General features: G+C 37.9%; 1 protein-coding gene, 1 long non-coding RNA gene and 1 pseudogene across 2 annotated transcripts in view; 2 read left to right on the forward strand and 1 right to left on the reverse strand.

Moving 5' to 3' along the window:
- The window catches only part of LOC116272400 (deleted in azoospermia protein 3-like), a 49,477-nt gene extending 40,042 nt beyond the window's left edge, over nucleotides 1-9,435 (forward strand). Inside the window, exons 14-15 of the mRNA XM_031661132.1 lie at nucleotides 1,476-1,574; nucleotides 5,872-9,435. Of these exons, the coding sequence (XP_031516992.1) occupies nucleotides 1,476-1,539 (64 nt within the window). The 3' untranslated portion in view covers nucleotides 1,540-1,574; nucleotides 5,872-9,435. The remainder of the gene's footprint in view (nucleotides 1-1,475; nucleotides 1,575-5,871) is intronic.
- Nucleotides 9,436-30,788: 21,353 nt separating this feature from the next.
- Nucleotides 30,789-36,222, forward strand: LOC116272380. The gene is made up of 2 exons (XR_004181085.1): nucleotides 30,789-32,441; nucleotides 35,624-36,222. It is a non-coding gene; the product is annotated as an uncharacterized LOC116272380 (long non-coding RNA).
- A 9,082-nt stretch (nucleotides 36,223-45,304) lies between these two features.
- Nucleotides 45,305-49,243, reverse strand: LOC116272401 (annotated as a pseudogene).
- Nucleotides 49,244-72,089: the final 22,846 nt, after the last annotated feature.

Here is a 72,089-nt window from a genome sequence, read left to right on the forward strand (position 1 = left end):
TTAAACATATGTGTGTATCTGTTTAATTACACTTTCATTATTTTAAACATAGGCTTATTCAGCTCTTAACTACCACTGTAGTGAAGTTGATACAGGAGGTGATGTGCCAAATGAATGCTCAGTTCATGGAGTTACCCCACCCTCTGGAAATTGCCCACAAAAGGCAAACATCTAGTTTTTTTTCCTTTTTTCTTAATATGTATTTCATATTTTTTTCTACTTTTAATAATGATTTTTTGAGAAGCAAATATTTTTGCCCAAATTTAAATATGTTAGCCATAAATCACAGAGCTTAAATAATGAACTGATATTCAGCAGTTAATGTAACCGTTGTTGAAATTTCAGATACCCCCAATTTTCAATATATACATAAAGTTTCTAATTAAGCCATCCTTTTCTATGTTTCTGTTCCACTAATTTTAAAAAACCATTCTTTAATAAATACTGTATTAATATGATTTGGCAGAATGCTATGGGAGAGTTTCCTCTAGAATCCTACTCAAAAGAAGAATTAGTATGAATTATATGTCTCTTTTCTTTTACAACAGCTTCAGTCTTAAGCAGTGAAAAATATTGTTTATGGCATTCTCCATAACATTGTATGTGGCAGAAGTTCCCAACAGTGGTGAAATCAGTAGTAATTATTCAGATACTGAAACAGATAGGGTTGTTTCTTTTTATCGTTAATGCAAATTTCTATAATAATATTGTCACTTTTATGTCACATATGTTCTGTTAAATAGGTGGGTGTGTGGAAGTAGTTGATGTGCTGGTAATATGTATAATACCGAAGAAGTCCCATCGGAGTGTAAATTCCTTGATTTGATACCCGATTTTAAAATGCAAATATTAAAACATAGTCTTACAATGTAACTGTCAGGTTTTGTCTGAGTATTTTTTCTTGAAATATTGGAGTTCACTTAGGGATTTAACAAATTCAGCTTTTTAAACCAGTATTCTGTCACTAAGGTTCTAAAATAATTTGATTTGTCAGAAAACTTACTGAGTGATACGTAGTAAGAATTATGAATCGCATTTTAATGATTTTTTTTTTTTTTTTTTTTTTTTGAGTCGGGGTCTTAACGGTGTCACCTAGGTTGGAAGTGCAGTGGTGTGATCTCGGCTCACTACAACTTCCGTCTCCTAGGTTCAGGCAGTTCTCCCTGCCTCAGCCTCCTGAGTAGGTGGGATTACAGGCTCCCGCCACCACACCCAGCTAATTTTTGTATTTTTTAGTAGAGAAGGAATTTCATCATGTTGGCCAGGATGGTCTTGAACTGCTGATCTCAGGTGATCCGCCCACCTCGGCCTCCCAAAGTGCTGGGATTACAGGTGTGAGCCACTGCTCCCAGGCTCTTTTGCATTTCTTTAGAAGTAAACTAATATGTTCACTAAACAATAAAAAAAAAAAACCACCCATATTAAAAGTGAGTGAAAGAATTCTCTTTACATTACTGAACACTTCTATGTTTCAGAAATCTGTGGACCGAAGCATGCAAACAGTGGTATCTTGTCTGTTTAACCCAGAAAACAGACTGAGAAATTCTGTTGTTACTCAACATGACTACTTCAAGGTATGAAAGGAACACTATCATAATTAAAAAGCACACTTCTTAGTTTTCAAGTTAGGTGTTTTCCTTGTGGTATATGTATTTTGAGATTTCTTAGAGCATTTTTTATTTATTTATTTTTTTGAGACACAGAGTCTCGCTCTGTTGCCCAGGCTGGAGTGCAGTGGTGCCATCTAGGCTTACTGCAAGCTCCACCTCCTATGTTTACTTAATGCCATTCTCCTACCTCAGCCACCTGAGTAGCTGGGACTACAGGTGCCTGTCACCATGCCCAGCTAATTTTTTTGTATTTTTAGTAGAGATGGGGTTTCACTGTGTTAGCCAGGATGGTCTCGATCTCGTGACCTCGTGATCCACCCGCCTCGGCCTCCCAAAATGCTGGGATTACAGGCGTGAGCCACTGAGCCCAGTCTAGAGCATTTAATTGAATGGTTGGCATATGATTGTAACCCAGTAAACCAGAATAGGTTTTACCTGGCAGTATATTTTTTGCTGCTGAACCTTGATATATAATGTAGTTACATTTAGGGAAGGATCCTGCAGCAGAAATTTGTAATTGAAAGGGTTTACCAGAGAAGAGAGTTAGTTGACTACCTTGACCAAATTGTAAAAGAAAATTTTAGATATAGAAAGCAGATCTTGGCCAGGTGCTGTGGCTCATGCCTGTAATTCCAACACTTGGGGGCTGAGGTGGGTGGATTGCTTCAGCTCAGGAGTTCAAGACCACCCTGGGTAACGTGGCAAAACCATATCTCTACAAAAATCAGCCAGTTGTGATCATTTCTGTTTGTAGTCCCAGCTACTCCAGAGGAGGCTAAAGTAGGAGGATCACTTGAGCCTGGGAAGTTAGACTGCACTGAGCCACGATCGTGCTATTGTACGCCAGCCTGGGCAACAGTGGGAGACCTTGTCTGAAAAAAAAAAAAAGAAAAAAAAGTAGAACTTAATACATGCATATTGGACTACAGAGAAGAAAAGAAATTGTTTATTCAGATGATACACCTGAACAGTGTGAAGGGAGAAAAGGGGTAAAGTGAAGCAGTAAAAAGTTGAGTAGAAAGAAAGGTTGATTCAGAGCTGGTGAAGTGGAAGAGAATGTGACTAGTTGAATTCCAGAAAGATCTGATTTCTTATCCCACTTTCTAACCATGTTGGATAGATAAATCTTAAGGCTGCAGTTTTTACAAGTGTAAAATGAGAAGGTACAGGACTAAAGGTTTCTGGGTCCCTGTGGTTCTAAGTCTATAAATATGAAAAAGAACTTGTCTATAAATATGAAAAAGAACTAACAGTCCAATGGGAGAGAAATAGTATGGTTAATAAAGGGAAGGCGTTTTTTAAATGATAGTTTTATTGAAATAATACTAGTAGTACAATTCATGTATTTAAAGTGTACACTTCACTGTTTTTTCATATATTCAGTTTCGCAACTTTTCATATATTCAGTTTTGCAACCATGTCCACAATTTTAGAATATTTAAATCACCCCCCTACCTTAGCAGTCACCTGCTGTTTTCTTGGAACTTGTGTATCCCTAGGCAACCACTAATTTACTTTCTTTTTCTAAGGATTTTCATGTCCTGGACATTTCATGTATATGGAATCATATAATGTGGCCTTTAGTGACTGGATTTTTTCACTCAGCATAATGCTTTTAAGGTTCATCAATATTCTAGCACGTATCAGAACTTCGTTTCTTTTTATTTATAGATATTACCTCATTCTGTTTATCCATTCATCTGCTAAAGACATTTGGATTATTTCCTTTTTTTAGCTGTTTAAATAATGCTGTGAACGTTCATGTACAAGTTATTGTGTGGACATGTTCTTATTTCTCTTGTGTATATACTTGGGAATGGAATTGCTAAGTCATATTTAACTTTTAGTGGAACTGCCAGATTGGTAAAAACCGGCTACACACTTTACATTCAAAAGGAAATGTTTAACCATCACTTTGTGTCTTAGAACTAGCTTTGTTTTTTCATCTGTGAATGTATATAAGATGAAGCCTAAGCCTTTTTACAGGGTTATATTATGGATCTCCTGTATAATATAGAAGAGTAGAGCCAAATAGCAGAAGTAAGTTCTTAACATCTTTGCAACAGAGAGTAAACATATTTAAAATTGACATTTGTTGTCTTGTTGATTCGTTCTACATAGTGTAATTTAGAAAAGAAAGAACTGGCATTGTACATCAGCTTATCTTACCCAAAGTCCTGATGATTACATTGGTGTCTGCAGTAGTACTTAAATGATTTTCAAAGCAGAAGATAGTCGTGTGTGTGTTTTTTTTGTTTGTTTGTTTGTTTGTTTGTTTTTGAGGTGACCTCATTTGGTCATCTAGCCTGAAGTGCAGTGTCACAATCACAGCTTACTACAACCTAAAACTCCTGCATTCAAGGGATCCTTCTACCTCAGCCTCCCAAATAGTTAGGACTACAGACATGCACCACCACACTTGACTAGTTAAAAAGACTTTTTTTTTTTTTTTTTTGAGACACAGTCTTGCTCTGTCACCCAGGCTGGAGTGTGGTGAGGTGATCTCCGCTTAATGCCAGCTCCACTTCTCAGGTTCATGCCATTCCTCTGCCTCAGCCTCCCAAGTAGCTGGGACTACAGGAACCTGCCACCATGCTTTTTGGTTAACTTTTTGTATTTTTAGTAAAGACAGGATTTCATCGTGTTAGCCAGATGGTCTCAATCTTCTGACCCTTGTGATCTGCCCTCCTTGGCCTCCCAAAGTGCTGGGTTTACAGGCATGAGCCACCGTGCCCAGTCAAAAGATTTTTTTTTTTTTTTTAAAGAATCTTACTATATTGTTCTGGCTTGTCTTGAACTCCTGGACTCAAGTGATCTCCCTGCCTCAACCTCCCTAAGTGCCAGGATTACAGGTGTGAGCCAACGTGTGCAGCCCAGAAAATATTTTTTTAAACTTGAGTTCTAACCTGGTGTTAGACAAAAGACTCCCTTTAAAACTTAGTTTTCTGCTCATTTGGGAGAGGAATCAAAAGTTGGCATCCTGCAGTTACCTGACATCTAGACCTATTCTGATTGACTGTATGTTGTTACATTGAATCAGAATGCCTGAGGTATTTTTGAATGTATTTACAATTTCCATAGCTAATTTCATTCTTCATTGTCTTAATTCTCTAGCCCCTTCACAATCTTGTTTCCTATATGACCTGTGAAGATACATGTCAGTGACCAGTTTTCTAGATTTTAACCTAAATAGGATATCACTCTTTTGACAGATGAGTTAACTTTCAGAAGCCACTTTTATTTATATGAAAATGAAACTGAAGTTCTTAAAAAAGGGCACAGTTAGCTTTGTAGAAAAGGAAATACTGGCCGGGCGCGGTGGCTCAAGCCTGTAATCCCAGCACTTTGGGAGGCCGAGGCGGGTGGATCATGAGGTCAGGAGATCGAGACCATCCTGGCTAACATGGTGAAACCCCGTCTCTACTAAAAATACAAAAAACTAGCCGGGCGTGGTGGCAGGCGCCTGTAGTCCCAGCTACTCGGAGGCTGAGGCAGGAGAATGGCGTGAACTTGGGAGGCGGAGCTTGCAGTGAGCCGAGATCGCGCCACTGCACTCCAGCCTGGGTGACACAGCACGAGACTCCGTCTCAAAAAAAAAAAAAAAAAAAAAAAGTAAATACTATTATGTTATTACTCATTCACTCTTTCCCATTCCTCCTCCTAAGGCCTCTCACTTCTTTCTGCACATCTGTAGGCAAGATAAGAGTGAAAAGAAAGTTTTGCATGTATTTTACATTTTTACCTTCCTTTCTCAAGAATGATATATCTTCACAGGTTAATGGTATGTCTTTAAATGCCAAACCTTACATATTTTAACCTAAAAGCGTGACATTTCAGTTTGGAGAGCTGTTCACAAGCTGTGGTTCCTATTAAGTGCAGTTCAGTTAGTGTAAACAGTATTTTTTACAATTACATTTTCTACCAGCTGTCTTTGGGATATTCCTGCAAAATTATTAACTAAGAAGTACATGAAATGATACTGAGTTTAAGTCCTGTTATTTATGAGTTTACTGGGATTATTTTTTTATTATCGATTTCTTTTTCAACTAAACTATGTAATAAAACTAGCCATCTTGGTACATTTGTTATCCTAGTGTTCAAATATGCTCCTTGAAAAGAATCATCTTTTTTTCTGATTATTTATAACGTTTAAATCCTAAACAAATCTTAAACAAATGGTTTAAATTTTGACAACATTCAGATCCATAGTAGTCATCAGAAATTTTCGGTAAAATAAAAGGACTATTTCTGTCTTTTCCAGGATAAAAGAGTGCATCACTTCAGAAGAAGTTGGGCAGTATTTAAATCTTTTTGATCCTCCCAGCTATCTAGTTTCATGCGAAGTTGCTGGTTTTGAATATTAAGCTAAAAGTTTTCCACAGTTATCGAAATTCTGAATTTTGGTAAATCACACTGAAACTTTCTGCATAAGTTGTAGACTCTATAGTTTTATTTTACATTGAAACTATTCTTCATTAGATGTTTATTCAGAACCTGGTTCTGTGTTTAATATGGTTGAAAGTAAAAAATAATTGAGATTGAAAGAACATTAAGATGTATCTGCAAGTATTTTTTAAAAATTGAAACTTGCATTTTAAGAGTTTAAAAGCAAGTACTGATTTCCAAAAAAAGTTTTTAAAACCTATTTTGAAGGGTAAGAATTTTGGTAGGCTGAACACAAGCATTTCACTTCTCCAAAAGTACCTGTGAACAGTACAGTGTTTACAATATTGAGCTTTGCATTTATAATTTATCTAGAAATTTACCACAAAAGCAGAATTTTTAAAACTACATTTTTAATCAGTGGAACTCAATATATAGTTAGCTTTATTACAGTCTTCTTATCTAAACCCAGTAAACCAGATTTTAAGCAAACAGTCCAATCAGTGAGTCATACGTTTATTCAAAATACTTTATCTTTTATCTAGAGTCCACACATACATATCAAATTTGATTGGGATGGTAATTAGGGTAACTAAAATTCTGGGCCTAATTTTTTAAAGAATAGAAGACAGACTAAACTTTACTATTTACTAGGTATATAACCTTCTCAATGAGTTACCATTCTTTTTTGTAATACTATTCATTTTTCTTAAAATGCCAAACTTAATGGCTGTGTGTCAAATTGTGCAAAATACTGGTATTAATGCTGCAGCTTTTTTTATGTCACTCAAAGGTTAATCAGAGTGTCTGAAAGGAATTGTTTATATAAAAACATTGAAGTATTAGTTAACTTACTATAAGTAGATCTTTATTTTTGTTTTTTAGCCGGTTATATTTCCTTTTGTAAAATAAAACACGTCCAGAAGAGTCAAAATAGGTAGTTCTGATATTTCTAATCCACTAAAGTTGTTTAGTAAGTGTATCTTAAGAATCTGCTAGAGTTAAAGTTAACGTTGTTTCTAGATTAGCTGGTGTCCTGATTGTACATTGTGACACACAACTAGAGCACCAGAGTTCTTTTGCTATATGCACAGTCTTTCCTAGCCTCTTTTACTAGTCTTTCAGGAGGTTTGCTCTTAGAATAGATGATGTAAAGAATGGAAGTAGCTGTAAGAGCAGTTCAAGGGCCAAGCCCTGGAATGGTAGCAATGTTATATATAATGCCTTTCTAAGGAAAACATTTGAATCAGTATAATTTGATCTGCCATGAACATGAATTTAAAGTGGCTTTCTGGCCCTTCTTTCAATGGCTTCTTACCTAAAATGTGGAGACTCTTAATGTAATTACTATGGGCCACATTACTAATGCCCACTGGGGTCTATGATTTCTCAGAATTTTTGTTCTGAATCTGAAGGAAAAAGTCTTTTAACTTTAGAATTCGCAAGAGGGCTTTATTACACCTCAGAAATTGAAAGCACCATGAATTTGTCTGTTAAAAAATTATCTGTAGTTATTTTAGTGCTTTAAGATTCTGACACATCATTTTCTATAAATGATACCTGTATTCCAAAGAACTAATTCTAATTATTCCGATATGTCCTTAAGAAGTAAGAGAATAAATTTTTGTCTTTGTTGAAGTATTTAAAATAGTAACGTAAAAGAGATACAGTCCTGAACCTTTCAAAATGGAAAATTAATTCTAAACTTAGAAATGTTTCTACTACCTTTTGCTGATATTATCTTTATATAAATGAATAAAAACTTTTTTCCTTCAAAAGTGTGTTTGGCTTTCTGATGTAATCTAAAATGGTTGAGAGTTGGGTGGGAACTGTGTAACAGGGTTTAGATTCGTGTAACAAGGTTTAGCTTCTTAAAATGCAGAAGTATAAAGTTCATTTTACTAATGTGGCAAGAGTTAGCCCATACAAGAAAATGTAGGTACAAAGAAATTTAAGAGGTGCATCAACAGTAGTGTGGAGTCAATGCTGGTGAACACATCTGACTGCTATCTCATGGCTAAGGTCCCTCACATTTTGGACGCTATGAAACATTTTGTCTGTTGTACACTTTGGGCCTAGTCTCTAGATCATTTATTTTGGGGTATTGCAGTTGCCTAATAGAGCTTAAATTTTTTATATTGCATGTACTTCCTGTGGATACAATCAAAAAGATCAATACCACCTCTTCTAGCTCTAGTACTCAGCTCTAGTACTAGCTCTAGTACTCAGTTGTATAAGCTGAGTCCAGTGGAGAGGAAATTCCTGACACTCTTGTATTTCATTAGTTAGTAAGCTTACTGATTCATAACTATAAAGTTGACTCCAAGGATCTACAGGATACCAAACAGTGCTTTCTGCATCACCAAAGATTAAATTGTGATGTTTAGTGTCCAATAGTAGGCTAAAAATCAGTAATTCTTTTATGTGAATATGTGTATACATATGTGTGTCTGCATATGCATATATCTGTGGGTACATGTATGCTAACCATTATCCAGAATATTTGGTTCTAGCTGATCAAGCTGCATATAGCATTTTCAGATCCCAAAACTAAACTACATATAGATAAGATAGTTGCTTTGTATACCAGCTTGTTACTTCAAGCATGTTTGTAGTTTTGTATTATCAACACAAAATCAAATCTTTGGAATTGGAGTATACAGTTCCGCACTTTTTTGTAAAAAGCTCAAGTTATAGCAAAATCAAGGAACTCTAAAAATGTTGGTCACCTCCATAAGTGTATTCTGCATATTGTTTTTTTGTTTTTCTAAAATCAGATTACCTTTAATTCGAAACAACTTCAAAATTGATAGTACCTGTCTTGTAAGGAAGTAATTGACTCTTAAATACTCCACAGCACTTCCCTCTCGTTATAAAGCACCTCTAATCCTTCACTAAAATGTTCTTGGCTTTAAAAGTAAACTGATAAAAATGGGCTGCCAGATTGCTTAATCGCCTTGCCTGCTTTCATTGCTGTCAGTTGAGGTTAAAAAGGAGCAGCAACGATAAGGCAGCATACCATTCTGCTTTCACAAAGATGGCAATACAGAATGTGGGGAAACATACGGGAGAGAAAAGGAGCAGTATTTTCCATTGACCAAGTCTTGCGAATGGGCCAGCTGTTGAGTATGATCATTTGGAATCCCTAGATGAGGATTGTTCCTGTACTTGTTTCGATAACTAATCTGTTCCTTCCCAATATGTGTAGTATGTCTCTGTATGTAACTGATTGTTGTGAGCAGTTCCTTACCAGTCATCAAAGACAGAATTTTCCATCTGTAGGCAGTACATTTTGTAGTAGAAAACAATAGACATAAATAAGTAGTTGAAACTATAAACAGGTGTTTTTAAATGCTCATACAAAATATCCAATCTGCATAGCAAAGAAATAATAGGTAATTCAACATTGCATTTATAGTTAAAAACATCTGTCCAATATGGCTGTAGCTGTGGTCCAATCCCAAGAAATTGCAAAAAAAAAAAAAAAAAAAATTGTCTCGATACAGAAATTGAAACTACCGCTGTACAATTAAACTCTACAGTAGCTATATTTTACATTTTTAACTGGTCTGAAACAGTTTTCTAGTTAAGTCTGCAGTTCATTTTCCCAAGACAAGGCTTTTTATCTTATGTGCACCTTTGTTAATGCTGCACGTCAGGAATGTGCATTTATCCACATAAACTTTCCAGATACCAGTTCACTGGGTCTTTAACAATAGAACAAATGCTTGCATGACTGGGATATTGAGGTCATGAATGCTCTTTATAAATTTGAAGCAATAGTAACATTTTAAGCACTTTGGAAAGTTTGAGGTTTTATAATCCTTAATTAGCTTTCTATACAGAGAGCTAGCAAAAATAAGGTTCTAATCACATCTATTATCTTTGCCCAAAATAAAATGGATAGACACACTCCATTCCGGCTCAATCTTAAATGAAACTTTACTATAGAAGAAAGGTTCTTGATACTGATACAGCCAGGCCAGGTGTTGAAGTGGACATGTCCCCTCTGCCCTTCTACATTTGTTTAAAAATTTTGTTATGACTCTTCCCACCTCCTCCACACACTCCATAAATCTGACTGGGCCAATAAGAATGGAGAGAGGTAATTTAAAAGGCAGAGGACATTTTCTCTTCGTTTTGGCCTCTCTATGCTGATACCCTACCTACTGTTGGAGCAGCATCACTGTGTGAGTAAAATCTGAACAGTGTTTAAGCAGTAAACCTGCTATATGAGAAAAGCGTGACCTGCACTTCCCACCCCCCCAGTACCCACCAAACATGACTGGGTTGCTGCTCATTCTTGTTGGTGATATGTCTTCCATTGACAAACCCATATGCTCAGCATCCAATGTTGTGTCCATGATTAGATCAACCCAATACTTGATAGGGCAGGTTACTTCACTGATACCAATTTTACAGGGAAATCAAAGAGCATCAGAACTATCATCAGGAGTGTGTTACAGAGAGGCCAAATCCTAGGCCCCATTCGCAGATGCTCCTATTCTAATGCCCTGGATGGATCCAGTAATCTGTATTTTTAACATGTGCCCCAGGTGATTCTGATGATTGTAACACATACTCTGAGAAATATGGCCTCAGTTGGGGAGCTCTCATTATATCATCTCAAGATACCCCTGGATTTAGGGTAGAAACAGCCCTGTCAGGTCCATTACGACTTTCATAAAGGATTTCATTGGCTTAATTCACCAAATTCATCTTTCCCTGCCAAGCCTGTGCCTGGGAATGTCAGCTTTCCACGGGCAAGGGTGACTCATGAATGGGCTGAAATAGGTTGCATAAAAAGTTTGAAAACCAAGACTTGTGGCCAGAAATCAGTGACAGGAGGGAGTGACTACAGAGGCAAAGCTGGATTCCAGGGCCAAGAGCAGGCAAGCCAAGGGTGAGGGACTAGGCTCGAGCGGGAAGGGGCAGAGTGGATATGGTGGAAACAGAGACGCTGTGCTTGCCTCCTGGAGTGAAGAACTATGCCTTTGACCCACTTGACAAACTTTACAAATAGTATTATCCATGGTTTTTAGAAAAGTTTGGTCTGTCATTGTTCCTTTCCCTGCTGTGGAATTAACTAATACCTCTTACATCGTTAAGCAAGAATGATAATAACAAATCAATATCAAAAAACATGTTGAGATCAAGTTACAGAGACAGCCTTAGGCATTTGATATCCATATTCTTTTTTGTATGTGTGTTTGCGTTTTAAATTTTCACATTTAATTCACTCAAAAGTATAAAAATAATTATTTAAAGAATAATAAATACCCAAGTTAGCTTGAGAAATAGGACGTTTCATTAATTAAAAAATGTTCGCTCCCTGATCACAACCTCTTCCTCCCCAAGAAGAAACCACTAAATTGAATTTTGGTTTAATTATCTGCTGTTTAAAAGATTTCTTTTCACATGATTTTGAACTTTAAGAGAACATGACACTGAAACTTTTTTTTTTTTTTTTTTTTGGCACATTGCTAGACTCATCTGTTGCGTTTATTTTCACTGCTTTTTAGTTGTATCAGTTGAATATTTTGTGGTTTATTATTTCCCTTGCTGGGGGACAATTGGATTTTTTTTTTTAATTGTTTAAATTGTGTTGGTTGGTTAATTGCTGTTACAAACTATGCTACTATGAACATTCTTAAATGCCTCCGAACACTTTGGTACTAGAATGTCATAAAAAAGAGTGAACCTTAAATTCCAGCCCCAAATTATTCCTGAGTAAGCCTAGATGAGCTTCTCACTGAGCCTCAGTTTCCTCCTTTGTAAAACAATGATACTAATATCTACTTTATAATGTTAGTATGACATTCAATTGGGCATCACATCAATACAGTTAGCTTCCCATCCACCAATCTACCCACCTGCCTCCCACTCAAATCCACCAAAGTTTTCTCTAGCCTTTACATTTCAGTAAATAGAACTTCACAAGTTGTCTGTTTACAGAGCAGCCATGGTTTGGTGAATGACTACATCCTGAAATGCAGTCTTTTACATGCCTTCTTTGGTAGTAGGAAGCAGCCCATTATGCTAGGCTCTTTGGGATATTTTCTAGAATAGTTCCCTTTTTTTGAACTTTGAATGAGTACAACAATAAATGAGTGAAATAATTGTACATAGGCCAGCATTCCCTAAGCACAATATCTGTTTTTCATTCGTAAAATGCTGGAAGTGGCAAGGCAGGATTTCACATCCCATTCTTCTCATCACATGCATACTCCCTAGTATTTGTATAGGATTTTAGGGTTCTCAGAGCTACTTCACATAGATAATTTCATTTGGTCTTCATCAACTCCTTTGAAGTGCTAGACATGTCTAGGTTTTAGGTGTGATTTTGTTAAATTTACACACCCTGGGATTCAGATAAATAAGAAACTGAGACTTTACATCTGGGCCATTGCTTTTTATATTATCTCATAGATAGCAGACTTTCCAAGTCAAAATACAGAATTATTTTTACTAATACATAATAATTATACATATTTATGGGATATGTGTGACAATTTGATACTTCCATACAATGTGTAGTGATCAAAACAAAATGGGACATCCATTACCTCAAACACTTACCATTTGTTTGTGGCAGGAGCATTCCTAATTTTCTACCTATTTGGAATGACACAACAAATTATTGTTAACTACAGTCACCCTTCTGTGCTGTCAAACACTAGAACTTATCCCTTCTAACTATATTTTTGTATCCAGTAAACAACCTCCCTTAATTCCCATTCCCCAACCCCAACATTCACTCTCTATAGCCTCTGTTAACTACTGTTCTACACTTTACCTCCATGAGGTCAACTATTTTGGCTCCCATATATGAGTGGGAATAAGTGTTGGCAATATAGAGATGCTATAACAATATTTCTGCCCTCAAGAAGCTGACAAGTTTCTTTTTGCTCTTAAGAAAACAAAAGTTTCACCTGTGTGACCACAGTCATTTCAGATAGTTTAGTTTTTAATTGGTCTTTCTCTGTATTTTGCAGCCCTGGCCTTGAGTCAGTCCTGATGAGGGGGAAAAAATAACAGGATCATTCATGGTATTTGAGATGTTGCTTGCTTGATTTTACTCTTTTCCTTCCCTGCTTCCTGTCTCCTGTATTTGCTTTCATACATAATTCAGCTTTGGGAACAGTGTCTTTAAATGAAGTCACCACATGAGTCATAAAAATAAAAATAAAAAAACTTTGCCTCTGGAATTGGCACATTGGTGACTGCACTCGATAGAGACTGAGGCTGATTTCTAATTTTTGTATTTTATTTTTCTCCTTTGTTTGTTTCTTTGACATAGGAAATCTTCAAAAAAAAGCATATTCTAATAAAAATAAGACAAACCAGTGTAACCAGAAGCCTATTAAAGAAGTATAGTAGATGAGTAAAAAATAATATCGCCTACAAATCCAACAAAACTTGTATGTAAAATTATGTAATCAAATTGTAAAATATTCTCTTATTTGCTATTAAACATACACTATAAAAAGACTTTGAAATTGTACAATAATGTTTACCTCCTTGGAATTGTTAGAAATAAGTACATAATACTTAATTTCTGTGCAGAATTTTTTTAATATCCTAAGAATTGGTAAGGTCAGTGTGAGAAGTGTTAATATTGGCTACCACTTGCTTACAAAAAAGGTTCTGCATACAGCAACTGAGAGGAGATTCCATTTTCCTTTCTACTGGGGCTTTAGTGATTTCAGAGACACCAACATTCTTGTGAAAAATTGACTAATAAGAAAAGTCTAATAATGAGTAGAAAGTTATTTGTCTAGCTCTTGGTTTAAAGACCTTTCATCCCCAACATCGGTAACTTTTCATCAAGAAAATATTTTCCAGCACAGTATCAAGCCAGTTTAATCCCTTGATTGTATTCTGTGCCATGCAGCAAAGCCAGTTTCCATGTTTACTATTATTATTTTTATTTCGTTGAAATTTCTTTTCACTGACATTCTGTCCTTATTTTCATTATTTTTACACAAATTATATTCATAGATCAGTTTTTTGTATCACATTAAATTTTCTTTATTTAGTTTCAACCACTGCAATTTTTACTTTTGTTTTCCAAATCCAAAACTCCCTGACATCAAATTTTGCAAGTCTAAATGTTGCCAAGAAAATGTCTTTTGCAGCAACTTGGATAGAACTGGATGCCATTATTCTAAATGAAGTAACTAAAGAATGGAGATCCAAAAACCATGTGTTCTCAGTTATAAGTGAGAGCTAAGCTATAAGAGCACAAAGGCATTCAGAGTTACACAATGGACATCAGAGAATCAAGACGAGGAGAAGGTGCATGAGGCATGAGAGCTAAAAATCTACCTATTGTGCACAATATACACCACTCAGGTGATGGGTGCACTAAAACTTCAGACTTCACCACTATACAATTCATCCATATAACAGAAAACCACGTATACCCCTAAAGCTATTGAAATAAAAAATAAAAACAAAAAATAAAATTTGAACAAATTTTATTAAAAGGATGCAAGCCTTCTTTCCATTTTTAATTAATAGCAATGATGCCATATGTGGTATGCATCTGTTGTCAGTTTTATTTTATGCTGATTATTTCTACCAGCCATAACAATTGGGAAATAGGCAAAAAGTTGGTTGTGTTTCTTTCCTGGATAATAAATAACAAAATTCAGAGACCTGCAGAGACAGAGCTGCAGGTGCACAGAAGAAGAAGAAAAACTACAGTTGTGTGGAGCATGGATGGCTAAACTCTCAGTAACTTGATGGGGTCAAAAGGACAGAAGTGGGCCAGAGTTCAGTTATTTTGGCAGGGTCAAAGGATCCTGCATCAGTCCCTGGCTGCTCTCTTGTAAGTTTTCAACCTTGCTCTTCTCCATTCCTCACCAGACCCCTGGCCTCTTTGGAGCTGCCTGGACAGGAGCTCTCCTGGCCTCTAGCAAACTCCTAGCTGGATTGTGGGTGGAAATTCCTGATACCCTTAGTTGAGTTCATACAAGCCGAACTTTTCCAAAAGGAAGTAATTTTATTCGAGCCAACTAAACAAAACTGAAATACACAAAGAAAATACAAAAGCACAGAGATAGATGAAGTTTCCGCGTTGTGGGCGTTTTAATCACGTGTATCAAGAATCTTTATAGAGTTCATGTCTGGCCCTGCCAATCCACTCCTAGGAAGTTATCTTAAGGTGATATACTGGACATGAGTAGAAAGATGTGTATACCACACATTCATCTACAAAAATTGGAACAAGCTAAATATTTTCTAATAGAGGAATAATTCAAATAGAGTATTTTGATACCATTTAATACTCAGCTATGAAGCAGGGCTGGCAGACTTTTCTGGAAAAGAATAGATAGTAAGTATTGTAGATTCATGGGCCATATGGTTTCTGTAAGAAATAATCAATTCTGCTATTGTAGCACAGAAATGGCCATACATAGTACATAAAGGAATCAGCATGGTAGTCTTCCAATAAAATTTTATTTACAAAAAAATTTTTTATTTACAAAAAAATAAAAACCCAGGTGAATTTAGCATATGAGCCTTAATTTGCAGACCCCTGTTATACAGAGATGATACAGATTTGTATTTACTGACACAGAGAGCCAATTGTAATATACTATTGGGTAAAAACAAAAGCAGATATTAATATGGCATTTATGGTATGATGTCACTTATGAAAAATGAAGATTGGTATGTGTACATATCAGTACAGAAGTGTCTAAAAGGATGTTCAGCAAATATTAATGAAGGTATTATTACTAGGTTGGAGAATTTGAGATGATTGTTTTCCTTTTTTTTTTATATTTTTCATTACTAGAAAAAATATTTTTATTTAATAATTCATACTCTTTGACAAAGTACTTCCATGGTTGCTGTTGGGGTTGCTGCACAGCTGTGAAGCCTGTGCAGTTACACAATTCCAGGAGATGCCATCACATGAACCACCATGTGAAGGGTGCCACCAGAGTTGTGTGATGAGGGAGTCTTCCCACCTTCCATTCTCTGTTCAACTCTGTCCAATTAATTCAACAAGCATTTGTTTGGCATCTACTACCCTAGACATTGTTCTAGACAGAAATATCAGGAAACAAAGCATTCAAAAATGTTTGCCCTTGTAGTGCTTGTGTTCTAGTGAAGGAGAAAGATGATAAGGAGAATAACGAGTGACACATATACAAGACTAGCAAGTAGTACCAGAGCAAGGTGGCAAGGGAGATCCACATGGATTCAGCAGAGTGGGATTTCCATTTTAAATAGAATGGTCGCAGCAGGCCTTACTCAGAAAGTTACAAGTAAGCAAAGACTTGAAAGAGGTCAAGTAGGAAATCGTACTGATTCCTTGGGGAAGAGCATTGCAGATAGTGGGGACGGCCATTGCAAAAGGTCTGAGGGAAAAGTTTGTACTATTGCCCCCTGAGCTGGTTCATGCTAATGATATGTGGAATTATTTTTGGAAATGTTTTATCATTATTGAAAAACTAAACTCCTAGGAATAGCATTCGGACTCCAACATTATTTTAGAATTTGAGTTATACTTTTGATTATACAAATTCAAATATTAACACAAGACATTCTTTTGCTTGAAATCTGTGAACATGTCAGTTCTTTATCAGTTCAGTACATTCTTTATCCCAACCTTACAATCATCAAAGCTTTAAAAAACCTGCATTTGAGAATACCCATTAAAGTCCTTAATATAGCATGATTACAAACCATCTTTTCAGAAGAAAAAAAGCAAGACAATTGTCTGCAAATGACAAAATTTCCAGGATAGTTACAGCTAAAAACATGACTGACAAGTAAGTTTATTTTTCTCTGTGGTTTACAATAACTTTACCCTTAATTATGATTGATAGCATATACTTAGACATTAGAGTTTTAGAAATCCTCTACGATTTTGGAACATCTATAAGTATTATTCACCAAAATATAACTTAAAGAAAATTGGACATCATTTTACCTATCTCTTATTACTAAATATGTCCTGTATATGTGTTTTTTCTGAATGTTTCAGAAGCCCTCTAAACCACCCAGAAACCCAGGCATTAGGAAGGACAATTTTGAAACTTGAGTTATGCTTTTAGGATGGCTGTTAAATGTTAGAGGTTTAGAATGCTGGATTTTATGAAACAGAAATCCAGATTGCCATAAATTACTTGTTTTGCCAAAATGATGGCTCAAAAGGCAAAAACCATTCATTAGTTTTTATTATGACATGACATGACATGACATGACAAGTCATTTGGCTACGACAATCTCTTCAAAGCCAAATTTAACCCTTGTATTAGTTTGTTAATGTTAACCCCAATTTGTTTAAATGAAACCTTATAGGTCATTTCACTTAATCTCAACCAATTTGACCATGGAGTGAAATATTTACAAACCTTTTGACACTCTTTTACTACAGGGCAGATTAGTTTCTTAAGAACTCATTGGAGTGCTTTTATTTCAATTCTTAAGTTATAAAAAGACCATACAATAACATTGAGTTTAGTTAATGTTCACTTTTGACGTTTAGCAACTTTCATTTTTGGTGAAATCCCTAGTTAATACATGATTTTACTTATATACAAGGTGTGGATTCTAGAGCCCAGACAGAAGTGCAGATAAAGTGTGAGTTTTCAGCATCTATAGTCATATATCCCAGGTTTTACCAACCTGAAAAGAAGGCAGGAAACAACCTTGGAACATTTAGCAAACCTAGTGTTTAAGTTGTATGATGTAGACGACCTATTTTCATTTTGACGACACTTACATTTTACCAGTAATCCTTAAGACTACATTTCTTAAACTCACATGGACTAAAAAATGTTTAAATGCTTTCTTTTCTTTAAGACAATTAGTTAGAGCTTGTTTTTATAGATATTACACACATCACATATATAGCAACTCAAACAGAAGATTCAGAGTGTTTTTATTTGCCAGCTTTCTAATTGGATTACTGGCTTCAGGTTGTAGCCCTTGGAGGAACAGGTTATTAGTATTCATTTTTAGGGTCTAATAAGCAGACACAGTTGAAAGCAATTAGCCCTTCCCCCTGGGGAGTCTTGTTTCTAGTGGCAGGAGTGGTGAGGATGTTTCTCTATGTTTTAGGTAGACAAGAGCATGCTTCTCTGATTTATATCTACTATTAGCCATTTCATACAGTGAATTTTCTACCTAGTTATTACACATCAAAGCTCTCTTATAATGTGAAGGAACTTGATATCCCCAAGACTCACAAGGGTATATAATACGTAAGAGTACAGAGTCTTTAGCTTTGAAAGGGAACGATTTGCTTTCAAGTTGGGGCTTTCACAAGGAAAACACGGGTGTTTTGTTTTGTGTATGTGTGTATGCTTCCCCATACACGGACTTTGGCACCTACTCTGTTTTTCCCCAGGAGTCCCATGCTATTCAAAGTTACCTTAGGACCTCTCAGGTATGCATTAAGAATGGTAAGACAAAAAATGGACAAAAATAATTCAGTCGACTGAGAAGAAGAGAGCCTTTTTTTCCCGAGCGACATTTAAAAATATATCAGTAACTTGAATATATACTTTTAATTAGGCTGAACACATTTTAAGAAAATTATTTTAAAATTTCATATTACTTGACTTTAGCTATGCCAAGCAGTTAAGACTTTTGGCTTTTGAACCTCACAGATAAAACCAACCTAGTTTATGACTTAACCGTGAATGTCCAAGGTATTTTCAGAGCAATGATAGTCCGGTTTTGAATATTTCATTGCAAAAATGTGAGAGACAGTGAAAGAGAATTGACCTAAACAAATCTATTTCATTTCCCACCCCTTTGCCCATTGCTGGGCTTAGGCTGAACCAACTTTATAGGAGGAGCCTGATTTACAGTCTACAGTCTAAAATGAAGATAACAGCTGCTTCACACAATATACTTTCCTCCTGCCTGGAAACCAGAACAAGAAGCTAGCCACAAGGTTAGGGACCACAAATTAGGTGTCAAGTAGCTGGAGGCTACAAGATTTTGACTTTCCCTAAACTGCTCTCAAAGTCAGTGCTTAAGATATTTTGTAAACCCTGCTTTTGATGAATCAGCTGGGACCACGCAGATTGAAAAACTGGTTTATCAGATTTTGTGGCCCTCACCCATGAACCGACTTACAGAAGAAGACAGCTATATTTGTAAAATGGCAGAGACTAAAACAAAGTATTGACACATGGTTACAGAATATGTACCTGAGGACTTGGAACAAGATGTAGGACTGTAGCCCAGTTTGTTACTGACCATTTAGTTGGTCTGGCTTGAACATCAGGCGTATAGGGTCCTGGGTCTTCACCCTGACTTAAGATACACTTCTGTTGACAGAAACATACAGAAGGGCATGCAAAGCACACACATTACAACTTAAGACCTACCTCACAAATCTTTTTTCCTTATTTATAAATTTACATAGAATATAAACAATACCTTATTTTCTTTTCTACCGGTTTGCACAAGGAGACAGAAGCCAAGAGCCCAACTGATAAGAAATTTTTACCCTTTTGCCAGCATATCAGGCTTCTAAATTTCCTTTCTTCTAGCTCAACTCTAAGCCAACCATTTTAAGTTTTGGAAAATTGACATTTCCCAGGTTTAACGAACGTTATAAAAAAGATAGAAGTCATTTTAAATCATGAAAAAAGGAAAAACACTATGAAAGGAGTTCCAGTTAGGGCTTTCAATAGGTATTGCCCCCTTTCCTACTGGGAGTGGTATTTCCCCTATTTCTTTGCCTACCCTATCTTCTCTTTTCCCTTTTAGCGTACTATAGGAGACATATTGCTCATCTCTACAATTTTCTTTTGCTTGCAGAGCTGCCTGTTTTAGCTGAAGTTAGGGTTTGGCTTAGGAGCAGAAAAGCATTCCTTTGTAAGAGCTAAAATACCTAAGTTAAATTTTGGAAAGCTTCTATATGCCTATCAGGATAATCGGAAACTTGATATAAGCCTCCCTTTACTTTTCAAAGTTTCTCCAGTGAGATGAGAACTTGAAGAGATCCCAAACAAGGTCATCCTCAGATGGTTCCCTGAAACTTGCTTCTGTAATTTTGGGGAATTTTTTTCTTCCAGTCTGCCATTTATGATTGCTAAATGGGCTGCGTTATTTTGCAACACTTACAAAGGTGTAGTAAGAAGGCCATGCCATTGTGCAAAAGTAAAAAAGAAACTTTTTCATCAAAGTTTCAGGGTTGAAGGAGTCCAAGTGCTTTAAAATACACTCAGCCGGGTGCTGAGGTTCACGTCTATAATCCCAGCACTTTGGGAGGCTGTGGCATGCAGATTGAGGTCAGGAGTTTGAGTCTAGACTGACCAACGTGGTGAAACCCCATCGCTACTAAAAATACTAAAGCTAGCCAGGTGTGATGGCATGTTCTAGTAGTTCTATCTTCTCATGAGGCTGAGGCACAAGAATCACTTGACCACAAGAGGTGGAGTTTCCAGTGAGCTGAGATCTTACCAGTGTACTCCAGCCTGGGCGACAGAGTAAGACTCCATCTCTCTCTCACACACACTAAATATATGTGTAGGAAAAAAAGGTAAAAATAAAAGCAAAAGCATCTTTTGAGCCTCCTTTCTTTTAGTATGTGATCTCCATTCTGCGAATGGAGACTAGCACAGAAGGAGTTGTTCTGTAACTGTATTTTTTTCTTTGCTCCTGAATTTCTGCACCCAATTAATTGTGAAACCCATCACTACAATCATGACACTTTAAGCCACGGGACCAGAGAAACTAAACTTTTGAGACTTAGTTATGCCTTCAACAAGCAGTCTTATTCTTCTGTCTTTTGTTTCCTTTCTATTTATTAGACTTGTGTTTCCTGTATGCCTTTCTTACAAAATGGATTTCAGGAAAAATCATGCAATTAGGCAAGACCCCGTTAAGGGAAGTGTCTGCTAGATTGCTAAAGCGTTTACCCATAGTGAAATGGTTCCCATTAACTTCTAGACTTAAAATCCTCTTATTAATTATGAACTGTCTTAATAGGAGAGAGAATAGATGCTTTAAAGGAACATAGGAACCAAATGGCAGATTAGTTTCCTGCCAGTAGGACACTATAGAGACTAAAATTTTTCTTACAGAAAACATCTTACTCCAAATTGCTAAAGGCAGAAACTGTCCATCACAGACGAGGCTACAGCCTGATTTCTTACAGTGTAAAAGAAACATTTGGAGTTTACTGAAGAGCAACAAAGTGTGCCTCATAGAGGATTTCTATTTCCAGTAGTGGAGGTCTTAGCTTAGAAATGCTATGTGCTCACCAGAGACATGGTAGCAAGTAAACTCACCACAGAGGGAAAGGGGAAAACTCTGTTCCTAGACTGTGACAATCCCTGCACATTTCATGCAGAGAAAGAGTAAGAGGCTGGACATGGAGAAGAAGAGTTTTGCAGAAGAAAGTCCAGGATTTTCTGCAAACACCCTGAATGGGCTGCTGGAGGCAGACCATAGGCCTCTGAATGATGCCAGGGTGTTCCCTGGCCAAAACCTCAAACCCTTGTGTAATGTGGCATTCCCCATGTTCTCCCCAGCAAGCCTCACATCCAAGTTTTTATTACAGCAGCCAATGCTAATCGTCTGTACTAAACTGATGGATTCCCAGTGATTTATTGGATTTATTTTAATATAGAGGCAAAGAGAAACTCGGAATGATAGAACACGTTTTAAGCTTGCTAGCATGCTAACCACTCTGATGAACACTGTACCTTGGATTCCTGGTCAATGGACCAAAATATTCAGCTCTGATGAGTGGAAAAACACTAGGTCTTCTGTATCCTGCTAATTGGGTAGAATGACACAGACACATGTGGAGTGGTTTTAAGGAGCAGAGAGTTTAATAGGCAAGAAAGAAAGAAGGAGGAAGAAGCTTTTCTCTACAAAAAGAGAGGGAAATGTGGGGCCAGGGGTGGGGGGTGGGGTGGGGCAAAGTTCCAAAACCAAAAGAGGAAACCCCTGAGGTGGAAATCAGCCAGTTACATGAGGAGGCTGGAGGAGATGGTGCCAGATTCACTTAGGCTCAGGGGATTGGTTTGACAAGGCATGTCACTCATGTAGCCCCTAAATAACTGTCCCTCCTACCCTAGACTTTTAATGCAGATGCAGGGTGCCATGATGTTCTGCACATGTGGGGATATGTCGGGGTGGTCATGGGGCCAGGCACATGTAGGGGCAAGGTCAAGGAGAAGAGGACAGGAAGCCATGTTTGGGTGAACCCAGTTTCTAATGGCAGGAATTTTCATATCAAGGTTTGCCTCCCAGACTTTAAGAGCCAGGGCTTTCTTGCTACACAAGAAACATTTTTGGAACTGCTTTAAATGACACAAAAACATTCCAAGGACCCAGGTTTTTCTCTATCTGCTTAAAATCATTTCTTTTCTTTATTATTATTATACTTTAGGTTCTAGGGCACATGTGCACAACGTGCAGGTTTGTTACAGATGTATACATGTGCCATGTTGGTGTGCTGCACCCATTAACACGTCATTTATATTAGGTATATCTCCTAATGCTATCCCTCCCCTGTACCCCGTCCTCACAATAAGACCTAGTGTGTGCTGTTCCCCTTCCTGTGTCCAAGTGATCTCAATGTTCAGTTCCCACCTATGAGGGAGAACATGCTGTATTTGGTTTTCTGTTCTTGTGATAGTTTGCTGAGAATGATGGTTTCCAGCTGCATCCATGACCCTACAAAGGACAAGAACTCATCTTTTTTATGGCTGCATAGTATTCCATGGTGTATATGTGCCACATTTTCTTAATCCAGTCTGTCAGTGATGGACATTTGGGTTGATTCCAAGTCTTTGCTATTGTGAATAGTGCTGCAATAAACATACGTGTGTATGTGTCTTTATAGCAGCATGATTTATAATCCTTTGGGTATATACCCAGTAATGGGATGGCTGGGTCAAATGGTACTTCTAGTTCTAGATCCTTGAGGAATCGCCATACTGTTTTCCACAATGGTTGAACTAGTTTACAATCCCACCAACAGTGTAAAAGTGTTCCTATTTCTCCACATCCTCTCCAGCACCTGTTGTTTCCTGATTTTTTAATGATTGCCACTCTAACTGGTGTGAGGTAGTATCTCATTGTGGTTTTGCTTTGTATTTCTCTGATGACGAGTGATGATGAGCATTTTTTCATGTGTCTGTTGGCTGTATGAATGTCTTCTTCTGAGAAGTGTCTGGTCACATCCTTTACCTACTTTTTGATGTGGTAGGTTTTTTTTTTTTTTTCTTGTAAATTTGTTTGAGTTCTTTATAGGTTCCGGATGTTAGCCCTTTGTCAGATGAGTAGATTGCAAAAATTTTCTCCCATTCTATAGGTTGCCTGTTTTCTCTGATGGTAGTTTCTTTTGCTGTGCAGAAGCTCTTTAGTTTAATTAGAGCCCATTTATCAATATTAGCTTTCTTTGCCATTGTTTTTGGTGTTTTAGACATGAAGTCCTTGCCCATGCCTATGTCCTGAATGGTATTACCTAGGTTTTCTTCTAGGGTTATTATGGTCTAACATTTAGGTCTAACATTTAGGTCTTTAATCCATCTTGAATTAATTTTCATATAAGGAGTAAGGAAAGGATCCAGTTTCAGCTTTCTACTTATGGCTAGCCAGTTTTTCCAGCACCAATTATTAAATAGGGAATCCTTTCCCCATTTCTTGTTTTTCTGAGGTTTGTCAAAGATCAGATGGCTGTAGATGTGTGGTCTTATTTCTGAGGGCTCTGTTCTGTTCTATTGGCCTATATCTCTGTTTTGGTACCAGTACCGTGCTGTTTTGGTTACTGTAGCCGTAGTATCGATTCAAGTCAGGTAGCGTGATGCCTCCAACTTTGTTCTTTTGGCTTAGAATTCGCTTTGCAATGCAGACTGTTTTTTGGTTCCATATGAACTGTAAAGCAATTTTTCCCAATTCTATGAAGAAAGTCATTGATAGCTTAATGGGGATGGCATTGAATCTATAAATTACCTTGAGCAGTAGGTCATTTTCACAATATTGATTCTTCCTATCCATGATCATGGTATGTTCTTCCATTTGTTTGTGTCCTCTTCTATTTCACTGAGCAGTGGTTTGTAGTTCTCCTTGAAGAGGTCCTTTACATCCCTTGTAAGTTGGATTCCTAGGTATTTTATTCTCTTTGAAGCAATTGTGAATGGGAGTTCATTCATGATTTTGCTCTCTGTTTATCTGTTACTGGTGTACAAGAATGCTTGTGATTTTTGCACATTTATTTTGTATCCTGAGACTTTGCTGAAGTTGCTTATCAGCTTAAGGAGATTTTGGAGTGAGACGATGGGGTTTTCTAAATATAAAATCATATCATCTGCAAACAGGGACAGTTTGACTTCTTCTTTTCATAACTGAATATGCTTGATTTCTTTCCCTAGCCTGATTGCTGTAGCCAAAATTTCCAACACTATGTTGAATAGGAGTGGTGAGAGAGGCTATCCTTATCTTGTGTCCATTTTCAGAGGGAATGCTTCCAGTTTTTGCCCATTCAGTGTGATATTGGCTGTGGGTTTGTAATAAATAGCTCTTATTATTTTGAGATATGTTCTATCAATACCGAATTTATTGAGAGTTTTTCTCATGAAGAGCTTTTGAATTTTGTCCAAGGCCTTTTCTGCATCTATTGAGATAATCATGTGGTTTTTGTCTTTGATTCTGTTTATATGCGAGATTGCGTTTATTGATTTGCATATGTTGAACCAGACTTGCATCCCAGGAATGAAGCCAACTTGATCAATGTGGATAAGGTTTTTGATGTGCTGCTGGATTTGGTTTGCCAGTATTTTATTGAGGATTTTTGCATCAATGGTCATCAGGGATGTTGGTGTAAAATTCTCTTTTGTGTGTGTGTGTGTCTCTGTCAGACTTTGTTATTAGGATGAAGTTGGCCTTGTAAAATGAGTTAGGGAGGATTCCTGTTTTTCTATTGATAGGAATAGTTTCAGAAGGAATGGTACCAACTCCTCCTTGTACTTCTGGTAGAATTCGGCTGTGAATATATCTGTTCCTGGACTTTTTTGGTTGGTAGGTTATTAATTATTGCCTCAGTTTCAGAGCCTGCTATTGGTCTATTCAGGGATTCAACTTCTTCCTGGTTTAGTCTTAGGAGAGTGTAAGTGTCCAGGAAATTATCCATTTCTTCTAAGTTTTCTAGTTTGTTTGCATAGAGGCATTTATAGTACTCTCTGATGGTAGTTTGTATTTCTGTGGGGTTGGTGGTGATATCCCCTTTATCATTTTTTATTGCATCTATTCGATTCTTCTTTCTTTTTTTCTTTATTGATTTTGCTAGCGGTCTATCAATATTGTTGATCTTTTCAAAAACCCAGCTCCTGGACTCATTGACTTTTTGGAGGGTTTTTTTTGTGTCTCTATCTCTTTCAGTTCTGCTCTGATCTTAGCTATTTCTTGCCTTCTGCTAGCTTTTGAATGTGTTTGCTCTTGCTTCTCTAGTTCTTTTAATTGTGATGTTAGAGTGTCAATTTTAGATCTTTCCAGCTTTCTCTTGTGGGCATTTAGTGCTATAAATTGCCATGTACATACTGCTTTAAATGTGTCCCAGAGATTCTGGTATGGTGTATCTTTGTTGTCGTTGGTTTCAAAGAACATCTTTATTTCTGCCTTCATTTCATTTTGTACCCAGTAGTCATTCAGGAGCAGGTTGTTCAGTTTCCATGTAGTTGATCAGTTTTGATTGAGTTTCTTAGTCCTGAGTTCTAGTTTGATTGCACTGTGGTCTGAGAGACAGTTTGTTATAATTTCTGTTCTTGTACATTTGCTAAGGAGTGCTTGACTGCCAACTATATGGTCGATTTTGGAATAAGTGCCATGTGTTGCTGAGAAGTGTGTAAATTCTGTTGATTTGGGGTGGAGAGTTCTGTAGATGTGTATTAGGTCCACTTGGTGCAGAGTTGACTTCAATTCCTGGATATCCTTGTTAACTTTCTATCTGATTGATCTGTCTAATGTTGACAGTGGGTGTTAAAGTCTCCCACTATTATCGTGTTGGAGTTTAACTGTCTTTGTAAGTCTCTAAGGACATGTTTTATGAATCTGGGTGCTCTTGTATTGGGTGCCTATATAGTTAGGATCGTTAGCTCTTCCTGATGAATGATCCCTTTACTATTATGTATTGGCCTTCTTTGTCTCTTTTGATCTTTGACGGTTTAAAGTCTGTTTTATCAGAGACTAGGATTGCAACTGCTGCTTTTTTTTCCCCCCATTTGCTTGGTAGATCATTCTGCATCCTTTAATTTTGAGCCTATGTGTGTCTTTGCATGTGAGAGTGGTCTCCTGAATACAGGAAACTGTTGGGTCTTGAGTCTATCCAATTTGCCAGTCTGTGTCTTTTAATTGGACCATTTAGTCCATTTACATTTAAGGTTAATATTGTTATGTGTGAACTTGATCCTATCATTATGATATTAGCTGGTTAGTTTGCTCGTTAGTTGATGCAGTTTCTTCCTAGCATCAATGGACTTTACACTTTGGCATGTTTATGCAATGGCTGGTACCAGTTGTTCCTTTTCATGTTCAGTGCTTCCTTCAGGATGTCTTGTAGAGCAGGCCTGGCGGTTACAAAATCTCTAAGGATTTGCTTGTCTTTAAAGGATTTTATTTCTCCTTCACTTATGAAACTTAGTTTGGCTGGATATGAAATTCTGGGTTGAAAATTCTTTTCTTCAAGAATGTTGAATATTGGCCCCACTCTCTTCTGGCTTCCAGAGTTTCTGTGGAGAGATCTGCTGTTAGTCTGATGGACGTCCCTTTGTGGATAACCCGACCTTTCTGTCTGGCTGCCCTTAACATATTTTCCTCAATTTGAACTTTGGTGAATCTGACAATTATGTGTCTTGGAGTTGTTCTTCTCGAGGAGTATCTTTGTGGCGTTCTCTGTATTTCCTGAACTTGAATGTTGGCCTGCCTTACTAGTTTGGGGATGTTCTCCTAGATGATATCCTGCAGAGTGTTTTCCAACTTGGTTCTATTCTCACCGTCACTTTCAGGCACACCAATCAGATGTAGATTTGATCCTTTCACATAATCCCATATTTCTTGGAGGCTTTGTTCATTTCTTTTTGCTCTTTTTTCTCTACACTCTCACGTCATTTCATTCGTTAATCTTCGATCACTGATACTCTTTCTTCCATCACTGATACTCTTTCTTCCAGTTGATCCAGTCAGTTACTGAAGTTTGTTCATTTTTCACGTAGTTCTCATGTTATGGTTTTCATCTCTATCAGTCCTTTTAAGGACTTCTCTACGTTGGTTATTCTAGTTAGCCATTCATCAAATATTTTTCAAGGTTTTCAGTTTCTTGCACTGGTTATGTAGTTCCTTCTTTAGCTCTGAGAAGTTTGATCGACTTAAGTGTTCTTCTCTCAACTCATTAAAGTCATTCTCCATCCAGCTTTGTTCCATTGCTGGTGATGAGCTATGTTCCTTTGAAGTGGGAGATGTGCTCTGATTTTTTGAATTTCCAGTTTTTTGCACTACTTTTTCCCCATCTTTGAGGTTATATCTGCCTTTGGTCTTTGATGATGGTGATGTACTGATGAGGTCTTGGTGTGGTTGTCCTTTCTGTTTGTCAGTTTTCCTTCTAACAGTCAGGACCCTCAGCTGCAGGTCTGTTGGAGTTTCCTTGAGTTCGACTCCAGACCCTGTTTGCCTGGTTATCAGCAGTGGAGACTGCAGAAGATAGAATGTTGCTGAACAGCGAGTGTGGCTGTCTGATTCTTGCTTTGGAAGCTTCATCTCAGTGGAGTACCCAGCCTTGTGAGATGTGAGGTGTTGTTCTGCACCTAGTGGGGTATGTGTCCCAGTTAGGCTACTCAGGGTTCAGGGACCCACTTGAGCAGGCAGTCTGTCCATTCTCAGAGCTCAACCTCCATGCTGGAAGATCCACTGCCCTCTTCAAAGCTGTCAGACAGGGACATTTACCTCTACTGAGGTTTCTGCTGCTTTTTGTTTAGCTATGCCCTGTCCCCAGAGGTGGAGTCTACAGAGGCAGGCAGGCCTCCTTGAGCTGCTGTGAGCTCCACCCAGTTCAAGCTTCCCAGTGGCTTTGTTTACCTACTTAAGCCTCAGCAATGGCGGGTGCTCCTTCCCCAGCCTGGCTGCTGCCTTGCAGTTAGATCGCAGACTGCCGTGCTAGCAATGAGGGAGGCTCCGTGGGTGTGGGACCCTCCCGGCCAGGTGTGGGATATAATTTCCTCATGTGCCGTTTGCTAACACCCTTGGTAAAGCACAATATTGGGGTGGGAGTTACTCGATTTTCCAGGTGTTGTGTGCCTCAATGTCCTTCAGCTAAGAAAAGGAATTCCCTTCCCCTTTGCAGTTACCAGGTGAGGTGATGCCTCATCCTGCTTCAGCTCTCGCTGGTCGGGCTGCACGTGCAGACCAGTGCCAACTGTCTGACATGCTCCAGTGAGATGAACCCAGTACCTTAGTTTAAAATGCAGAAATCACCCATTTTCTGTGTCATTCATGTTTGGAGCTGGAGGCTGGAATTTTTTCTATTTGGCCATCTTGGCTCTGCCCCAAAGTAATTTCTTAATAACTCCCATAACACTTATGACTCCATATTATTGCAGTGTATTATTTTTTATTTTATATCATATGTAAATTTTCTATTTTTATGTAGCTAATTTGATAAACAAGTATCTTTATTCTTGTCAAGTTTTTAGTATGCTTGGGAAGGCCTTTCCTCAGATTTATTCTTAGAAGTTGTGACTGGGCATAATGGCTTATGTTTGCGATCCCAGCAGTTTGTTAGGCCCTGGAAGTAGGATCACTTGACGTCGTGAGTTTGGGACCAGCCTTACAACATAGGAAGACCCTGTCTCTACAAAAATTAAAATTATCTTCACGTTGTGGGTGGTGGTAGGTACCTCTAATCCCAGCTACTTGGGAGGCTGAAGTGAGAGGATTGTGTGAGCCCAGGAGGTCAAGGCATTAGTGAGCCATAATAACACTGCTGCATTCCAGCATCTGTGACTGAAGAAGTCTCTGTCTCCACAAAAAAGAAAAATACATGATGTATAAAATGATATTGTCATAAAACTAAGATTGTGTAAGCAGTGAGCAGTGGCTGAAAGCTCTGGGAAAAAAACTGTATTCATTGTATTTTTTAGGTTTTCATATACATTTATTAAAAGATATGACAGAATATCATCAAGTTAAAAAGAGCTTTAACATGAAAACGCAGAGAATTTTGACATTTATCAGAGATTTTCTAGGTAGTTATTCTACCCAGTTAGTGCTCTTCAGTGTCATTTTCTGACCTCAGCATGCCAAAGCTACAATGGCCAAAGCATGCAGGGATTCAAAAGCCCATAATCTTCCCTCTTTGTTGAGTTTTACCTCTCTTAATAGGAGGCCCTTCTTTGTGTCTTGCCTTAACTTTACAGCCGCCAAGGTAGAAGATTATAGACTATTTGTTTTGCGAAGAACTAGAGAAGTCATTGACTGTCACCTCATTTTATAGTTGAAGAAATCGAGTTCTTCAGAAGGAGAGCAAATTGAAAACATTCAGTTTGCCTCAGAGCAGTTAGTGAAGTCCAAATTCTCCCATCCAGGATCTAGAGATTTTTGTGCTATACAGCTGGTAGACAATACCATCCTGCCCTTCAGTTTTGTGCTGAGTAGAGATGGGAGTCAACTGTTTAAAATGATGTGCTTAATGGATGTCTTGGCCTCCCTTATTCTTAAGTTGTAACAGTAACATGTTAGATAAATTCATAATTTGTATTATATGACTATATCTTTAATTAAGTGTGGGTTTAATTCCATTAGAAACATTACTTGATGATTATCAAGACATGCTGTCCAATAGGGGAGCCACATACATAACATTCAGTTTTCTAGTAGCCACATTGGAAACAGTATAAAGAAATAGGTAAAATTAGCTTTAATAATATATTTAATCCAATATATCCAAAATATTGTTTCTACACGTGTTCAATATAAAAAATATGAAGGAGATATTTCACTTCTTTTGCACTAAGTTTTGAAATAACATGTGTTTTTTACATTTAAGGCACATCTCAGTTCACAGTGGTCACCTTTCCAGTGTCAATACCCCCATGGGCTGGAGAGTCCTGTATTGGATAGCATTTGAAAAATACAGAAAAGTAGATGGAAGAACGTATCTAAAGTCATGCCTACCAGGGACAAACACTATCAATGTTATGGTCTACTTGTACCAGCCTTTTTCCCTTTGGGCGTACTTTTTTGGTGGCTATTACACGTGGTTGAGATTGTACGCTGGGATCAGATTTGCACTCTGCTGTGTGGTTACTTTTGATCCATAGTTGGTTTGAGGCTCACTTGACTAATGGAAGAAAGAGGCAGTAGGGCTCATTTTAGTCTTAGGTATGCTGTTATGTAGTCACTTATTCAGCTATATTGGCATTTGTTCTTTTTCTGCAAAGTGGGGACATTGAAGTACATGATCTTTTATTCTTTTAAAGTTATTATTTTGAATCTGAAGTCAGCTTTAACAAAAGTCCTATAAAGAGCTCTCTTCCTTAGCATTTAGAGAGTAGTAAGAGACACCAGTATTTTCTGACTTAAACTGTACTCTTGGATTTCTATTCCCTCAATATTTTATGATGAACCTTTTGAAACATATAGAAAAGTTGAATCAATTCTAACACTCATAAACCTTCCACCTAGATTCCACTATTGCAGTTGCATTATATATGCTTCATTGCTTTTATATGTTTATCCACACATCCATCTTACTTTTTTGTGTGTGTTTCAAAGGAAAGTGCAGACACCCGTACTTTCCCTTAAGTATACTCTTTACTTTTTAAAAAGAGGCCTGGACTCTAACACAGCTGACCATGCTTCTGTGTCCTCATTTGACATGTTATGTTTTTTAATAGCTGAGGAGTCTTTAGAAATAAAGCTAAATGAATATGAGAGAGAAATAAAAGAGCAAGTTCAGGCAGAAATGTATCAAAAGGTAAGCTTTACCTTGTTACTGTTAACAAGAGTGACATTTTTGTTTGTCTTCTATAGTCTTAATCTTAGGTATATCAAAAAAATCTAGAACTTTTCATAAAGAATGGAATACTGTACCATTGTGCACATTATTTTTATTTCTGTTGACATTTGCTTATGCCTTTTGAGTGAGTCCTACAAATATAGTGAGTGAGATAAAACTAAAGATGAAATAAAATAATATATTTGAACAGAACATTAATGTTGAACCTAGATGTGGAGAGAGTATTTGTTGCTCTTCTTATAGAATAATACTTAACATTTTTAAACATTTGTGATCAATTTGCAGTTGAAGTTTTGTAAAGATGCTGAGATAGAAAAAAAATTGAAATGAATGCAAAAATAAAATATGAGAAGAAATCAGCTGTGTTCTGGAACAATTTTTGAGAAGGCTTGTCATTCAGAGTCTGAAGCCATAATCTTTTGAAAAACAGAGTATCCTTGAGAGAATTCAAAAGAACAAAGAACCAAGAGGTGGTATGTACAAATATTTTACTGTGTAACTATTTCCTGCAGCTATTAGTAGGTTGGCTCAAGATCCAGGACTGAGATGATACAAGTGAGGTAACAAGGCCCCAGAAGAACAATAGAAACTGGGGTCAACTGTACAAAGGAAAACAAGGGTGGGCCTTGAAATGTGTACACAGATTTGTTTCCTTTGGGACAAGTGGAATAGGAAGAATGTCAGAGATGAGCAATCAACTTGGGATTATGAGAAACACACTTTAATTAAGCTCCATTTTCTCAGGTAGATTAGCTCATGGGTTTTAGGAGCATCTCAGAGGTGGAGAGTAGCTCAAGTGAGTAATGGAAGAACTGGTCTTTAAGACATAGATGACTGATTACCTGTATTAAAGGCCCAGTTGTAGTTGGGGGAGTCTGAAATTAAGAGAGACCAAACCACACACTTGTAGGTGAGTTTATTTTTATTTTTATTTTTTTGGTAGCACTGGGGAGGAATTGTAAGTGTCCATCACTTCTGCACCTTTCAATGAGGGTGGAAAGATGGAGATGTTTAAGGACTGGAGCTTTGTGGAGCCTAACTTATTTGATGTGAGAATGGTAGCCTATTTAACTGAAGATTCTGGGCTTATCTTGCATAATGAAGGGAAGCAGAAGAGAGGCAAGTGACTGCTAACCCAGGGTGAAAGAGAAGGTTGAGTAGTAGTCTCAGGGATCAAGCACTAGATCTGGAGAGACTGGCAGATGGAATTATAACAATTGTCACAGAGTATAGAATTGCAGGATTCAGTTTCAGATGGAAACAGGAAACCAAATGCCGTGTGCTGCCTTTAGACGGAGCCATGGAAATGAGCAAAGTTCAAAGTCTCTGGGGTAAAGGAGTCACCAAGGCTGCAAAGGTCATTCATGAGGCCATTTGATCTGGTCATCCGGGAAGTAACTGGACAAGAGAAAGTCAGGATGAAGGTGGCAGGGGGTCTATGTTGGCAGGTAGGATTGAATCTATTTTTTTAAGATACCATATCTGTTTCTAAGGATATGTCTTAGATCACACTGGATTTACAGCAGTATTTTTGGCCTCCATCAAGTACTGCTGCTGCCAGATGTTAAAAGTGGCAAGGCTTCGCCCTAGCATCATGTCTAGCTTCGGGCTTCTCAGTGAGATTTAGTTGTTTAATGCTAAGGGCACACCCTCTACAATTTTTTGTAGCATTCTTGGGAATTGGGCTTGCTCCAGCTATAAAAATGAATGTTGGATTAGTTCAGTAACCTTGTGACAACACGAACCTTCATTTTGTGTAATTCAGCTTTATAGGACTGTGGGAGGTTTTTACTGGACTTTTTATCCATGGCTGTAATACTGAGGGACTTTGAAGTTTACACAATGTTGGGTTAAGTGCCCTCAGGTACACCTGTGCCATACATAAGCTCCTGCATTGATACTGGGCTTTCTAGAAAGATAACTGAGAAACTCATTCTGATTCTCAGGTGACAACTTGAACTAAAGGATGACTACCTCATTAGTACTAATCAACTAATTGAAGGTGAAAGGAATAATTAATTGTTTTTCAAAATAGATTTTAAGCAATATATGAAATTTTAGTGATAAATAATTTATCTTAAGTCATCTCCTAGAGACGTTTGGATTTCTATTTGTATGGTTAAGAGGATGATGGCTGAAGTAAATTTAGTAATATTTATTTTCAATTAATGTCACACAGAAAAATGGAGATAGTGCTCTGGGTCCTGAAGTCCTGCTTCAAACCTATCTGTGTGTCTAATTGCTTGTGCGCCTTGGGCAGATTCTGTAACTGCATATTCCTGGGCTGAAAATTCTAGGAAGTTTTCTACATTATAGGGTTGTTGAGGGAATTTAGTGAGCTAACTGACATGCATAGTTCATAGCAGGTGGCCAACACTATTATTTTCTACGTCAGCCTGTTCACTCTTTCCATCAGCAGCAGGTAAAAATTCTGTCATTGCATTTTGTCCTATAGATTAAAACAAAATGAGGGGAATTTTTCACATGCCATTGCTTCTTTACTTTTCAGTTGTGTGCTCTTCATTCATTGCAAGCTAGAATTTTAGGTACTTACAACATATATTGTATATAAAACTTATTTTGGGAACTTTGACTTATGTGAGAACTTTGTAGGCCTTCATACTCAAATATGAGATATAGTATATTGGAAAAATGGAGGCACCTCCCGTGTTCAGATTTTATTTTTTTTCTCTCTTACAAGGTAGAGTGTTATTCTGTCACCCAGGTTAGTGTGTACCAGCATGATCTCAGCTCACTGCAATCTCCACATCCTGGGTTCAAGCAATTCTTGTGTCTCATTCTCCCAAGTAGCTTGGATTACAATCATGTGTCACCACACCAGGTAATTTTTGTATCCCCCTGTCCCACCCCTCGGAGATGAAGTCTCATTGTGTCACCCAGGCTGGAGTGTAATGGCATGGTCTCAGCTCACTGCAAACTCTGCCTTTTGGTTTCAAGTGATTCTCCTGATTCAGCCTCCCAAGTAGCTGAGATCACAGATGCCAAGGACCATGCCTAACCAATTTTTGTATTTTTAGTACAGATAGTATTTCATCATGTTGTTCAGGATGCTCTTGAATTTCCGACCTCAAGTGATCCGCCTGCCTCAGCCTTCCTAAAAACAGGAATTACAGGCATGAGAGACCATGCCCAGCTACCTTTTTAGTAGAGATGGGACTGTGCCATGTTGTCCAGGCTTATCTCAAACTCCTGAGCTCAGCCAGTTCTCCCATTTCAGACTCTGAAATCACTGGGATTACAGGCGTTGGCCACCATGCCTGGCCATTTTTACCTTACCTTTTCATATTTAAAAAATACATATTGCTATAATGTGTGATTCTTATTGGGTTCTTGGTTGTCTCTGGAAATTGTGGTGATAATCATGGAAGGAACTTGCTTCATGGGATATGGTCTATAAGCTTTCTCTGCCTCAACTCCAGGGCAGAAGATAATTTTTGTTAGTGTAGTTAGGGCCTTATTGCAGAGATTCAGACATCTCTTTAGTGACCTTAATTAAATTGTGACACTATGCCTAAAGGAGCGTGCCAGATTTTAGTTTTGCAGCACTGTAAAGTCATTATTCAATTGTAAATATTCCTTTTTAAATTTCAGTTTGAGTTAGAGTGTGTCAAAGCCCAGTCTTGCCAATAACAAAATGAAACCTTACGTGGAATGAAAAGAGTAGAGATGAGTGATTATTCACTACTTAAAGAAGAGAAACTGGAGATTCTGACACAAAATAAATTACTTAAATGACAACTGGAAGAGAGTAGAAATGAAAACTTGCATCTCCTAAACCATATATCTTTTTCCTGATTTCCATGTTTTAGTAATTTATATCAAGGCAGTATTATATAACTATGCTTTGTATTTCAAAGATTTATAAAAATTGATAGTTGATACCTCTAGGTGGTATCAAGGCATCCCTTATGCTCTGCTTGCTGATTGGGTTTGGCTAGTGACAATACCAGTCTCCACATATACTGGCCCAAGACTGACCATTGTACTTCACAGCCAAGAGAGGTCATAGTGCCTTTGATGACCTCTTGCCAGTGCTCTGTGATGCCTCTCACTCTCTAGTGCTGAGAATTTCTCCCTTCTCTGATTCTCCAGGCACAAGGAGAGCTAATAGACTGGCCCTGTTACTACCTCATGGAATTTCACAATCATTTGTGGGTATGCTGCATAAGTCACCCTTTATTAAAGAACTCCTAGATGACTTTGGCTGTGGGAGCCATCTGCTTTCTACCTGGATCCCAATTGCTGTTGACAGATGTACAGATTATTTTGGATCTTGGGGACATCATTAACAGGTAGACCAGATAGAAAGCTCCTTCTTGAGTGGTAGAGGAGGGAAACCGCCTTTTAGGTTAATTTGAGGATTTGAAAGAGTTCTTTTACTTGACATATGACTCCAAGAGTAATAACGTTTACACTAAAATGCACTAAATTACTATGTCCTGAAATTTGAGTGTCAGAATTACGCTGAGCTTGTTAGATTTAACATTATATTTATTGCATGAGTACCAAGAAAAGAAACAACAATGTAAAACCGCTTTAAATATTTTTGTTAAATGAAATAAGAAAACTTAAGGTTGATAATGACTAGGATTTCTTTTGATCTTCTTAGGTCTAGTTTAGCTGGCTTGTGAAATTGTGGTATTTCAGAAAGAACTGCAGAAAGCAGGAAATGCTATGGTAGCTGAGTGTGAGGAGTTCAAAAATCACAGGCCAGCTCTGCAAAACAATTGCAAGATGAAGTGAGTATTGCTTCTTGCCAGTTACACTTCCATACCAGTACACTTTGTTAATATGTAAACTTGGCCCAAGTCACACCTGTGTAAATCAGATTGATTTAAACATCCAACATTATACCCCCAAATACAATAAAGGTATTCTTTGTAATTTGAAAAAATTCTCTAGTAATAATATGATATTATATTCATAATAGTAATAACATGGAGAAGAAAGCAAACACACCTAAATGTAAAATTTTTGGACTATCCGGTTTTATCCACTCTTACCTTTTGATTCTTATCCTGAGGATTACAATCAATCACTGTGTCTTCTGCCCACATGCCCCAGAATTTTTTGATATGAATGAAAAAGATGGTGAAATCTTTGAAACATAACTTGTTTGTCTTCTGTTTGTAATTTTTAAACTAAGGACCCTGTCATTTACTGGCATAAATCTTCTCAACTAAAAGAATACAAACAGGATTAAAAAAATTTTCCTTTTGAAGCAGGCTGTGATTTGTTTTACAATAATTTCTTTTCCTATTTTGAATCATTTCAGATTGAGCATTCTGCATGGCTGAAGGCCCAGATACTAGATTATGCAGGTTCCATAAAAAAGTTAACTACTCAGAGGGGGCAGAGCAAGATGGCCAAATAGGATCAGCTCCAGTCTCCAACTCCCAGTGCCAGCGACACAGAAGAGGGGTGATTTCTGCATTTTCAACAGAGGTACCATGTTCATCTCACTAGGGAGTGCTGGATAATCTGTGCTGGTCAGCTGCTGCAGCCCAACCAGTGAGGGCTGAAGCAGGGCGAGGCATTGCCTCACCTGGGAACTGCAAGGGGGAAGGGAATTCCTTTTCTTAGCTGAAGGACATTGAGGCACACAACACCTGGAAAATCGAGTAACTCCCACCCCAATATTGTGCTTTACCAAGGGTGTTAGCAAACGGCATATGAGGAAATTATATCCCACACCTGGCCGGGAGGGCCCCACGCCCACGGAGCCTCCCTCATAGCTAGCACAGCAGTCTGTGATCTAACTGCAAGGCAGCAGCCAGGCTGGGGAAGGAGCACCCGCCATTGCTGAGGCTTAAGTAGATAAACAAAGCCACTGGGAAGCTTGAACTGGGTGCAGCTCACAGCAGCTCAAGGAGGCCTGCCTATCTCTGTAGACTCTACCTCTGGGGATAGGGCCCAACTGGAAAAAAAAAAAAAAAAAAAAAAAAAAAAGGGCAGCAGAAACCTCTGCAGATGCAAACGACCTTGTCTGACAGCTTTGAACGGAGCAGTGGAACTCCCAACATGCTGGTTGAGATCTGAGAATGGACAGACTGCCTGCTCAAGTGGGTCCCTGACCCCTGAGTAGCCTAACTAGGAGACATCCCCCACTAGGTGCAGGCCGACACCCCACACCTCACATCACAGGGTACACCTCTGAGACGAAGCTTCCACAGCAAGAATCAGACAGGTACACTCGCTGTTCAGCAATATTCTATCTTCTGCAGCCTCTGCTGCTGATACCCAGGCAAAGAGCGTCTGGAGTGGACCTTAAGCAATCTTCAACAGACCTACAGCTGAGGGTCCTGACTGTTAGAAGGAAAACTAACAAACAGGAAGGACACCCACACCAAAACCCCATCAGTATGTCACCATCATCAAAGAGCAAAGGCAGACAGAACCACAAAGATGGGGGAAAAGCGGGGCAGAAAAGCTGGAAATTTAAAAAATAAGAGCGCCTCTCCCCCTCCAAAGGAATGCAGCTCATCGCCAGCAACGGATCAAAGATGGACGGAGAATGACTTTGACGAGCTGAGAGAAGGCTTCAGTCCCTCAAACTTCTCAGAGCTAAAGGAGGAATTACATACCCAGCACAAAGAAACTAAAAGTCTTGAAAAAAGAATGGAAGAATGAATAACTAGAATAATCAATGCAGAGAAGGCCATAAACGAACTGACAGAGATAAAAAATGACATGAGAAATACGTGACAAATGCACAAGCGTCAGTAACCAACTCGATCAACTGGAAGAAAGAGTATCAGTGATTGAGGATCAAATGAATGAAATGAAGCAAGAAGAGAAGTCTAAAGGAAAATGAGGAAAAAGAAATGACCAAAGCCTTTAAGAAGTATGGGATTATGTGAAAAGACCAAATCTACGTATGATTGGGGTGCCTGAAAGTGAGGGGGGAAATGGAACCAACTTGGAAAACACTCTTCAGGATATCATCCAGGAGAACTTCCCCAAGCTAGTAAGGCAGGCAAACACTCAAATTCAGGAAATACAGAGAACACCACAAAGATACTTCTTGAGAAGAGCAACTCCAAGACACTTAATTGTCAGATTTACCAAAGTTCAAATGAAGGAAAAACTGTTAAGGGCAGCCAGAGAGAAAGGTTGGGTTTCACACAAAGGGAAGCCCATCAGACTAACAGTAGATCTCTCAGCAGAAACTCTACAAACCAGAAGAGAGTGGGGGCCAATATTCAACATTCTTAAAGAATTTTAAACACAGAATTTCATATCCAGTCAAACTAAGTTTCATAAGTGAAGGAGAAATAAAATCTTTTACAGATAAGCAAATGCTTAGAGATTTTGTCACCACTAGGCCTGCCTTACAAGAGACCCTGAAGGAAGCACTAAACATGGAAAGGAAGAACCGGTACCAGCCATTGCAAAAACATGCCAAAATGTAAAGACCATCGAGGCTAGGAAGAAACTGCATCAACTAATGAGCAAAATAACTAGTTAATATCATAATGGCAGGATCAAGTTCACACGTAACAATATTAACCTTAAATGTAAATGGACTAAATGTGATGGTGACATAGAAGTCTCCATGTTGATCTTGGGATTTTCTTTTCTATTTGTTATCCCAACATTAACACCAGTTCAGTAGTTTCACAGATTCCTTATGCATGCGCAGGAGGAGCAGGGTGATTTAGTAAAGAGAACGTTGCCCTCAGAATCAGAGAACTGTTCTTCTTTTTGACCCCAGTTTTGAAGTTACTTGTTTGATCTTGGACAGGTTACCATAACTTCATTGGGCCTCAGTTTCCTCATTTGTAATGGGGAAACTAATACCTATTGAGCCATGATGAAAAAGGTGAAATGAGGTGGGTTTCAGTCCAGTGCCTGGGACATAAAAAACACTCAGTAAATGGTGATTGGTATGATTTTATTACAGTGTCTTCACTGTGGATACATCTTTGCCCCTTCCTACTTCATAAGAAGGATATTGAAGCTGAGATGTATATTTTTCAGTTTTTTTCAAGCTCAAAGAAAGTGTGTACATGTTACCAGTTCAACTGCTTTTTCACACCTGTTCTGAGCCTTGCTTGTTCCCATCTGCACTCTTTCTTCATCAGTTTGTTGCTCTCTTCTACCAGCAATGATTTATTGTTATCTCTTTATTCATTTCTACTTATTTATGTTCTTCATTTTTTTTCAGTTCTGTCTGTGAAACTTCTCACAACTGAAACCATAGTCTTATGTTAATACAAATAGTTGAACGGGACAGAACTTTTTGCACATGTATGCATTGCTGAGGGCAAGCTTCTTTCTGACAGCATCGTAGGAAGGCATTGCAGGAGAGTGGGACACATGCACTGACTTTGTCTTAGGGAAGTCCAGTAGGTCTTGACCTGCTAACTGTGTGATCCAGCCTCAGTAAGCTTTAGTCCTCCATCTATAAAATGGGAGCTGTGATAGTTCCTTGACCACAGTGTTGTTATGAATGCAGGTTCTTACTTCCTTGCCTGAAACTCAGGCCGCATATTGTGGATTTCATAGCACACACAATCCACAGCATGAGAGTTCTGAGGCACCTGCTGCAGTGAAATGCATTAATTATTTTGCAGTCAACTGTATGAATAGTCATCCTGGTATAAATACAGATAATAAATGGGTTCACAACCTTTCAGGTCAAACTATTTAACCAAATGAGTTCAAGTCTGGCTAGGCTTTTCCACCAAATAACTTAGGAATAAAATTTTGGTTTTCAGAGCTTTTGGGATGTGAAATTTGTGCATAATGGATTCTGAAATTGTACCATGTAACAAAATACATATGAAGCTGTAGCTGGTACAATAAGCCCACAATAAATATTATTGGTTATTACTACCATGGCTTCAGAAACTGCTTAATGTGCAAGTTTGTCCTTATTATTGCTGTCTTCAATTTTTAAAAAATAATATTCTCAAGCATATGAATTTTTTTATCTTCCTTGTGCACTCACTTCTGAAATTAGCTTTTTATACTGTGCAGTCCTAGAGAACAAATTGTCCTGCAATCCAAACAGTCTTTGATCAATCATTCTGTCTGTGGATTAGTAAGTAGCAATATGGTGCTCTGCAATGGTGCTATACATCAGGATTTCTAAAATAATCCTTTTAAGCACAAAAGAATTCTAGCACATATGGTTACACCAAGGATCCCAAATTATCAAATGGAGGTGTGGAGGGTAGTCCTTCCATTTCTGACCTTGAGTTTGTAGTTAATACTAAGCAAGGGTCAAAGAGCTCAAGCAAGATGCCAGACACCTGGATAAGACTTTCAGAAATTGCCATCAGATAGTCATTAACATCACTGCCAAAAGCTCACTACCAGCAAAGAGTTCACCATCTCTGCACTTCCTGAAAGCTTTCAAAAACATTACTTCCAGTTCTCCAGGAAGATATATATTTGCAGAAGACATAGTTGTCTCAGGTGAAAACATTTGAAAAACAAAGAAATGACGTCTTGGAAGCACTCACAGGCAGTGCAGCCTTGAAGCTACACAGGGACAGTTCCTCCAGACAACACTTCTCCACACCCTTTCCAAAAGCAAAAAAAGAAGCCTTAAAAGGGAAATGTATCTGGAAGGTTAGCCACCTGGAAAAAGCATTGTGTGCTGCTCTGCAGTTTGGTAGCTACCCTCTCCTGCCCCTACCAATGATACAGGGTTCCTGAGAGTGTCAGCAGGAAAGACTGGCAAGGCCTAATGTTTCCTCAACACACAGATATGTTTAGATACTAACAGTTCCCTTTCCTTTGCTGCCTGTTGCTTTCATGCATTTTATTATTGCCACTACAATTAACTTAGGTGGTTGAATCATTAGTTTTGTGGATCTTATGCATCATAATTTGCTATTTTCAATGATAACAATTTATTTTCAAACTAACAGAGCTCTTTAGAAACCTCTTGGTATCTTCATGCAATTGGTAATATTCTTGCCTTGGTTCCTTCTGAACCTTAGGCCTTGGCAGATCACATGGTGCTTCTCCCAGTCCTTGTTCTGACAGAATGCCCCATCAGTCACCCACTGAGACAAAGCACAGACTCTCCATTCCTCCACAGCAGAAGCTGTGGTAAGTACAACTTTCTGATTGACTGGCTTCAGCTGAATCATATTACTTACTCTGCCAGTCTTTGCAGTTTCAACTTTGCAAAGGCTTACTCTAGAAACTTTTTAAGATAAATTTTGCAGACCATGTGGGAGTATAGAAGTTAGAATCAGATTGCAAAATAATGTGTCATCTTTGAGAATCATCTAAATTATGAGGAGAAAAAAGGATGGCTTTTAGCAAATAAATGGATAATTCATATTTGCTAAACTTGACATATAGACCATGCAATATGGTATTAATAAGCATCTTTATGGTTCTGTGAATAAATTCAGTTTATTAAGATAAACAATAAATGTACAAAAATCTGTTAAAGCAAAAAAATGGAGATGATTTATAAAGGTGGAACAATCATACATATCTTTTAAAATATTTTGGTATTGAAATACCAACAGGTTTTTTTCGTTTTGTTTTGTTTTTTTTTGGGTGAGTGAGGGCAGTCTTACTCTGTCTCCCAGACTGGAGTGTAGTGGCATGATCTCCACTCACTGCAACCTCTGCCTCCCAAGTTCAAGTGTTTCTCCTCCCTCAGCCTCCCGAGTAGCCTGGACTACAGCCATGGGTCACCACACCTGGCAAATTTTTTGTATATTTAGTAGAAATGGACTTCACTATGTTGGCCAGGCAGTCTCAAACTCCAGACCTCAGTTAATCTGCCCACCTCTGCCTCTCAAAATGCTGAGATTACAGCTGTAAGCCACAGTGATTTGTGTGGATAAGGGTCTCACGTCCATATGATTGCAGCAAATTCAAATGTGGCAGTGGGCTCTGGAGCATGATTGTTGTAACAGTGATGAGTGGGTGTTGTAAGTAACCACACCAGTGGGTTACACAGGCTGTGATTTGAGTCACTAGCAGACTTCTACCAATACCTGGTCCCCAAAGCAGACCAAACTGACTCCATATTTCTGGGCTGGAGCTTCAGTGTCTGCATGTTTAATATAGTTCTCTTCCACAAGTGCCAGTGTGGCAAGACAAGGGTTAAACAGGAAAGAAAAACATGTTTTCCTCTGCTTAACCAGCTCATTCCAAGGACGGTTATAAGATAACACTGCCTGAAAAGTCGAGGCCAAAGATAGGTTTCCAAACATCCAACACTGGAGCAAAGTTGAAAAGAAAAATGAATACTTATACTCTCTCCTTCTCTGAACCATTAATTATGACAATGTTTCCCAATGCTTGTATTTAGTAAGACTTGAAGGTTTCTGTTTTTCTTTCAACTCAGCGGCAAGGTCACAAGTTATGCAAGGCTACAAGTTATGCTAAGTCAACAGTTACACTATAAATTATGTAACCTGTCATAGTATAATTAGCTGCTTTAGTTCTGCTTTTGTAATTTTGCTTATAAATACTCCACTCAGTCTTTGTTCAATGCTCAACCTTTTTGGATGTAAGTGTGCTGAGCCAGGGTACCTAAATAAATCCTTCTCTTTCCCCCTATCAGTCTCTCTGGTCCTCTGCTTCCTGCAACATTATTGGTGAGACAGCCAGGAGTGGAGATGACAAGTTTACTGTCTCCTTTGCCTCTAGGGCCTTAAGCCCTGGGTCTCAGGAGTCCTGTGAGCCCAGAAGCACCATTGAGAGAACTTTAGTCTGGAGGGGAGATCAGCCTTTTTGTGACCTGGTGCCCCTACCCAGCATTGCAATGGTACATAAGGGTTACAGGATGACTCCAGAACAGCCAGCTTCAGAAATCACAGTAAGATATTGGGATTGAAGGCAGGACCGATTCCATAAGGACCAAAGGGGAGCCAAATAACCTCCTAGGGTGTAACCGGTAATCCAACCCAGAGCGGGTACAGGCAGTGAGAGTGGCTTACTAATTCAGAAGAAATTTACACCCCAACCAACACAGCATGTGAGAGTGGCTGGCTAAGTCACCTCAGAAGAAAACTGAAGGTAGTGAAAGTGGCTCACCTCCCCAACTGGGAACATGGGAACTAGGAGTGGGGTGGTGTGTGAAAGTGTGTGAATGGAGAGGCCTAACTAGGTTAATCAGCAACGAAGTGACGAACCACAAGTCTCTTAGCAAAGACTGTGCTCCAAGCCAAGTGTGCAGCCGAACAAGACAAGTGGCAATCTGCACATGGCTAATAGAAACTACCCCACAACTGCAGCAGTTGTGGTGGGATTAAGAGACTCTCCAAAGCTAAGTAACATCTAAAAGCCCCCACAATAGGAGAAGGTATAGCTGGTCCCAAACAAAAGTAAAATGTCAGCAAGACTGCATCATAACTGGAAGGAAATGGAAAGAGTCATCAAAGCATACACCATTCAAATATATGCTAAACAAAACTTTAAGAAAAACTTTGCAGGGGACTATAAAATTAAGCTAACCCCTAAAAGGTGAAAACCTCTCTGTAAAGTAAACTGGACCTCTTTTGGTGTTAAATAGGTGACCAAAAACACTATACACAGGGAAACAATTGGTCATGTGTTTGAGGTAATGACAGGGGTCTGAGGAGTGTCAGGGCAGACAGACCAATTTTCTTAAATTAACTCATAATTAAATATAATACAAACAAGAACAGCATGAATCCAGCCCTGTTTAGCAGCTTACTGCAAAACACTTGTAGCACAGGCTGAGACAAAAGTGAAAATAAAAGCAACTTCACCAGCAAACACTGAGTTAAGAGAAAGTCCCAAGGACAGCAAGTAAAACTAGTTTTACAAAAACTGCAAAAGGAAAAAAAATTCTCCTCCATATGTCATAGCCTACCCCACTTTGCTGAGGCCAACAGTCCCCCAAGAGTCAGGTTCCATTGCTAGCACACCCCAAGTTTCACCCCAGAGGGAAGAATCAGAGCCTTGAGAGGCCAGGGAGTCACGATAGTCAACCAGGCCATCTCAAATCTGGTCATGCGCAAGCTATGCAAATGCCTTTCAGGGAAATGTGAGGACTCATCTATTAAAATGACCAGTGCCACATCCAAGTGGGGAAGGGGGCAACACACCTTCATCTATTAGCTCTTTTAAACCACTAATCTACTAAATTTAAACTACCACACTCCCTCCTACACAGAAAAGCCCCAAGCTTTCATAGGTCTAATGCAGTCCATCTTTATAACACACAGTCCAACCTGGCAAAATTACAGGCAACTTCTCCTAATGTTGTTTAACACAGAGGAGTGCCACAGGATAACACAGGGAGCTCTTCACTGTCGAGAAGCCAATTCACCAGGAAACACAGAAAATGCTCAGGTGTATACTCAGGGTCAGTTCCCAGAAGCAGGACCCAACTGGGACCCAGATAATGCAAGCCAGCATCAGCGCCTGCGGAGTACCGGGAGGCACCAGTGATACAAGTGGTACAAAATGCTTATACTTTAATAAATCTCATTCCAGCAAGTGCTACCTGATTTACAGTTGTAACTTAAACAGTGTCTTCTTTTATATCTGCTTAGCCCAAGTTAGTCAACTTGTATTTGCATTTCAACAAAACAAAAAAGCTATGCAACTCACCTAGACGAGGCTCCCACAAGTTCAAAGACTCTCCCACAATCTTTTTTTTTTTTTTAGATTGGTATTATAACATTTAGTAAAATAATGCTGTAGGTTAATAGAAACAGCAAAGAACCAAATAATTAAAATGCAAGCTATGTAAAACCCCAACTAAAACTCAAAAGTGTCTAATGTATTCATTCATTAGCTAACTAAAAGCCCCCCAAAATACTATATATAGTCTGTACTATATATAGTACAATATAATAAAGTATGCAAAACAACTGGCAATTTTCAGTTATCGAAATTGTGGATTTTGCATTTTGTATCCTTTTCGAAATCAAGAAAAAAATTTTTTGAATGTTATATAACATACATATAAAACAAGATAGAAAAATATATTATAAACTTGTAACAATGGCTGTAAATACATTATCTTACATGTTTCTCACAGGCAATAGGTTGGTTATGGTACATACATAGCATGAAACTAAGATAATAAAGAATAGACAAAAACACATGTCAGCTGTACGATAACATACAAGCGACACTCCCATCTACCCAGGCTAAAAAATTACATAGTACTGTCAGGAAAAAAGCCTTAAAAACTACATATTTTAATAAGAAATAAATTCAAGAAAGAATAATACTGAGAACCAAGGCATTCAGAGATTTCAAAAGTCATGCTTTTTTCAGTTGATCCAAAATTTTGTCAACCAAGTTTTCAAAAGGTTGTTCAGAGCCAACATTATCCATAAATGTCACACATTTATTATTTCATATATTTACTTTCTTCCACATAAAAGACTTTCTATAAACATCTAAAATGTCCAGGTATAACATAGTTGAGATGAAACTGGATCAAATACTGGTATTGTTTTTAAAAACTATCACCTTAAGTGTTTGAGTGTTGCAAACTTATTAAAGCAACCAAACAATATTAAAATCAAAATGGCACAGCATATATTGTAAATAAATCAAAACTGTGTCTGCAACAGAAAGACAAAGCAATGGCATATTAAACCAAAGCTAGCTGGATACAAAACAATGAATGTCTATTGCAAAGTATAAATAAACTGACAACGGTTTCCAAGTGAGACAAGATGGCAGGGGAGGTCACCAAGAAGGTAATGACTCAACTTCCTGCTGACCTCTGACTATGATGCTGGGAAGGTGTGGAAGAGGGGATGAGTTGCTAAGCTGGGGGGGAGTCCACTGTCACTTGAGATTTGTCACATCTGGTACTGAGCAGTTAATGATTATTCACTCAAGTGTTTAGATGTAGGCTTTGTATACAAATTGCTTCAACTATATAACTAGCTGTTTCAGCTTCTTGAGAAATTAGAAGTTTAAGCTGAAATGGGGTTGAGTATTTATATACACTATGATGTTAGTTTTTCACATTCTTTTAAAGTTAACGGGTGAGGGAGGCAGAAGTTACTGAAACAGTAAAAGGATACACTACACCAGTTATCTGGTATGATATAAAGACATGTGATTAAATCTGGGTGATTTAAAACATTGTTTTCCAGAATGAAAATCACAAAGATTCACTTTTCTGAAAACATTTGCTAGGTATCCTATTATCTCAAATTATTTAAAAATAAAATAAAAATCAAAACCAAATGAATGCATCCCCCTTATCCAAATAAAACAAAGCTCTAATTTTGTCTGTAAACTGAAGTTCAGATGACACATCATTTTTATCTCAGAATCCTTTGGCTTAACATTGAATATTGGAATAACCAAAAGTATTAAATCATTTTTTAAAGAATGATGTTTTAAAACTTACTAGTCAGGCATTAGAAAAGTTATCAAATCTTTTCACAGTATCAGATTTGGCAAATTTGCATCAAGGTAATGTGGCAAAAATCACATAATTCAAACCATCAACTCATTTGTCTCCCTCATATCTTTTTTCACATACTAGGTGATTGAGTAACATGCATTAACTTGTATTCTGAGGGAGGAGTTGATCTTTATGAGACACTTGACTAAATGACCATGAAGGAAAATAAGGCACTTTCTTTTCTTTAGACTTATTCCAATACTTAAAAAATAATTAAAAAAAAAAGACAAAAAGGCTCTTCTGGTCTTTTGTTTCTTGACAACCACCAGAAAAAAATTTAATGAAATAAAGGGTTTCCTTGTTCTTTTTTTATAACACTTGAAAGTATAAAATGCTACATTTCCAAAAATATATATATATTTTTTCTGCACCAGCACCCTTGCATAGTAAACGTATCTACTTTTTGTACGTTTGTTTCAATGCACTACACTGTATCTACAATTTCATTACATATATACAGCAAATAGGCAAGCATGGTTTCTACATCCTTAATGATTGTTTTCCATACAGGGAGGTTTAAAAAAAAATACTTGAACAGTTTGCCCAGCAACGTGACACATAATGCATGTACCTTGTTCTCACACTTTTTTAGAAGGTGTAAAATGAAGATTCAGTAATTTTAACTCAGGTGTTTATCTTTTTCAAAACAGTGTTGCAGTTTTGTTATTTGCATTACTTTTCAAAACTCCTTACGTTTTTCTCTCATGGCACACTTTCTTCTAATATTTCAAATTTTGGCAGGCAATATAAAAAAGGCTGCAACTTCTGCTGAGGGCACTGTAGTGACTAAACAGCACATCAAATTTTGAATACTTTTGAAATCGCTTAACCAATGATATCCCTGACCGAAGGTTCATGCATGATGCAGCATCACACAGTACATTCAGAGAGCTTTGACTTCACTATGAGAAGAAAAAGATTCCTAGAAGTCTCTTACAGTAACTACCTCTGTCATTGAGTAGTTAAGGTCCACCTGTCTCCCCTTCTTAAGAGAGGCCTTCTTACCGTTCGCTTAGGGTGGGATATTAAAAGATGATCAGTGCCGTGGGATAAATTGGGCCTTATTGCTTTACTACTATTCAGTGCAGTTTCTAGAATCACTTTCATCCAACCAGGAAAAAAAAAAAAAAAAAAAAAAAGCTGAGTTGGAGGACAATTTCTTTGTCTTTTGTTTGGTTAGATGGTAAGACGAATGAACAAGTGCCTCAGCTCGCTGCACTGATGACAGGCAAGCAAAGGCAATTACCAGTTAACTGATCCCAGGCAGGCATGGTCAGGTCATCATTAGGCTAAGAGTTCAGAGGTTAGAAGGTCATAAGTTAGTTGCCGGTGGCAGCTCGGTCTGTGGTCACAATCCTGTGGTAAGGATGGACACGAATATTGTGCGTTGGATAGCCACCGCACCTAATACACCACTAGGTTCAACAGGACACTCAAGGATTGATGTAGCTGGTGCCAATGTGTAGGGGTACTCATAGGGTGTATAGATTAAACCAGCTTCTGGCCCTGGAGGAGCTATTGCAGCAGTTGGGTGAAGAGTTCCGTTTGGCATGACAGCGGTCTGTATTTGTCTGATCAAAGGCATTATGGTAGGGCTAGCTGGAGTAGGAGTAGGCAGGGCAGCTGGAGGGAGAACCGACTCAGGCTCAGTAATGATCCTTGGAGCAGCCTGGGCTATTGCTGCAAGAGAAAACGCAATGGCTCGTGATTTAATGTTGGCATCTCTGTAGGTGCCATTCAGAATCACAAGGTCCATCACAGCTGCATCTTCTTCAGGCTGTCGTCTCCTTCTGCTGCAGGTACCAATAATTTCTTCACTTCTTCAACTCTGTCTTCAATTTGATTTCTGTTCTGTTCTGAGCATCTTCCACAGTGATTAGTACATGTAAATCTTCATTTAGATACTCCCAATTGGGCTTGCCTCTATTTTGCTCCTCCTTTTTTTTAATCCCTCATTGAGCCTTTGCCTCCGACCATGATTTTACATCCGGTTTGTGCTTCAAGTTGTTTGGCCGTAAGTCCTCTAGGTCCAAGGATTCTCCCAACAAAATAAAAATCTGGGTATTCTTTTACAGGCACATAAAGTTTGTCTTGTAAATGAACAATAGGTCCCACAGCATCAGGCAATTCTGCACTCCTTATCTCTGTACTGCCATTTAATTTGCCATTGTACATGTCTTTCCGTACTCTGCTAATTTCTTCGTCCAGCAACCTCTCGAGGTGGTTGAATATGTCCCCGAAGTTACGCAGGCTGCTCCTGACCTTCTAGGGCTTCCGCTTCTCCTTGGTTTCCACTTCCCCGACCATATTCCCCGCTCCGCAGCTCACTTCGCCCGCCGAAGAAGAGAGAGGGGCGGGGACCAGCCCCGGGCGCGGGCCGCCTCCGCGCCGGCTCCCGCTCTGGCTACCGCACCTGGCCCCCGGGCAGCTGGCACCGCGCGCTCTCGCGCTCGCCCGCCCCCTGCAGGCTCTTTCCGTCCGGGCCAACGCACTCCCAGTCGCCGCCGCAGTCGGCCGCCTGGCTCGGCGCTTCCCTCAAGAGGCGGGCTAGCGAGCGGAAGGCGGATCTCGGCTGGCCCAGTGCGTGCGCGGGGCGCCGACCGCTGGCCGCTGGCGCCGGACGAGGAGGAGCCGCGGCGCCGGACAAGGAGGAGCCGCGGCCCCGGCTCGCTCGGCTGGTAGCGCCCGCTCAGCGCCGCCGTCGCCTGTGCCGCAGGCTGGACGGTCTCTCTGGGCTGGTAGCCGCCAGGGCGCCTCTGTAGCTGCTGCTGCAGTCGCGCTCTGACTCCCTCCCCCTGCCCCCGCCCCGCTCCCTTACTTGGAGGCGTAGTTGGCCTCCTGTCCCACAATCTTTAGGGAAGCACTAACCTTAAAACCTACAACGAGACCATCCTGGCTAACACGGTGAAACCCCGTCTCTACTAAAAAAAAAAAAAAAAAAAAAAAAAAAAAAAAACGAGCCAGGCGAGCTGGCGGGCGCCTGTAGTCCCAGCTACTCGGGTGGCGGAGGCAGGAGAATTGCGTGAATCCGGGAGGCGGAGCTTGCAGCGAGCCGAGATCCGGACACTGCACTGCAGCCTGGGCGACAGAGCCAGACTCTGTCTCAAAAAAAAAAAAAAAAAAAAACCTACAACTTGCCAAACCATAAATAGGCCTTGATGCAGTACGTGGATGACCTTCCTTTAGCAGCCCCAACCCAGGAGGACTGTTTGATCAAAAACCCAGACCTCCTCATCTCCTGTGAAAAGCAGGTTACAAATGACCCTATTTTTTCATAAACTGCTCAAATATGTAGGTTTCATAGTAAGTCATGTAGAGTGCCAGCTTGGCCATAAGCAGAAGCAAGCCGTTTGTACACTGCCAACGACAACCACTAGTTGTCAAACAAGAAATATTCCTAGAAACAACAAAATTCCACCATATCTAAATCCAAATTTTTAACTGATGCCTAAGCCATTATATAAAATTACAAAATGGGTAAGAATTAAACCCTCCCCTGGAAAACTAAACAGCAAAAAGCATTTAAACAAATCAACAAAGCCTTCACTCAAGTCCTAGGGTTCGAACTGCCAAATGTAACTAAGCCTTTCTTTCTATATATCCATAAATGAAAAGAAATGGCTATAGGGTCCTTAAATTATAAAATTACAGCATTGTCCAGTGGCATATGTATCTAAACAGACTCTGTGGCACTAGGATGGCCTCCTTGCCTTAAGGCATTAGCCACTACTGCCTTGCTAATGGAAGAGGCTAACAAACTGACTTTGAGACGACAGTTAAGTGTCCAGGTGCCACACTCAGTCAAAACTCTGATGAGCCAAAGAAAGAACCACTGTTTCTCAAATTTGAGAATAATGCAGTACCAAGGGCTTGGATACAAAAACCATTACATTACTTAGAAAACAGTAAACACCTTAAATCCGACCACCCTGCTTCCAGTCAAACCTGAAGCTCCCCTCCACAGCTGTATCTAAACAGTGGGAGAGGTATTTTTCTGAACAGGGAGATCTTACCAATCAACCCCTCAAAAACCCAGATGTCAAATACTTCGTAAATGGAAGTATTTTGTGCTAGAAAGAATCCAACAAGCCAGAAATGCAGTGGTAACATTAAAATCTCTAGTAGAAGCTCAATCTCTGCCTACTGGAGTGTGAGCACAAAAGGCAAAATTAATAGCCCTAATAAGAGCCCTTTTGCTACCAAAAGACAAAAAGGTCAATATTTATACAGACTCTAAATACACTTTTACCACACTACATATTCATAGAACTGTATATAAAAAGAAAATCTCTTAACAGCTGGAGGCAAATAAATAAAGTACAAAGAAAAAAAATCTATAGCCCTTAACAGCTCTATAGACTCCAGAAAAAGCAGCAATAATGCGTTATTGGTTGTACCAAAAGGCAGGGACATCAAAAGCCAAAAGAAACAGGAAAGCTAATAAGAAGGCAAAACAGGAAAAAATAATTTTGCTGCATTTTGTTTTTAAAAAACCTTAAATATGCTTCTCATCCTAGAACCTCCACTCCAAAAGATCCTAAGTTACACTCGGATCTGGTAACTAACAAGAGGGCCTGGCTTACCCAAAAACTAGAAAATACGTTATGAAAAAATGGTAAAAATTCTATAATAGAAAATTAGCCATTCCAGAAATCATAGCCCCTAAATTTGTAAAGCTAATTTATAAAAAAACTCATATAAGAAAAACGGCACTAAAAATTTCTGAAATGCTACTTCTAAGTACCAGGACTCACTGCTGTCACTCAAATAGTTTGTGAACAATGCGTAACTTATGCTTAAAACAACCCAAGGCAAGTCCTATCCGGCCCCCAGGAATCCAAAAAATAAAAGCTATGCCTTGTAAAAACTTACTTGTAAACTTCACCAAACTGTCTCATGACAGGGTTTATTGTTATATACTAGCACTTATTTACACCTTTTTTAAAAAAGTTAAGGCTTTCCCACCAGGACAGAAAAAGCAAACACAAGTGATTAAAATACTGTTTAAAAAACATTCTCCTCAGGTTTAAACTGCCTCTAACTTTAAGTCAAACAATAGTTCAGCAATTATAGTTGAAATAATTTAAAATCTAGCAAAGTTGTGTAAAACAAAATAAAAGTTACACACAGCCTACCAACCACAAATTTTTAAAAAAGAAAATAAAACACATAAACCAAACACTCAAGCAGTTAATTGAAAAATTATCAAAAAACTCAATTATGATAGAATCAAATCCTGCCCAAGGTGCTCATCCTGGTCAGGTGCACCCCCACTAAATAAACTAGGTATTCACCCTATAAAATTTTGTTCAATCAGCCACACTCAATCAAAAGTCAAATTAAAAGTAATATCTGTAAACTAAAGAAATTATCCATCAAAAAGCAAATGCAGTCTTTAAAAATAGCCATACAAAATATTCATACTTAGGTATGAGTATGAATATACATTAAAAAGTATGTACATTTTTTAATGTACATAAAAAAATGCCTTTACGCCTGAGAGAATAAACATGCTTCTTTAAATCTAAAGACTCTGTTTGAGTTAAAAAATGAAACCCAACTTCTCTAGAACCCATGTGCGGTGGACCCCATACTGTAATGTTATCCACACCCACTGCTGTTAAAATTGCAGGAATCATGCTTTAGATTCTTTATGGTGGGTTGAAACTGGCAGTACAAGACAAGTAAATGAGCCAGCAGGACCCAAACCATGAAACCCAGCTAATCATGAAACAAGAATGGGTTGTCACTGAGAACAACGGCCCTGCTGTTGTCACTCCAAAAACAGACCAGTCTATGCAAGACTAAAGATTAATAAGACGACGACAAGCCCTACTCTAGTCACACTCCAGAAAATAGCTAGTCTATGCACAGCAAAAACTTTAAAATTCACCAAGCAAGTAAATATAGTTAAAAATCTTAAGTCTAATAACTTGCACTGTAATACTAATAATTTTATTGCTATTCTGTCGCTATGCTCAACCTCCTTCCCTTGGTATGAATCTCTTGTAACCATGCTAAATATAAATATGCTATTCATTGCTTTGCTGTTATTTCCCCACTAAACCATGATAAAAATAAAGCACCCATAAAATGGTGCCCACCCTCTACACATAATACGTAGTCTGAAACAATATAACCAGCCACACTGCTACTCAGTTAATAGCTCTAACTAAATATCGACCTTCGCCCAAAGAAGAAACATGCTTTCCCATAAAGCATAAAATAATCCTAATGACTTCTATTAAATTTCTCCTTTAAAGGTATCAAAAAAGAGAAAAAATGTGGCAAGACAAGGGTTAAAAAGGAAAGAAAAACAAGCTTTTATCTGCTTAGCTAGCTCACTCCAAGGACAGTTATAAAACAACACTGTCTAAAAAGTTGAGGCCAAAGGAGGAGGTTGCAGATACCCCTGACTGGAGGAAAGTTGAAAGAAAAGCAAATTGCTTTACTGTCTCTCCTTCTCTGAAGCATTCATTTTGACTATGTTTACCAATGATTGTATTTATTAAAATTTGTAGGTTCCAGTTTTTCTTTCAACACAGCTGCAAAACCCGGCTATGCAAGTCAAGAAGTTATGCTAAGTCAACAATTATGCTGTAAGTTGCATAAGCTTTCATTGTATAATTAGCTGCTTTAGTTCTGCTTCTGTAAGTTTGCTTACAAAAACCCTGCTCAGTCATTCTTCAATACTCAGCCTTTCTGGATATAAGTTTGCTGATCTGGTGCATCTAAATAAATTCTCCTGTTTCCCCATGTCAGCCTCTATGGTCCCCTATTTCCCACAACACCAGTTATGTTCCCAAAGCTTTTTCTTTCTTTGAGACAGAGTCTCACTCTGTCGCCCAGGCTGGAGAGTAGTCTCACCGTACTGCAGCCTCTGCCTCCTGGGTTCAAGCAATTCTCCTGCCTTAGACTCCTGAATAGCTGGAACTACAGATATGCACCACATGCACCACCATGCTAGGCTAATTTTTGTATTTGTAGTAGAGACAGGTTTTCGCCGTGTTGGCCAGGAAGGTCTCAAGCTCCTGACCTCATCATCTGCCAGTGTCAGCATCCCAAAGTGCTAGGATTACAGGCATGATCCACCACACGTGGCCAGCTTTTTGGTTTTTTTTTTTTTTTTTTTGTATTTGTGATAAGCCAAAAGGAAGGATAACACATAAACATGCTGAGTAGGGCATTTTGCTCACTCAAGTTTGTGCTATTGCCCGCTGAGCTGGTTAATGCTGATAATATGTGGAATTATTTTTGGAAATGTTTTATCATTATTGAAAAACTAAACTCCTAGGAATAGCATTCGGACTCCAACGTTATTTTTTTTTAACAACTGCAGTACGTACTTCACAGCATAACATAGTTACAAGGAGTAACTGAGTAAGCAGGTACTACTTGCTGAGAACAATTCCTCGTGGTTATGGTGAGGCGGAGCTATTCTTTACAACACAAAGAGAAAAGAAATTTTTCAGAACATTTTATTGAGTAACAAGGCTTTTTGTCAGCTGATGCTCTTGGGTTTTCCATTATTAAAACTTCATATTCATGAATTTTATTCTTCCAATGTAGTCTTTCCCAGAGACAGACTGAACTTCAAGACAAAAGTGAATTTTCAGATGTGGACAAGCTAACTTTTAAGGATAATAAGTAATCTTTTAAATATAAGTTCCAATGTGAATACCAGTTTTTATAACTTAAGGATCTAGAAAGCTTAGTTTTGGCAAAACATATCTATTGGTATAAAAAATAAACAAACCAAAGAGGCAAAAAAACAGTAGTTACATATTGGAACATTTTTATTCTTTGACAAAACTACAGTTACAGCTATGTCACCTAATTTTCATATCATGAAGCTTTATATAATTGGGTGTTTTTACTTTTTAAAATTTTCATCATGACTAATAATTTCAGAGTTTGAGCTAAGCTCGTAAATACATTATTAACTTGTCAGATTTAAAATAAGTGATTTAAAAACGTATTTCTTCCTTTATATGGCATACAAGGATGTTATTTTTCTTTAAATTTGCTGATTCTGTTGATTTCCTCAAATTTAGAAAACCTCACTTTTAGTGAAAGGGTGGAGATAAAAGAATATTAAGAGTCCAGAAACTGGTGCCCTGACTATGGCCCTGCCTTAGACTGTCTCACTTTGTAGTCACTTTGTAAGTGTAAAATAAACATGTAGAGCCTATCATCTCTAAAATTCTTTCCAGCTTAAGAAATCTTTATATTTGTATGTAACCAATTGGTTAGTCTTATGAAAGTCATCTTCAAATCAGGAAGTATAGTATTTTGAAAAGTTAAATGAAGGGCTTAGTAAATTTTGTGAATATTTGTTAAGATATTTGTGTTAAATCATTGACATTTAATAGAATTCAAATGATTATCAACAAGCCATTTGAATTCTTCACTGTCACTGAGTTAATTTTTCCTGTTGGGAAATACAATTTTGTAAGCAAAGTTAATTATTTTAAATATAAGAACACTCTGACAGGCAAATACATTGGCAAGTGGTTATGTTTGGAATTTCACAACATTCTCTTGAGAAAAAGTGCATCTAGTTATTTTTGCTGAAGTTCCCATGCTCCAGCCCATTGCCCCCACACGGCACCACTCTTTTTGGTCTTGCTATTATTGTTAAGGAAAGACTCATGGGAAAACCATTTATGCTTCATGCAGATGCAGGAAATGTGCTCAGGCGTCTTTAAACGAATTAGTTCTCTTCTGGAGATATACCTCATGTGGGTGCTGCTGTAGGTGCTGTGCCCATCTCGTATCAGCACTCAAGTGAGTTCTGTATTTTGACTGCAGCAGGTTCACCTACTGAATAGCAGTTTGTGTACTCTGTGAATTATTTCATGTATCACTGAAGGTCTTTTTGTAGATATAAATTAGTCAAAGCATTGGTTTGGGAGTTACAGTGTCATTTTGTTGTTAATGACATTTCTGAAGTAATTTCTGTGATAACATGTAAAGACCCTGCTGAGGAAAGGACACATTACAACGAAGGACTTCTCATTTAGGCTTCCCAGGTGAAGTGCTTAAAAGTGTTTTCTTTTATTATTATTATTATTATTATTCTAGGGTACGTGTGCACAACAAGCAGATTTGTTACATATGTATACGTGTGCCACATTGGTGTGCTGCACCCATTAACTTGTCATTTACATTAGGTATATCTCCTAACGCTATCCCTGCCCCGTCCCCCTTCCCCACAATAGGCCCCAGTGTGTGATATTCCCTTCCTGTGTCCAAGTGATCTCATTGTTCAATTCCCACCTATGAGTGAGAACATGCAGTGTTTGGTTTTCTGTTCTTGTGATAGTTTGCTGAGAATGATGGTTTCCAGCTGCATCCATATCCCTACAAAAGACACAAACTCATCCTTTTTTATGGCTGCATAGTATTCCATGGTGTATATGTGCCACATTTTCTTAATCCAATCTGTCACTGATAGACATTTGGATTGATTCCAAGTCTTTGCTATTGTGAATAGTGCCGCAATAAACATATGAGTGCATGTGTCTTTATAACAGCATGATTTATAATCCTTTGGGTATATACCCAGTAATAGGATGGCAGGGTCAAATGCTATTTCTAGTTCTAGATCCTTGAGGAATCGCCACACTGTTTTCCACAATAGTTGAACTAGTTTACAGTCCCACCAACAGTGTAAAAGTGTTCCTATTTCTCCACATCCTCCCCGGAACCTGTTGTTTCATGACTTTTTAATGATTGCCATTCTAATTGATGTGAGATGGTATCTCATTGTGGTTTTGATTTGCATTTCTCTGATGGCCAGTGATGATGAGCATTTTTTCATGTGTCTGTTGGCTGTATGAATGTCTTCTTTTGAGAAGTGTCTGTTCATATCCTTTGCCCACTTTTTGATGGGAATGTTTGTTTTTTCTTGTAAATTTGTTAGAGTTCTTTGTAGATGATGGATATTAGCCCTTTGTCAGATGAGTAGATTGCAAAAATTTTCTCCCCTTCTGTAGGTTGCCTGTTCACTCTGATGGTAGTTTCTTTTGCTGTGCAGAAGCTCTTTAGTTTAATTAGATCCCATTTGTCAATTTTGGCTTTTGTTGCCATTGCTTTTGGTGTTTTAGACATGAAGTCCTTTCCCATGCCTATGTCCTGAATGGTATTCCCTAGGCTTTCTTCTAGGGTTTTTATGGTTTTAGGTCTAACATTTATGTCTCTAATCCATCTTGAGTTAATTTTCATATAAGGAGTAAGGAAAGGATCCAGTTTTAGTTTTCTACTTATGGCTGGCCAGTTTTCCCAGCACCAACAATTAAATAGGGAATCCTTTTTCAATTTCTTGTTTTTGTCAGGTTTGTCAAAGATCAGATGGCTGTAGATATGTGATGTTATTCTTGAAGGCTCTGTTCTGTTCCATTGGTCTATATCTCTGTTTTGGTACCAGTACCATGATGTTTTGGTTACTGTAGCCTTGTAGTATAGTTTGAAGTCAGGTAGTGTGATGCCTCCAGCTTTGTTCTTTTGACTTAGGATTGTCTTGGAGATGTGGGCTCTTTTTTGGTTCCATATGAACTTTAAAGCAGTTTTTTTTTTTTTTCCAATTCTGTGAAGAAAGTCATTGATAACTTAATGGGGATGGCATTGAATCTATAAATTACCTTGAGCAGTATGGCCATTTTTACAATATTGATTCTTCCTATCCATGAGCATGGTATGTTCTTCCATTTGTTTGTGTCCTCTTCTATTTCACTGAACAGTGGTTTGTGATTCTCCTTGAAGAGGTCCTTCACATCTCTTCTAAGTTGGATTCCTAGGTATTTTACTCTCTTTGAAGCAATTGTGAATGGGAGTTCATTCATAATTTTGCTCTCTATTTGTCTGTTGTTGGTGTATAAGAATGCTTGTGATTTTTGCACATTGATTTTGTATCCTGAGACTTTGCTGAAGTTGCTTATCAGCTTGAGGAGATTTTGAGGTGAGATGATGGGGTTTTCTAAATATACAAAGTTTGACTTCTTCTTTTCCTAATTGAATACCCTTTATTTTTTTCTCTTGCCTGGTTGCATTAACCAGAACTTCCAATACTATGTTGAATAGGAGTGGTGAGACAGGGCATGCCTGTCTTGTGTCAGCTTTCAAAGGGAATGCTTCCAGTTTTTGCCCATTCAGTATGATATTGACCGGGGGTTTGTTATAAATAGCTCTTATTATTTTGAGATACGTTCCATCAATACCGAATTTATTGAGAGTTTTTAGCCGGAAGGCCTGTTGATTTCATTAACTGTTCAGTGTCTAGCATACTAGGTGGAATTTTCCCAAAAACTCTTCCGCAAAAACTATTTTTCGCGGGCCTTATCATCTTGAGAAGGCATGATGAAACACTGCTAACTCCCATTATATAACTTTAATGTGATAGAAACACATAAATATTATTTATTTTTCCATCTATATGGTTCTTTTGTGTCTTAAGAAATTAGGTAAAAACTTGCATTTCAATTTTTGGAAAAGCTCTGAAAGTGAATTAACTTAGCAGAAGAGAACAAATGGTCATCAGACTTCTCTTGTCTGTCCCACTTTCCCATTCCAGTCTTCTTTCAGATTACCCACTTTCCTTGCTGGAGTTGGAAGAAGATGGGAAGAGAGCTGTGGGACGTTTCTGCTTTCTTCTGGGACTGAGCAAACAGCCAGACGTTTTTCTTTTGGGATCAAAATGTTTAATCCTCAAATATGAAAGAAATTTTCTCAAATTAAGCCATTTCTTAGTCCCCACAAAACAGTGAAAATACATCATCTTCAAAACATTTCCTAAACATATTGTTAGCAGTTTCTTGCTTATACCAGTCTGTGTATTCCATGAATTATTTCATGTATCGTTGAAGGTCTTTTTATAGTCACGGCACTCAGGAACATACAGAATTAACTAGAGAGCCAAGGGATTTTGAGAAGTTTGACTTTGCTGATTCCAGAGTAAATCTGCTTTGGAAAGCACTCTGTGAGATGTGATCTAGAGCCTGTCTCTGCTAGGCACTTTCCTTGGGGGTGAAAATAAAACAGTGAACCAATCAAACCCTTGTCTTCCTGAATTTCTAGTCACTGAGGCAGATGGTCAGCAAGCCATTACCCAGGACAGCAGAAGAAATGAGCTGCAGCTGACGAGTAGGGGACATGGCCACAAGAGGAAGTTTCTGACAGGCAGCCATTTGTCACAGACCTTAACAAGGGAATAAAATAAGGTGATATAATAAAGAAAATCAACTGAATAATGAGGTGTTCTGCATCTGAGATAGAATGTACATTATAGTACTGGGTTTAAAATTATTGAGCAGCATAGTGAGTAACGTTGTTATTGAGAAATTTTTATATTAATCATTTCATCTGGGCACAAATGGAATAAAATGGCTGAAATTTGCCATCTCTCAGATGAGGTGCCAAATAAACATACTTTATTTCTTTGCCTTTGTATCCAAATAAGTTTTGTATTCCACCATGCAGGTGCAAAATATATACCAGAGCAGATAAGTAGTTTGTTTGTCTTCTTTATTTCTCAATATAGAAGTGCTTAAACAACATTGCTATTTTGAGATTACTATTCCATATAAGAAAGGAATTTCATTATAGAGTAACTTTTCTTCTTCTAGCAGGAAGAAGTAGCATTTCTGCCTGCTGAAATGATCAAGTGTCTCTTTTGGTATTATAATTTCATGGGAAGGATTGAGAAGAGATGGGGAGGGGACAGAGGCAAAATACTGTGTTGCTTCTCTCTTATTCGTGAAACTAACTCAGTCCCTGTTGATGACTTTAAAAGAAGGCAGGAAAAAAAAGGTTCAGAATCCTCCAGTGAATGTATATATTTTTTTTCTTATTAGCATTGCTAGCTTTAAAAAAAATAGTTTGTGGGTCAGAACTGGAAGAGAAAGGTCAACATAATTGAAACATTTGACATGTAGGGATCTGTGCCAAAATGCAGAGGGAACAGACAAGTTATTAAAACTTGGGTCTTCTGTGGAAAACATGAAAGTGGACAAAACAAGTATTTGTGGGTTTTCAAGAAGCAGGAGCAGGATATTGTGTGAAGCAAGATACTGTTGTGGTTTGGTTACTTGTCACTTCAGAAATAAGGAGGAGATGGCATTTTAGTTGGGTCTCAAATAGCAAATCAGACTTTATGACAATGTGGGAATAACTCAGGCTGAGGAGACAGTATAGGCAAATGCCAAGCAAGGAAGACACAACCATGGCCAGGCCCCAGTGAGTGGGTTGACACAGATGAAATATTTCTAGTACATAGTTGGTAGTGTTTTAGGAAATCAGTATGCAAAGAAAGAGGCAGATTATCAGAGCTCAGACTATTGGGGCAGAGACACTGCACAGCAGATACACACCTTCCCTTCAGGTAATGTCTGTTACAGATGACCACAAATTACCGGAAGGCAGAGACTGACTTCAAGGAGAGTCTTGACTGGGCTATGTAAGTATTCCAGGGAGGTGGTGAGGAAGGCCCCTCTTGCAGCTGAAGGACATGGAATGTGAACATACCCACACCAGTTGCTGGGGATGGAGGATAGGAAGAGCATGATCAAAAACCTGGGATGATCATGCCTGGGATGAAGCTGGTACTGTGGTGTTTTCACATATGTGTGGCAGGAAACTGTCAGAACTATTGATGTGAGGATATGTAGAGAGATCAGGAGTAGAGGAAAATATATGGAAAGGATCCACATGCGAGTAATCATGAAAACCCCAGGAAGGGCTGCTGCCCATTTAGAGGAAGTGGGGAATGAAAAGTAAGATGGCTGGAATGGCTGGGGCAGTATCAGGGTGTGATTTCTGTTCTGTTTTTTTTTTTTTTTTTTTTTTTTTTTTTTTTAGGGTAGAACAGACTTGAGCATCTTTATGGAAGTAAAAGTTATAAAACTGCTCTGTACAAAAATAGGGATCAGTGGCTCAGTCAGGGTCCTAAAGACAGGAGAGGGATTATAATCAAAAGCAGAGGCAGAAATGTAGACTTTGCTTCTGAAAAGTGAAGGGAGATCTGTGTAAAGGACAAGAACTTGCAACATGGAGGGATGATATGTCAGATGGAGTCGGTCATGATGAGGGTGACTTGTATTCATCTCAGCCAAGTGAAGTGGGATGCAGTGGCAAGGAGTGGGACTGGGGGCTTGAAGTCAATGAATATGGAACAGCGACTTGAAGCAGGTCACATGCCAACCAAAAGCCAAGCAGAATCTCCCGGGGTCCTCACAAGAACTCCTGCAGACTGGTCCCGCATTCATTTGAAAAATCTTATATGGGCAGCAACTCTTTATTTTCTCTCCCATTAGGTGTAGATCAGAAACAAATTGAAAAACAAAGGAAGAAGAAAAAATATGGAAATAGCAAGCAAAACAATGAAGGCAGAGAGAAGAAAAAAGGCAGAGTGACCTACATTTTAGAAAGGCAATTAGAAAAAGTGGATCAAGAAAAGGTAATAAGTATGATTTAATTATCTGTACAAGTTGCTGCATTGTACACCTTTAGTAAGTACATTGATGTCAGGGAAGGTAGTCAAGTATTGTCCAAAGTCAGAGGAGTGGCAGGTGCCCTAAAAGGCATCCCTGTGCTCTTCTTGTCTTACAAGCAGTGAGAAAGGCTGCATAGAATGTGCAGCTTAGGAGTTTAGTAGTAAATGATTGTTTTTGAAGGTAATTTTTGTGCATTCTCATTCTCATCTAATCCTTAAGTAAGGCTATAAAAAAGGTAGAAGTAAACTGTGCTTTGCTTCAGAATGTTGCTTTGAAATCAGAGTTAAAAAGAGACTGTCAATGTCTAGCTGGCACTAGAGGAACCCAAGGGCAGAGATGGCTGCCAGTTCAAGATTGCTTCCGGGGCATATGTTGCCTCCGTTTTTCCTCAGGTTCATTCTTCCCTTCTGTGTTCTGATTCTTGTCCCATCAGATAGATTATTCTGTCCACTTAACACACTTGCTAAGTCTTGCTTGAATTACTATAACATATGGATGATCCCTGGATTCCTGGTTAATACAAGTGTAAAGCACAGGACACTTGCAGGAAATTAATTGCTTCTTTCATTGAGCTGACTCATTTGTTTTCCATTAATGATAGCAATGACTTCCATTATAAAAAATTAGTTCACTGACTTACATGATGTGGGTGGGGAACACATAGGCTTCTGTGGTTTATTTTAGCTTCTTGGAACAGAAATCCACATCTGAGTAATAATCTTTCTTCTCCATTGAAGACAAAAAGGCGAAAAGCATAAAAAATCCAAAGTTCAGATGTAACCTTGAGTTTTTTAAAGGCATTACTCTTTTGAAAAAAATTTATTAACGTTTTTAAGATAAAATATTTAAGAGATTTTGGTTTGTCAAAATTTGTAAAAGTAAGGTAGTTCATTGTTTTATGAACAAGAAAGAATAAAAGTATCATATAACAAGTACGTTAGTACTGACTTTAATATTTTATAGAAGTCTGAAGTGTCATGGTGCTAAATGCATACCTGATGGTTTATTTTGATAGACTTGCTAAATTTTGTGTTTATAAGTCACCATTTTTTAGGCTTTTAAATTACACATATGTTTCAAAAATGGTTCTTAAAGTATTTCATAAAATTAATGCATACCTATTTTCAAAATTCCTCCTTTTCCCCCATGTAATCAGAACTCAGAAGAGATGGTTCAGGAAGACTCCCTATAGACATACTTCAATCTAGTGACGTAGGTAAAATGGACTTGGTTTCCTCACACACTGTGTTTTATATGTGAACAGTTCATTGCTCATTTGTCAGCCAAAAGAAATGGTTAGAAATTTGAGGCTGCCTGTAAGAATTTGTTCAATCAGTCAGAATTACTGACTATGAAAAGAATGCATTGAGTTTTTTAACTTGTGAAATTGATCCTAATATAATTTGTAAGCTATGCCAGAAACTCCCAAGGAAATAAGTTGAGAAGATATCAAATAAATCTAACACAAATCTTCAAAATTTTTACATTTTTATTTTTGTTTTCTGTTTGGTAATTTAACAGGCTTTTCTCATGAAGGACTAGATGACTCTTGGTAACCAGGTTTGCTGTCCAGCTTCTAACTCAAATATGATGAGAAGTTACATAACATTTACTCCTTTGTAAACATTTCTCTGTCATTCAAGTCAAGCGAAACCACATTTCCAGTCATAAAATGTCTCATTCCTTACACTAAAGGGAGCTATTGTTTTTTAAAAAAACATTCTTATTTTTGTCTTAAAGTTCTAAGTGAGTATAACCTTTCTTACTGGTGAAACATATGCCTACATTTGGGAAGGGTAAGCTGTGTTCTTTCCTCTGAAGAGGTTGGCTGCCATCTGTAAAATAAGAGGTCATTTTGCCCAGCACATGTCTGTTTTCTCCCTGAACATTAAAATACAGATTTTCTAGGCATTATAAATAGTACAATATTGCCTCTAGTCTTTCCATTTGATGCCTGTAGCTTGAATATATGTAACCCTCCAGAATTTATATGTTGGAATTTAAAACCCCCAGTGTGATAGAATTAAAAGTTGGGGAATTTGGGAGGCAATTAAGAGTGCAATTAGTGACCTTATAAAAGAACTTAACTGAACTAACTAGGCTTTTTTGCCCTTCCACCATTACAGGACGCTCTATTTGTCCCTTCTGGAGAATACAGCAACAAGGTGCCATCTTGGAAGCAGAGACCAGGCCTTCACCAGACATTGAACCTATCAGTGCTTTGATGTTGAACTTCCCAGTCTCTAAAACTGTAAGAAATTTCTTTCTGGTTTTATAAGTTACCCAGTCCAAGGTATTGTGTTACAGCAGCAGGAACATACTGAGATATTGTGGAAACTTTGGTCTTTATACTTCATGAATGGGATTCAAGTATTTCATTAGTTTTAAAACACAGGACTCCTCCTTTACAATTGACTTCATTTTTATTTTTAAAAGTAAACTTTTACAACGTAGAACTGGAAAATAATATCTCTACTCAAACCTGTGCAGTGTCCCAGGTTTTGTGGCAGAATCACTGTGGATAATTTAGAGACTGCTTGTGATGTCATCTATGTATTATAACAGTTTCTTCTGTCTATTCAGGTGACTTAAATAATCACACAAAATGCTACTTAAGCAGTAGGCAGTAAGAAGTGTGGCAAAGTGCACACTGATTGAACTGTTGACTGTTTTTCTGTCATGCATGAATAAAGAGTGATGATGCAGAGTTAGCACCTCAATTAGGAATGACCATGTGTCAAGAGTGACAAAGGCAAGGCCTCACTAAGAAATGTCAGATACGAAGAATCCAAATTCAGAATTATGTTGACAGTTAAGGAGTTCAAACAGATTATGTAATAAAATTCTGAATAACATAGTTATCTCTGCAACTCTAGAACGTATCTGTTAGAACTGGGTTTATATATATTTCTGAGTATATCTTTCAATTTTTGTACCTTTGATTTGAAAAATAACCAACTATACACGGGCTCTGGTTATTTGTAATTTGCACAAGTTTAAGACTTGTTAATCTCATAGATACGTGGATTTTATTTGTTTAAAAACTAGTCAGAAAACTCTTACTTCATACAGAAAAGTACAGAAATGCTAGTGGCGCTTTTATGCCCAATATAGCTCAGTAGATTATAATATTTTCTTAAATTGTTGAAGAGATTTTTGCCAGAAATAAAACAAGTAGCACTTACAGACTTGATTTCCATACCAATGTGAAATCTTTAGTATGCACTTTATTCAAAAGCAACACCATCCTGTGGATAAAGAAAGATAGAATTTATATATTGTAAAAAGGCAAGTGAATGAAGCTATACTTTTATTTCATTTCTCTTAATACACCCACAACTATTTTCACCAAAATAGATATTTAAAATAAGTGTACACAAGTAATGACTATTATCTATATATATTTATTGTTTTAACACTTGAATAGAACTATAGGAAGTCCTTGACACTGATTGAAAAATATGGATTCACTGTTAGGTTACAAAAACTTACACATAGCAAAATTTAATTTTTTTTACATAAAAATGTTAGGCTATATAAACAAAACTTTCAAAAGTTTCTGATAATAGCTACCAGAATTAGAAAGGTAATATTAGGCTTAGGGCACTACCTCTTCTGGAATGCTGGACTCTGAAGGCACCACCATTGCTGGAAATAATAGTTAAATCTGTCATGCAACAGGAAAACAAAACATGTAGCTATTTTGGAATAGTTATTCTGTACAGAAGAGAGTTTCTCCCAATTAAAAAAAAATCCCAAACAGGTATTTTTATGAAGTAAAAAAAAAGAAAAACAATCAACTGATATTTGATACTTCATGTACAAATTTAATAGCATCCAGATAAAAGTGTACTTCTTTTCTTAATTTTGAATACATTTCTGCACATGTGGTGTTCTAAAATTCAGGACACAGTCAAATCACAAGTTAATTTTTAATGTGAATATACATAGTGGATCCTATATTAAGCAACCCATTTAAAAATCACCAATGTATCCAACAGTTATATAGACAATTTCATAAAGAACTGCACAGAGTTTACTTTACCATCACAAACACCCAGTACCTATAGTCACTTAATGTCTGGAACACAATAATGCAGAAGGCAAATTTCTTTTGAAAATGGCTTAAACTCAAGCAGTTTTCTTGTGGAATATCAGACTTTATTATTCCAAGAAATTAAGGTTTAGATAACAAAAAAATGAAATACCAACCCTAATTTAAATTACTTACATCTTCAAGTCTATAAAAGTAGGAGGTTTAGAGATCTGTGGCCAACTTGAAATTAGGTTTTACATAATTAATATGAAACAGTTTACCCAGACCACTGAAAAACGGTTTAAAGTTGTGGTCATTTTGGCAACAATTCTTAAATATCTATACACACACATATATAAAATTAATTATATAACAATTCTTATATATATAAAATATATAAAATTAATTATGTAACAATTCGTGTGTGTGTGTATATATATATATGTATATATATAGAGAGAGAACAAAATTCTTTGAAAGATATTTGGGTCTCCGGTTATGATATAAAGTTTGAAAAATGTATACCAAATTCTCTCTCTCTATATATATATATATACATGTATGTGTGTGTATGTATAAAATCTTTCCATTTGATGCCTGTGGCTTGAATATATGTGACCCTCCAGAATTTATATGTTGGAATTTAAACCCCCTCAATGTGATGGAATTAAAATGTTAGGAATTTGGGAGGCAATTAAGAGTGCAATTAGCGACCTGATAAAAGAACTCAATGGAACTAACTAGGCTTTTTTGCCCTATTTCTCACATTTATTTATTTTCCTGCTTTTGACATTAATCATTTTTCTACACTTTCTGTAGTTGACTTTATTCTAACAAAGTAAAACATTTGTTATCCCCATTAAATAATAGAAAAACAACTTCTTGCAAAGCCTCTTTCATTTGGAGATTTATTTTTCTTCTTGCTAATAAAAGAAACTTTTATTCTTTTATTGGAGATATATAAATCTTCAATATTTGTTCTAAAGAAAAAGATGTACTCCCTGGAAAGTATTCCAGGAGCTACATCCAGCAGATTGAGGTAGAAATTGAGGTGTTTGAACATCTACATTAATTTGATGGGATACGCATCTGTAATGCAGAGCAGCTGTCTGATAATTTGTCAGTGCTGTAAATGCACCGGCTGAAATATTCAGGAAAGCATTTTTGTGTTTATAATTGAGTTACTCCTTGTACTGAAACTGAATATCTTGCAGTTCATGTTTTTGTTTGCTTTGAAATCCTTCATTTCTTTGCTTTGATATCCAGCCTGCATTTTGCTGTCATCCAAGCAAGCCCAGTTAGAAGACAGCATCATGATAAAATGGACCTGGAAGAGAAGGATGAGCATGATGGCTAGTGAGCATGTGAGAAGGCAAAGCAAGGTGCTAGTTAGATTAGATGGACTTGACATGAAAGGAGATGAGGGTTATTCTTCAATAATACTTGCTCTACTAGCAAAGCTGTGAATCCTGAAAGTGTGCTCTACTACTTGGTTTCACATTGAAAAACTGAAGAAAAGTAAGTACAGAAACATTGCAAAGTATTTCTATTAACTTTTAAATGTCTGTATACTCATCAGTCTGGGTTAGTAATACATTAAACACCTATCACTAAAACTGGGATTTGTCTACATAAATAGATACTCATAAAATTTGCCTCAGGTGTATATTGAGACAATGCTACTGAGGCATTTAAATTTGTGTTATATTATGCTTAAAGGTTTTTCCATATTTTCATATTTCTTATTTTCTCTAACACCATATAAGTTATATGTTACTATCCCTCTTTATTGCTTGTATTTTTCTTAAAGGTCTCCTTTGCCTCATATATCAGTGGCCTTACTTTTTTGATATTTAATTTTCTCTAATCCTTTATTTTCATTATTTCAGTGTGATTATTTCAGGTAAAAGCAATTTTTTTCTCAATCTAATATTAGAGTATTTGATATTTTAACACAGAAATTTAAACAGTGTACATCTAACAAGTAGATATGTAACATGTAGATATGTAGTTATGTAGATAACATGTCTTATCTACTTAACTAATATCTGATTAGACAATTGTTCTACCCTAGATTTTCTTTGTCCCTGCCTTTGCCTACTCTCTATCTGTCTTAGTTCTTCTCTCCCTCTCCCCACCTGCCACCTGTTTTCCTTATTGTGTTGATTTAGCTTTGTCATATTTATTTATTTTCCTGCTTTTGACATTAATCATATTTCTACACTTTCTGTAGTTGACTTTATTCTAACAAAGTAAAACATTTATTATCCCCATTAAATAATAAAAAAACAACTTCTTGTAATGCCTGTGTCATTTGGAGATTTATTTTTCTTCTTGCTAAAAAAAGAAAGAAACAAACTTTTATTCTTCTTTCCTTGGTCTTCTGATACTTGAATAATCTTCGTGAGTTCAACAATGTGTTTTTAAGTAACAGTAATATATGCGGAATAATATTCTGTGTAGAGATTACTTTTGTATTCTGCTGTTGCCCCTTCTCTCTACATTTTTGTCTTATGGTGTTTTTCATAAATGTACATGAAACCTTTCTACTCTGATGTCAACTCTCATAACTTCTTTTTCATATATGGTCACCAGATAAAATGAATGATCCCAAGTTACCTTTTCATTTTAAATAAACAAAAAACAGCATTTTCATATAATTCTCAACATTCTTATAATTTAGTAATATTCTCAATATTGTGTGGACAGATTTATACTGAAAAGTAATTATTTGTTGTCAATAAATTGTCAAATTTTAAATTAAAATGTAAATTTAAATTCCTGTATTTTCCCCCTACATCTGGCAACCTTACCTTCAGATCTACTTAGGTAATTACTTGTTTTTTCTATATTTATGCTGAATCTACTGTATAAGAAACAAACAGAAAATTATTTGATTTCCTTTAGTATATGCTTCATTTTTCAATGATGAATAATTGTTTATTTAAAAAATTTATGTGTCCTGCAAACCACCTGTTTTTGCCTTTTGTTTCCTTTTCTTCATCTCAAACAACACCTAACCCTACTTATTATGAAGTCTCTTTTAATTTAACATTTTACTTTTGAATGGGACCTCTAAGTGTCCTCCTTGACTATCTCTTAGGGCATGGAACATTGAATTAGTGATGTTGTCTTTGAAGTTGTAAAGTAATCTTAAGTTCTTGAACATAAAGTTATTCTTGGATTGGGGGAGCAGTTTTATGTTAATCTTTCCAAGTTATTTGGAAGTTAATTGTTCAATCTAGTATTTTATACCAGTTTCTGATTTTGAGGTGGTTATATCTTGTAGGTCATATGAAAATTCTCTCCTCAGTTATAATATCACACAAGAGAGAGGTTCAGATATGAATCTTTACTCTCATGACTTTGAATAAAAACCTCATTTAGTGTTACATCCTAGTATCTGTGTGCATGTCTTTTAGTATTGACTCAAATGTTCTCGCTAAGTATCTGAACAACACTTACTTTCACCAATTGTTTAGACAGGGAATCCAGCCCCACTGAACAAAGAAATGGTCTCTTTCTTGGGAATATATCCAACTTTACTCCTCAATTGACTATTTAAACAAACTACCAAGGCTGATCTCAAACTAATATTGGAGTCCAAACCTCAAAGTGATTTCTTTCTTATAGTGAATTTGATGTTTTAAGAAAATAGTTTTGTCTTACACTTATAATCTCTGGCTTTCATAAGAGTTACTTTAGCAAATTTTCACTTTGCTCCAGAGAGCTAGAAATAAGTGCTTGATTTCTATTAATCACTTGTTACTTAACAAATAAAGCCTCTGAGTAAGGTGTTATTACTATATCCATTCTGCAATTGAGGCAAGACTTTTTTTTTTTTGCTTATATTTCTGGAAGCATCGCCAAATATATTATTTTCCCAAGTATATGGCAGATATTCCATCTTTTCTTCATTGATCTATAGTATTTATATGCTATAAGTCACTGGCTATTTCAAATATATTATAAAGACTTCTTTGAGATTATTTAATGTTGGTGAAGACTTTATTTTATACAATCGCTTTTTTGTAGGCAAATCACATCATGTGATTATCTGTAGTAATATCTTCCCATATTTTGCATTACAAGATTTACTTTGCATAGTACTTTAAAAGCCTTTCTATAACTTTTACCTTTTAGAATTTCCAGTTACAATGCCACACATCAATGTTTCCTCTTAACAACCAAAACTCCACAGACATAAAGTCAGAAAACAAAGACAGACTCCAAAATGTAGAAAGTGGAAGACAGTTTCTCTAGGGACTTCACAACTTGAAGGGTGGTAGTATGGTAAATTTACTGGGTTTTTCTCAGTCTTCCATTTATCTTAGATGATGGACTGTAGAAGCTTCCAATCAAGAATCTCCAATAGGCACAGACTAAAAGGGCTTCAAAGAAATCCTGTTCTCTCCTAAAGTACCAGGAGAGGATGACCTACCCACAAACAAATACAATAAAACACTTCTAGGGGGAATAACCAAGCTACTCAAAAGTAAAGCCCTGTCTTTGTTCGGGGCTCAATGTTTAAATATTAATCCACTAAATCAGTGTGCACACAATATAATCCTCCTTTTCCACCCATTGGTCTCCGCTGTTCCCTAATTCCGGCAACCTTTTCTGGGAGCTCACCCAGCACTGGAGAAGACACGTTTTCTGTCTCTTTTGCCTATTGGACTGGAGCCCCGGGTGGGGAAAGATCCATGTCCCCTGGTGCACCACTGGGAGAACTTCAACCTAGAAGAGAGATCAGCTGTCCCATGACACTGTGCAACCCCCCATAGCACAATGGAACCTAAGGGGCTACAGGGCAATTCCAGGGACAGCGTTCTGCTGGACCATGGGAGGTTTGGGGCCCACGAAAGGACCCATCCCATGAAAATGGAACGAGAGCCTGATCATCTCTCAGGATGTATCTAGTTATCTGACCCAGGCTGCAAGATTTGCTTGCTAATTCAAATGAAACCTACACCCCAACCTAGGAAGAGGAACTGAGAGTAGGAAAGTGTGTGAATGTGTGTGGAAGAATGGAGTGATGTGTGGGGGGTTGCAGGTCTCTTAGCATAGACCGTATATCCCAAGTGAAGTGTGGGACTGACCAGGACTACTGGCAAACGTCCTCCGAAACTACCACACATGGTTTAGTGAGGTATCCCACCATTTAGTGATTGTTGCGTTGTGGGTTCAGGGTTTATACAAACCCTCCATTAAAGCTAAGCAGCATTTGAAAGACTCCCACAAGGTAAGTGGTCTAAACAGTCTGAAGCAAAAGTAAAAGTGTAAGTGCACAGCACCATAACTGGGAGGAAGTGGGAGGGAAGTTGTCAAAACCCACCCCATTAGAATGAAAGTTTAAAAAGTTTAAAAAGGTTATACTGGGAATTTTAGGATCAAGTTGACTCCTCACAGGTAAAGGACTTTGTGAAATAGAGTGGCCCTCTTTTATTGTCAGGTGGCCAGCTGAACGAACAATATATAGGGGAACAATTGGCCATATGCATCAAGTGGTGACTGGGGACAGAGGACAGCCAGGGCATCCAGACCAATTTTCTTATATTGACTCATAGCTAAATATCGTTCAAAGTTGACCAGTATGGTTACACTCCTGCCTGACATCGGATTGCAAAACCCGTGTGACTTGAGCCAAGCCTAAAGTAAAAGAGGAATCAGCTTCACCAGCAGCTATAGAGAAAAAGGGAAAGCCGTAAGAAGGGCAAAAAGCAGTGGCTTTACAGAAACCACCAGAGGAGAGAGAAATCTCTCTACCCTATACCCGAATTTGCCCCTGTTTACCAAGGCCAACAGCCCCTGAGGAGTCAAATTCAGATGTGACACACTCTGGGTTTCATCCCAAAGTGAGAAATCAGAGCCCCTGCCCCAGGAGATAAAGAAGGAGTGTCAGAATAATCACGTGAGCTGCCTTTGGTCTGGCCATGCCCTGGTTCTGCAGATGTCTCTCAGGGAGACTTGGAGACCCCTCTACTATGATGAACATAGCCATATTTAAGGGGGCCAATGGACATTCTTCTATTGACCTATTTTGATCACTGTACCATAAATTGGCAATAACATTTTCCTTCCTACACAGAGAAGCCCCAGGCTCTCTTGGATCTGATGCAGTCTATTTTCCAGACACATAATCCAACGTGGCCAGATTGTAGACAGCTTCTCCTGATGCTGTTTAACACCAAAGAGCACCAAAGGATGACTCAGTTAACCCTCCAGTGGCTAGAAACCAATGTGCCAGAAGGCACACTTAATTTCCAGGCATACGCTCTGTCCATTTTCCAGAAGCAGACCCTCACTGGGACCCACATGACTTGACCCAGTTTCACACCTGCAGAAGTACTGAGAAGCACTCTTGCAAAGGGTAAAGGAAGGTGGAAAACAGGCAAACAATATAGGAGAAATCTCAGAAGTGCTTCAAGAAACTGATGAGAGCTCTAGCCAGTTTTATTAGAAACTCTGTGAGGCATTCTCACTTTACACACCATTTGACCCTGAGGATACCGAGAGCCAGCAGATGGCAAACGCAACATTTGTAGGAAAAGTCCAGGGATACATCAGGCAAAAACTACAGATTTTCTGCAAAACAGAGGGCTTTGCAGGCATTAATGCCACCAAGCTTTTGGAAGTGGCCACAAAGGTGTATGTTAACTGTGACCAGGAGGCACAAAGGGAGGCTGACTGGAGTCTCAGAAAAAAGGCCAATGTGCTAGTAGCAGCTTCATGGAAAGGGAAGCTATCATCACAATCAGATGCAGATGCAGACGCAGACTAAGATTCTGTGTTTGAGGAGTCACTTTAAATGTTTGTGAATTCCCTGTGTGGCTTCTCATGGAAGTGGGTATTGGCAAACCTCAACAGGACTTGCTGCTGGTTTTCACTTTGCTATTACCAGTGCCTGACTTACAACCAACCTTGGTGGGTTATTCTTAGCCCATACTCTAGGAATTTTTCTAAGTAGCCTAACAGGTTCTCCAGCTCTGGCATATGGACAGTTCTGGTGACTGTTATGTGTATACTGTATTCCACAGCCTGTGGGATGATGAGGGTTAACACCATGGCCTTTGGGTGAGTTAGGCTTAAAATTATGTCCTCATGTGGCCCAAAAGCTATCTGTGCTTGCAGTTTCTGGAGCAGGTCTCTTCCAATTAGG

The sequence above is a fragment of the Papio anubis genome, chromosome Y (assembly GCF_008728515.1).
Source record: "Papio anubis isolate 15944 chromosome Y, Panubis1.0, whole genome shotgun sequence".
NCBI classification, from domain to species: domain Eukaryota; kingdom Metazoa; phylum Chordata; class Mammalia; order Primates; family Cercopithecidae; genus Papio; species Papio anubis.